The 71,350-nt window shown below is 46.2% G+C and overlaps 4 protein-coding genes across 4 annotated transcripts; 3 read left to right on the plus strand and 1 right to left on the minus strand.

The window, feature by feature from the left end:
* The first annotated feature begins 7,607 nt into the window (after window positions 1-7,607).
* Window positions 7,608-51,505, plus strand: LOC131260557 (calcium-activated chloride channel regulator 1-like). The gene is made up of 3 exons (XM_058262316.1): window positions 7,608-7,796; window positions 50,582-51,020; window positions 51,159-51,505. The coding sequence occupies exons 1-3, from the start codon at window positions 7,608-7,610 to the stop codon at window positions 51,503-51,505; spliced, it is 975 nt and encodes a 324-aa protein (XP_058118299.1).
* A 7,655-nt stretch (window positions 51,506-59,160) lies between these two features.
* On the plus strand, window positions 59,161-60,712 carry LOC131272113 (glutamyl-tRNA(Gln) amidotransferase subunit A, mitochondrial). Its single transcript, XM_058273743.1, has 2 exons — window positions 59,161-59,444; window positions 59,512-60,712. Exons 1-2 carry the CDS (start codon window positions 59,167-59,169, stop codon window positions 60,710-60,712), a joined length of 1,479 nt encoding a protein of 492 aa, XP_058129726.1. The 5' UTR covers window positions 59,161-59,166.
* Window positions 60,713-60,761: 49 nt separating this feature from the next.
* LOC131272114 (guided entry of tail-anchored proteins factor 1-like) lies at window positions 60,762-61,372 on the minus strand. Its single transcript, XM_058273744.1, has 2 exons — window positions 61,269-61,372; window positions 60,762-61,187 (listed from the first exon to the last, which is right to left on the minus strand). Exons 1-2 carry the CDS (start codon window positions 61,335-61,337, stop codon window positions 60,762-60,764), a joined length of 495 nt encoding a protein of 164 aa, XP_058129727.1. The 5' UTR covers window positions 61,338-61,372.
* A 2,197-nt stretch (window positions 61,373-63,569) lies between these two features.
* LOC131261018 (dihydrolipoyllysine-residue succinyltransferase component of 2-oxoglutarate dehydrogenase complex, mitochondrial) lies at window positions 63,570-67,523 on the plus strand. Its single transcript, XM_058262896.1, has 6 exons — window positions 63,570-63,700; window positions 64,013-64,128; window positions 64,451-65,140; window positions 66,253-66,397; window positions 66,460-66,765; window positions 66,828-67,523. Exons 1-6 carry the CDS (start codon window positions 63,605-63,607, stop codon window positions 66,960-66,962), a joined length of 1,488 nt encoding a protein of 495 aa, XP_058118879.1. The 5' UTR covers window positions 63,570-63,604; the 3' UTR covers window positions 66,963-67,523.
* The last annotated feature ends 3,827 nt before the right edge of the window (window positions 67,524-71,350 follow it).

Raw genomic sequence — 71,350 nt, forward strand, 5'->3', positions numbered from 1 at the left:
CGCTTCCGTCTTCTGCCTCGGGAAAACTTTACAGCAAAGGGAGGAAAACTATCGCTCGCTGAATTCCGGTAATGGCGAAGAACCCCTAGGAACGGCATTGAAGGGTTTGTGATCGTTCATTTTCTTCGCGTTTACCATACCATTCGTGGGTTTTTCTCACAAACCGGATCCTGAGGAGGAAACAAGCCCCCTAGCAATGTCACACATGGTGCGGGGATGGATAAATGGAGATGTGTAGATGATGAACGAAAATCCTTCAGGATTTGAGAAAACGATACACTTTCCCGATCCGGTCCGAGGTGAGCGATGAAAAATGAATAATACCTTTTTTCCAACCGAGGGGAAACTCGTAATATGCGCCGATTTTCCAGTCTTGCATAGACAGTAGAGGGACGCAGAGTAATAAGAAGGGAAAAACGAAGGAAAACTTCCCCTCGGGGAAAACAGGTTGAATAGAAAGAAAAATGAAATGCCAACGATACGAATCAAGCCGGGGGAAATATTGGTCATTAATATTGGCCGCTTCGTAGGGAATGCCGATGTGTTCGTGCGTCAGGTGGCTTACGTTCCTCGTAGCATGTGTTGTCAGCGTTACATCAGCTTAATGCAGGATGGTTAGAACGGTTCGTGTGCTTTTAAATACTCGGAAAATTTATAACTTCACCCAGATTCAAGAATGATTGTCAAAAAATATTGGGCTGTGTTAGTTCTAAATTATCACCTCCCATGATTATTAAACTCTATATGAGAGTATTTTCTACGAAATTTAATTAAGATAAACGAAAAACTATAAAATCAACAAAACAAGTGCCAGAAACTTTGGGATAATAAGAGCAACAGCATTGAAATAATTTTCAATACAAAATTCCTCCCAACATGACGTGAAGTTGGTTCTTTATACCTATGCTGTTCATTGATAAGCTGAACGGAATTTAAAATTACATGGAAGGTGGTTTTGTTTTTAGTTCGTTTTCATTTCGTGCCACGTGATTTCCCAGGGATGCTGTAACCTTACTCAAAAAATAACATCAAACCGTAAAAAAGAAAACCTTTACCCACCATCTACCTATAACAACCACAACGAGCACAAACATATGCACACACACACAAAGGCAACGCTAAACGCTACCTACCGCGGGAATCGATACTTTATTATAATTCCGCGGGCCATCGATAAAATATGTTTTCGATTATCGTCCGTCCATCCGGCCCACCTGCAGGCCCCTCTCCCTTCCCCTGTGTTGTTACAACAAATCCCTTCCGTTTTCCCCTCGTGGTGGTTGTAAAGCGGTACAAAAAAAGAAACAAGATTCCTAAACGTTTTTGAGCAGCTCGAAAATCGTTCCCGCCGATCGCGTCACCATTAGCATCCCAGCGAGGGGAGAGTTTTCCCTTCCCGGGAAAGTCAGGGGTTTGTCGTTCCGATTGTAATTTGTTACCGTGCTGTAAGTTACAAGTGAAAAGCGCACAAGCGAGGGGCGCTACCGATGTCATCACCCCTTGCGATTCGTGGTGGTGGTTGAGCATAGTTACAGCATATAAACACAACAGTGCGATAAAGCTGCGTCGTTAGAGGTCTTTTGTTGGGAGGAGAGACACACACAAAAAAACATACGTACGAAAACTGAACAGATCGGAAAAACTTTATCGCACAGGGGTTGAACCGAAGGCGTACACATGCGATAAAGTGCGAGTCGTGGCAAATGCGCACACATAAATACACACACATCATCGCCACTGGGAACCGCATCGTCGCATAATGTCCGACACGCGAGACGCGAGCGCGTTGTGCGGTGGTGTTTACCTCCGCATTTAAATGACAGCTGGGCAAAATGGCGTTGTAAAGTGCACCGGCACCGAGGTCGGCCGCACTTGACGGGTTCCCGAAATTTATGAACACTTGCCAGGGCACCGGAGTGTCCTTCTTCCTTCTCGCCATTCGGATCATTATTGATCGAGTACTTTCCGGGGAGGTACGTTGCACCGGCTCTGCGTGTGTGTTGGTTGACTTCGAAAGTGCTGAGGACGCTCGAGCAATGGGATGATGCTGATGAGGACCCCATGAGGACCATTACCACCCGCGCGCGTGTTTCCACAAGAGCCTCCTCCCTTAGGAAGGTCGTTGAGGGTCTGGGAAATTCAATTTTAATTTTTAATGCAAACGGATTTTCGATTACGACAGACGTTGGATGCTTCCAGGTGTCCATCAGCTCTGTCTGTGTGGTCTAGCCCCACCTCAGCTCGAGTGGGTGTCTTATTGACACATGTGGTTATGTATCACCATGCGTAGGTGGCATGCTTAAAGAGCTCGATTACCTTTTCGAAATAGAAAAATTATGCAAGTCCAACTTCAAGCGATCTAGTTCCAAGGGGCTTCCAAGTTAAGCTGATGATAAGCCATTAGGCTTTTGGGATGAGTTTCACTAATCGACCAATTAACGAGCATCAAACACATCGTTTTACATTCGAAATGTCAACGAAAATTACTTCTTTTTTGGAAGTGTTTGACATACGATTTTTTCTTGGAAATGTTTCGACTAAGATGAAAGACATGGAAGTGTAAAATGGAGACTTTTACAAGCAAACGCATAGCACAAGGACTGTTTTGAAAACCAACCTCAGAACGGAACGATTTTGTTGATTCTTGTACGCAATTATCGACGAGTAAATTGTATCCCTTTCTTCTACATCCAACATCCATCACTGAGTGCTTCTAATTGGGTAAAGAGATTTATTAAAGCACATTAAGTGTATTATTCCCTCGATTCCATATACAGCATTCCTTCAGGAAACATTCTTCGTGGCCCCTTCTGATATGCTTTTTATTCATTTATTCAACCTCTTTAGGTGCCGTACCCTGTGTCGGTCAACAATATGCGCTCGTAATTGAAATGTATGCATGGCTAATGAAAGCTCAATTAGAGTTAAATATATCACGATCCGGTCAGCTCGCACCTTGGCGTCGGAACACTCGAGGCCACACTCGATGGATGCCGAGAAGCATGGTCGCCTTCTATTTCAGGGGTTTGCATTTTTAACCACTTTTTAGGATAACTTTATAAGACATTAGTTTTAATTCTTTTCCTAATAGAACCATTTCAAATAAATAAATAAAAAAAATCGTTCAAAGAATATAATTTATTTTTTGTGCTGCTTATCAAAAGCTTGCCAACCCCTGACCGAGACACTAGACTTGGGCCACTGCTGCCGGTTGGTTGGTAAAATAATATCGTAATCACTATCATCATATGGAGCAGCAGAAGCAGCATCAACACTTCCAACCTCCAGCATGCCTCGGAAAGCCGGCGTCGAGCCATAATATTCGAGCGAATGCAAGTGTTTTGTTGTCATGCTTTCGCTTTCTGCACCATGTAGGCTATGAGGGGCGATGTTCCGTTACCATGGTGCCTCAAACGCGCGCGTACAAGACGACTTAAAACGACGGACGAGAGACTAAGCGAGTGTCAAACGGGGCGAAAGAGGAACGGATGCTGAAGACCGCATTACAATTAGCAAACATCAAGTGAATGGATGCAATTGAATGTGATGTATGCTGCTCTTATGTACAACCAGAGTGCTGCAAAAACCTTCCCGGACGACGGAGATGCCGAGTGACCAGATGTGTTAAGCCCAAAGAGGGACGGGGGTGAGGTGGTGCCTTCCAAAACCCTTCCAGAAATGCATCTCGAGGTAACCTCTTCCACTTCGAGTCGGTGTTCTGGTGCAATATTCTATTTCATGTGCTGTCGGGCTCGATGTTTATGGGTGCTGCTCTCCCACAAGAAAGCCACCCTTCTCCATGGCGAAGCCGGTTTCCGCCACCGAGAAGAATCGTTTCACCCTCTCATTTTTCGTAAGCCCCCTCACACACACACACACCCTCCAGACAAAACACTAAGCGTAGGGCAACATTCTTCGCATCCGATACAGTCGCGGCCAAGCAAGTGCCACAAATTGCACGAAAGAGAGAGTCCAAGGGAAAGAGGATGGATGGATGGATGCTGACCATTCCGGCATCCGGTTGCATCTCGACCGGCTTCACCACGTGGTCCCCGGTTGAATGCCGGGCGGGTTTGTTTGGATGAATGCAAACGGATGCAACCGTACCCCGAACCGCAATGGGGTGATGAAAATGCGGTGCATGTAAGCAGCGGCGACGGTGTAGCATTTTATTTTCCAAACACACCCAACACGAGAAGAACGGAAAACCCCCTCTCTCCGCGTGGGCAAAGAAAAAATGCATTGAGCTGGCCGAAAAGTAATGCCCGAGGTTCAAATGTGTTGAACCGTTTATGAAACGCTGCCTCGGTTCCATCTTCACGTCGGCAATTGATGCAAAAATTCGCTAACCGCTTCTGCTCGGTCACGGTGGTTTGGCCGATCGTCGACTTTCCTTTCCACTCCGAAAACGCCGCATTTACCTTCCGGTAGTCGATGTTTTGAGAACGCAAACCGCATCTGCATACATATATGCGAAGGAATTGGAGCCATCCGTCCTCTGTCTGGCAGGAAGATGGTCCTGGTGCTAGCGGAGTTGTTGTTGACCGTTCTACTATTGCTTGTTTGAAAGCGTTCACTCGAGCGAAACGCACTCCAAATATCGGACGGAAACATCCTTTGGCTGTTTTGATTCCGAACGGAAACCCGAGCCCGGGTTCGCAAGTGGAGCAACGGAACAGCATTTTCAATAAATCAACATTTTCTTATGCGATTAGAGAAAATAAATCTACAAGTGGCTTCATTAAACAACGACACTTCGTTTCACGTTGTGGCAATCATGCATTAATGCTGCCATGTTTGAAATTCCCCAAGAACGTGTGTTAACAATTGGTGGTACATTAATTGGTGTCACTACAAATAGACAACACTATGGAAATTCATAACAAGCACGGGCAAGGTAATGTTAAGACGTTCATTGAAGTTTTTATTCAACGAGGAAGGTAAAGAAGTACAACATTTGTGTGTCGTCGGAATGATCGACACATTGTGTTTCAAAACAAGACAACTAAGCAAAAGGAAATCGGTGTTTAAAAGCCATTGTAATCATTTTCCGAAACGGGCTCCCCCATTTGTGTAGGTGTTAACCGTCGAGCTAAAGATTCTTAAAGAATGGTTTACGTTACACTGCATCCGCCCGGGGTTTCGGAGAGATGGAGGCCAGATTTCGTTCTCGTGCATAATGATGCTTATGCTCGCTGATGCTGATGCCCTCCTCCGCGCACTCCATTCCGGTTAATGAAGTAAACCCCGGCGTAGGATTAGGCGAAACAATCTTGGCAAGTGGCCGGGAATCTGTCTAAGAATGCCGATCATAAAAAACTCATCGAAGCCAGCCGCTTTCTTCATTTTTTTTTTCGCTTTTTACCGGTCCAGCATGAAATATTTAAGCCGCCACCCGCGTAAGGTGTGGCGTTCGGCCAACCAGCGACTTTCGCCCGCTAAAGGGAAGGACAGGAAGAGGTTGGCCGCTGTCGACTTAAGCGCGATGGCGTTTTTTATTGCAAACGCTAGCAAGCTCGAGCATTAATGCTGAACTGTTCGAAATGACACCATAAAACAGTTTCCTTATCGGCGCCTCTTGGGAGGGATGAGAGCGTCTTTATTGTTTTCTCCATGTGTTTGTGCGCATCTGGGTGCGTCTGGAGGTTTGTTTATTTTATGAACAGTTTCGTCGTTTTACACCCCGGCGCAACTAGTGCCTGATTCGGATGTACGCACTTGTTTGTATGGCTTTAAAAGCGGTGACAAATTTTCACATCGATCCGGCTTTGATTAATCACTACAGAATGGGTTCCATTGTGGACAAACAAGACAAATAGTTGTATGTTGTATATATTGAGTTTGATAAACCCGTAAATCAAGCAAGTAGGTAACAAAAGCAAGGATATATTTGAATAGGTCATATGGCTTCGTTCTACATTGAGACTGAGTTGTAGTAGTTAAAAACAATTTTTAATATTTTATTTGACAACAATCATTTACAAAAACAGAAAAAAAATGTAAAAATTTACAATTCATCGAAAATTGTCGATATTTTGAAATTTCAGTTCATTTAAAATGATCACTTCATCCGGCAGGTTCGGATGACTCATTCATTCACCCGAACGAATCCGAAGCGGGATGAATTACCGGTTCGATGACCGTCAAACCAAAAGTGCCGGTGAAGCTGCCGGCAGCCGCCGTTTTCGTACGGAAGCACGAGATGCTGAACGTCAGTTTGTTTCGAACCGTTGGAAACGTAGCACGTGCGTCGCGTTGGCCAACGAAAGGATGTTGTTTTGAGGACGCGCAAACAACGTGCTCGAAGAAACGTAAACAATCAAATGTTCCACGTGAAATGTTGTCGTGCTGTATGAAAAATTGTGCAGAGCCAATGAATGTGCTCGGAGCCAAGTAAAACAAAACTTCATAGATATTAGTATACTGAAGAGCGTGTGTGAGCGACGTGTATGTTCTAAAGCGACTCAACAACGAATATCATAGTGTTTTGAAACCCGTAACAGACGTAAGTTTGATCGTTACCCCAAGCCCACCGCAACGTAGACAAACGGCGCCGACCGAACAACCTGTATGCGGTGGAAAAAAGTAAAGTAAAACATAAATAAAGGTTCGTCGCTGGCTGGCAAGTGAACACACGAAACGAAAGTTATGACGTTGTGTGAAAATTGACCCATTTTCCGGCGGCAAACCCGGCACGCTTCCGGGCTTCAATATATGTGTACCTCAACCCTGTTTTTAGTGAACAGGTGCGATGAAACAATTACTACTTCCGCGTGTGTGTTTTGCAGCGTTTTTATTGAGCGGTTGTTGAAATTCGATAAGAAACCCCAAGAAAAACGTGAAATCACCTGCGAAGAAGATTCTTCAGTCCAGTTGTTATTCCGACCACGTAAGAATTCGTAGTTTTTTGTTTTCGTTTTGTGGCCTGACTTCCTAAAAAGGTTGAAGACGTGCAAAGACGACTAGGTCGCTCTGAGGTCGAACCAAGGCACGGTGTCGGATCGGTTTGTTTGGCCGGTGCAAGTGTACCATTGTTTCCATGACTACGGAGTTTCCTTCCCGAGGCCGCACCGAGCCGGAGCTGATCGATTTAGACGTCGTGAAAACGTAGGGTGACTGCCGTTTGAAGAAGGTTCCCTGTCCCGAGTCGAGTTATATAAGTGAGAGTCAGGTGCTTTTACCCAGTGGGGGTGTGCAAGGAGGGGATAAAAATCTTAAGCGGTTGAGAGAAAGAGAAGGAGCTTAACGATTCCTTGAAATTGCGCTAAGAATCAAATAAACCCTAGCACGTTTGTGTTCCATGAAGACGATGGGTATCCAACGCTTCCGTATCCTATCGTCTGCCACGTTCTGTGTCAGTGTATGTGTGCGGACTTCAAAGTTCAAAGTACACGCAACCAAAACCCAACAACAGCAGAGGGTGGTGTCTGGTCGCGTAACTCCTACGCCATGTGAGTTTTCCTTCTGAACGTCTGGAGTATAAGTGACATTTTCTTCGCCGAAAAACCCGAACCCCCCCGAACCCCCTAGTTGCTCCTAGCGACGGTTCGCTTGCTGGGGAAAACAAATTCCGCAACAAAATGAAAAACGAATACACAAAAACCAAAATGATGGTTAAAACATTAGCTTTTCCGCTTCCGCTGCTGCTCGTGGCGGCCATGTTGGGCCTCGGTATGCCGCTTGCCAACGGTGCATCATCGATAACGGTGGAAAAGTCGGCGTACAAAAACGTCGTCATCGAGATCAGGGATAACGTGCCGGTGGACAACTGCCAAACGATACTGCAGAATCTAGAGGTAAGTCAACAGAGACACTATGTCTTTCTTTTAGGTGGATTTAAGCACCGTAAAGTCGTTGAAAACAATAAGAAAAGCTGCTGTTTTCCAGTTTTTCTGTACTTTCAAAACGCCACCCATTCCACCGGGACACCTCACGTGGAGACCCGGCGTTTTCCGGCACTTCTGCTAGACGGACTGCACTAAAAATGTAAACAGTCATTTATCTTACAACGTAGATTTATGTCCTGGGGTCCGACTCGTCGCATATGGTGCCGCGAGCGTGATCCGGCCACCTTTCGGAGGAATGAGTGTCCCTTCCGTCCCAGTTCGTCACACATTCCACCCTAACCTTCCGTGTGGGATGGGCGCGTGACACGAGTGAATGCGTTGCTCGGTCGAACGGAAATGTGATACCAACGAACCGCGGCTAGGTGGCCATCATTGGAGTCTGGGACCGGCACGAGGCCCACTTTTGGTGTGATGCTAAGCCCAAGGCAAGGTGAAAAGCACGTGTATGGCACTGGAACACGCCCGGAGGCGCTGTACCATCGCAGCATCAGGCTTTCCGGTGCTTTGATTCCTGGTAGTGTTTGGTTTGGTTGCTTTTTTTCTGCGCCAACGGGGTCCCAATCCTTCCACCGTGGAGGACCTTCGCCATATCTGACCTTTTGTTTTACGACCCAATTTAATATTTAACGATAGTGGTAGTGCCGTTGTTCGTGTATATCGTTCCAATATCGCCAAGCCGTTCTCCATTGGACTCCTTTTATATTCTCTTTTTCCGTTTGGTTTTGCTTGTTACGACTGTTTGATTTTGAATGCCGATGTAGCAAAAGGGTTTTCAATTTTTTAGAAACGCTTTATAAATTAATCACAACCATTTTACGATCGAGCATCCGCGTTTCCTTATGGATGAGATGGCTCTTCTGTGATATGCAAACATTGGAAAATGGTTCACATATTCCAACGGTTCGATTCTCTGGTGAACAAAATGCGGATTCGATTGACTTTGCCATCCAAATGTTTTATTAATGTCACTGTCAAAACCAATTCTATACGAGATCTGCCTAACTACGAATTCAAACATAAAATTTCCCCATTATTAAAAATAAAGTGAAAAGCTAAAGTCCGAGCATTGCAAAACATCAGGAGGGAGAACAATTCTACAAAGTGCGCGTAAGTGGTGGTGATTTTCTAATTTGTTTAGATCTGTCCGAATGCATCCCGCATCAAAGTCACGGTTCGCTGCACCAACATTGGTAATTACTCAACCATGTCCGAACAAGCGCGTCCGGATGACATTCCAAAGCGCGCCAATTTTTGGGTGTGTGTTTTTCCGCCTCACTCATCGTCGACAGAGCAGCACGTGGTGCGTTGGGCATCTCTTGGTCGATTTATTTTTTAGATTTCTCTCCCTCCACCAATGGCATAGAAAAGAGTTTTAATGGAGCATCGAGCCGCATCGCATGATGGCATGATTTATCGGAACTACATCAAAATTAAACTTCAAACAACCGACGCTTCAGGCTCTGTGACGAGGCTGGTCGTAATAATAATGCCGACAACAAAAACACCCACCAGAATCCTTTCCAACCTGCCGTCCGTGCCCGGATTCCATTACATTCTAAACTTCATCCTCCAATCAACGTGCCATCCATCACCTCGCAACAGAGGAAAAAAGCTTTCCCTCCGAAAAAAGCTCACCCAATATCGTGTCACGCGGCCATTCCATCATCGTGGCGGTGTTGTAAAAAGGGCCGCTCGAAATTGAAAACCAGCGAAGGTGGTGGAGCAGTAGAAAAAGAGGAGAGGCTGAAGAAAATCCAAAAAATCTGCCACAAGCCCACCCCCGGCCTGATTGATTTCGGCTTTGAAGTATCACATGTGTAATTGATTTGTACGCCCTTTTTTCGGTCTACCTTTTCTCGTCCGTGGTCCGGGATGTGTGTGCTAGAACCGTCGAAGATAGATCACCATTGGAAGCGCTTGGATTACTCCGTGGGTGGAATTTCCATTTGCGCCTCTCTCCTCACAGTCCCTCGCTCGGTTCGAGGTGTCGTCGTGGTTCATCCGAAACATACGGCAATTTAGCATCACTGGTGATGGTGAAAAGGTGCTGGACTAGTACAGCCTTAGGTTGCCCTATTTTACCGACCGATCGTTAGAGTAAGTATAGTCAAAAGATTTCGACTAAACACTCGAACCAAAGCCGGTCGAAGAGGAAAACGGCTTCGAAGAGGAGTCGCACTAAAAACCACCGTTCTCAGGGTTTTGGCCAGATTTTTAAGTACTGCCCATGCGGGAACACACGCTGTACACGATCCGCGATTATGGACCCATATGGTCCCTCCGCCCCTTTCCCCAATGGCTCATCCGGTAGCATCATCTCATCAGTGGCGCAGCTGGCATCGCCGAGTTGGGAGCCCTGGAATCTCCGGACCCACCGAAGAGCAAATGTGCATACGTACATACGTAGCACGTATATTAAAACCGATTAGCTTACGGTACGTCCCGCCGAAGGGGGCCACGCTCAAACATCGCCTCGCAGCAGCAGAACATAATGAAAACACATTTTCGAGGTTAATGACGAGCGAGGCTCCATCAGTCCCGGCGGGTGAGCGACCAAAAGGTTCATCTTCATTTCTTCTCCATCCCTCTCTCCTTCCCCTCCCGAGCCGTGGTTTGTAATTTTACACGGTTAATCGCAAGGGAAATCGATGAACCGGCGGACCCGCTAACCACCGGGCGTATTTTTCCTTTCGGCACACGAAAGGCACACGGGAAGATTCACCCAGATCTTCGAAAAAATTGGGCAAACATAAGGGCAAGTGTAGGTTGCCTTTCGTGAGCTTCCGAACCGCGGGACGCTGTGGCTTTTGTCGTTGAAGGTGAAAAAAGTCACGGGAGCAGAAACAATTATCACCACCAGCAGCATTCGGGACATCATCGGCATCGGGTTTTATGGACTTTACTTACACTTTAAATGTTTCTTTTGGCAATTACCACCTTTGCCGGCGAGAAGGGAGGTGGTGAAAGTGTGGCACCAGCGGAGAACGGAAGCAAATGGAACGAAACGGAGCACACGGACTACAAAGGAACACGAAAATGGTGCACCAGAAAGCCCGAACTGTCCATTAGCAGGAGTGGCTTGGAGTTTTGTGGCTTGGCCTAGGTTTCCGAGCCGCTTCCTAGTATGTGTGCGAGTGTGCCACAATAAATCACCGACTCTCGGCTTCCGGTTTTGCCTCCGCCAGTGCACATCCGTCTCCAAAGCGTTGGTTGGCGCTGACTAGGCCACTTTTGTCCTTTCTTGCGATGCTGGCGTGTGGAATCTTCGAAAACCGTTACCCAAACCAACCGGACTCTTCCAAATTAAAGGAACCTCACTAAGTGCAACCGAGAAATCTGGATCGGTTACGCGACGCAGACATACATTGTATAGCCGGGACGATGCCGGTCCTGAGGCGTGTGCTCGGTTTCGGTGATAATTGGTTGTGCAATGTCGTCTTAAATTCAGCTTTTTCATCTGAACCTTTTTTCTTGGGCGTTCTACTTCGTACCGGCAGGCATCTAAGCGATCGGTGAGAACTTCAAGGCAAAGAGTTTGTTTTTTTTATGCTCCCTAATGTTCTAGAGCTGTAATTTATGAGTAAGCTTCAGGATACGCCAGCCAGCAAGGGTTTCTTGGTAAGTTGTTGTAGTTCTTACCGTTCAAGGATGCTTTTCCTAGTGAGCGCTTTTTCAGCTTGTTTTCCTTTTGCCCGCAGTTCACACTCGGAATCGTAAGGTGCACACTTGCCTGAAATGATGGGTTTTATGTACGGACCTCCTTTTTTCCTCCGTTTTTAGAGCATTCTAGGCCAGCAGTGGTTTTGGAACGCTGTCAAGAAAATTAATCGACATTCGTGTGATGTTTGGGCAGTTCTTTCCGTCCCATTTCCAAAGGTTTCGCGGGGTTGAACTTATGCACGGAAACGTCCACACAAAGCCACACATACACACACACCAAATAGTTGGCAGGCAAAAGTAAATTCAGCGTCGGAAAGCAACGGCAGGACGTGGCCATAAATCAGACTTGCAAGAATCACTTTAACGACGGCTCTAGCTTTTCACCGCGGGCCATGTTTTAACTCGTGGAGCTGTTGACTAATGGGCAATGGGGTGTAATTTAGCGTGAGAAATTATGTGCCTCCTGTCTTCCCACCCACTTCCTCCTATCCCACAAGCCTTCCGAGAAAGGCGAGCTTTTCGGGGAAGGACCGCCCAAAGCTAGCTTCAATTTGGCGTTGGAAGAAAATTCGCCAATTTTCGGTGCCAGGAAGTTTCAGCGCCAAATTCTAGGCTGAATAGCAAGAACGCCTACGGCCTTGAGGCACTGCTGGATTTGACCTAATTAGTTGGCAAAGTAAACAAATTATCATAGCAAAGTTAACCTCATCCGAAACCCATTCCCTCGTCCAAGGGATAAGAGGAGAGGATCCGAGCAAAAAGGGGTTGGCGCGTTGGCGAGCAATATCTTGAATCTCTTGGCAACTCATAAAACTGTCATAAAATGAATATCTGCCCACATATTCTATCCGATTTGGAAGAGGTTCAAGAGGCGGGGGCTACTCGTAACGCCACTAGCGAAATGCTTACGATGGTGCTGAGGGTGAAAGTACCGGATTTATTGATATTATGCTATCTTTCTTTCCTTTTTATCCGCCTTTCTTCCACACCCACCCACGTGAGCATAAACTTATCGATATCGGGAAATCGCATGGCAAATAAAATAATAATTGCGTTAAGGCTTTACGATCTCCTTTCCTCCGATCGGACGCGCTTTCTTCATCTCCGCGAGTTGTGCCGAAGTCATCGTAGGTCGTCGTCGACTATGAAAGGCAGCAATGAATCAAATTGATCGGTATACGTCGCTTCTTTTTCTGGTTTTTATTGCCATCCCCGTCGTGTCACCGAACACCGGCCGAGTGGTCCTTTCGCCGGGCATGTTATCTCGTTTGATTTTACTTTTATTCCCGTTCGGGTGGAAAAATAGCCAATCATTCCGTGGCATGATTTGACAGGAAAAACACTCCACCACCCGATGGATGGATTATGGAAAGGGGGAGGAAAGGAAGAGGATCGCCTGAAGTGAGCAAAGAAAAAATAAAAATCGCCACCCCTAAGAGACCGGGAGCCCAAACAACTGTGCCGCGCATAAACATAGATTGAATTTCATTTATCCGATTTCTTCCGCACGGTTCTTCGACAGCATCACTCCGTCGGGGCAACTTTGGTGTCCTCGGGCGTCTTTGGCAGCTCGAAAGCTTACGCGATCGGGGAAGAAAGTATGCGAAATCAATCGTCCACGGTGGAAAGGTGCAAAGGAGAGAGCAAAAAAAGCACACGGCACGCCAGCTCCGGTGATGATGATAGCCCCAATGATACCACCCTCAACGGAGGGAAGGGAGGGGTCGGATACCACCCCTAGGGAGCTGGAAGCATATTGTGATATTTGATTAATTTTTCCTTCCCTCTCAGCAGTAACAGTTGCACTCTTGCGGAAGATTGTTGTCATGTCTGGCGTTGTGGAAAGTCTCGTGTTTTTTCCACTTTTTCCAATGCTTGATTCCTATCACTTTTCCTGGTGCTATTCAAATCTGCGCTTTAGGTATCTGGTTGCGGTCTGTGGGGGTAACTGTTCGAAACAAGCTCCAATCTACCCTTTCCCGCTCACGAAATCCCACCTCAAACCCGAGTCACATGCTACCTCAAGAAATCTCATCCTAACATTGGCGAAAAAGAAGAGGCAGAAAAAAAAACACATACAAAAAAGAAAATTCAGGTAATATATCCGATCGAACAAACTCGGGAGGAAGAAGGAAGGAAAAACCTACCGTAATTTAATCAAACATGAACACACCGATGTTTTTTAGAGTGCTTTTTCAGCGCAGTTGGGGATGAAAACCGAAAAGCCCCATAGAGGTGGGCGTACATCGATTCGGCGAACTGACTTTGGATGCTGCTTGAATTTCCTCTTTTCCTATTTTCCACCTCATGCGCCCCAATTTCGACCAGCTTCCCTTTTACGAGTGGGTGTGTGTATGAATCTATTTTCTTTACCACGTGTGGGAGTAGCAGGAAAATCATCATCTCAAACGGGCGCTGCAAGGCATCAATGAAGGCACAAAACAACGTAATCTTCCCATACGGTAAGCGAGAAAGAGAGAGAGAGAGAGAGAGAGAGAGAGAGAGAGAGAGAGAAAGAGAGAGAGAGAGAGACCGAGAAAAAATCCTACAATCCACATTTGTTGCGCTTCAGCGGATGGACAAAGGTACGAAAAGCAATCCTTTCAACATCAAATACCCAAAAGGGAATATACGTATTTGCAGGTTGGTTTTTCCACCCAAACCAATAGGCCCCATTCCCGGTCCTTCGGGTTTGGTTTCGAACCCTTTAAGGGTTGAACAACATCAACAAAAGGCAAATGATAAAACCAACCGACAGAGAAGCCAAGGAATAAACCGGTACGCTTAGCTTCATTTTCAACCCGCAAGCGGTTTTTTTCTTCGCAACCGATTTTCCAATGGCACTATCAGTCACAACCGATTGATCGGGAAGGTAAAGCTCTGAACAAAACCGATGGATCCCGATATGGAAGGTAGACTAGGCAAACGCTTCCCTTCGGATAGGGTTAGCTTAAAATAGGAGAAAATCGTGAATCCGCATGACTTCTTTTTTCCCTCCCAGCCGTAGAAGTAATGCATCCACAAAGAAGATGATTTCTTCATGTGCCCATTGGGATGGAACTGCAGCGTGGCCCAATCATAGACGAATCAATCTGTCACGTGGAAAAATGGAAACGACTGCCGTTCCTCCTCGTTCGTCTTCTTCCGAAGAGTTTAATTATCTATCATCTTCAATATCGTAGATGAGGTCGGTTGGGAGAGAAAGGGGGAAACCGTGCATCCAAAGATGGCATCAAGACGAAGTCACGATGTCTGGCTTGGCTCCCGAGCTAAGTGATGTCAGCATGTGTCACGCGTTGTGGCGCAGAAGTTCCGTTACTTTCCATCCGACATCACGATCGATCGCTCTGAAGGCGGCTACTGACGATGTTTGACGGAGCGTGCGATTCGGTTCCTGCTGGATAAATATCTTTTCCGGAAAACCCGCGCCACCCTTTTCCTTAGCATTCCATTTCGGAAGTTCTACCTTCGACCGGTTTCTACCAACCTCATTGTGCCGCGTGAGATTGCATTGCAAACCATCTTCAAGTAGATTCAATTTACGTCTCTTAAAACGGCTTTTCCATTTCCCCCGAATACGTACTTTGTTCGCTTTGATTAACAACCATCTTTACCAGTTTCACGTAACGCCACATTCTAACGGTCTTCCAAATGTAATCGTGAACCCCAAATCCGCACACATGGAAATGTAAAATAAAAATAATCGACCATCCGAATAACGTGTCACCGGAAGCGTGAGCTTCTTCGTGCGGCGATGATCAGATTGCGCGCGCGATACCGTCCTTTTTCCGAGATCGTTATCGTTCGCCACGGGAAATTGTAGTTGACGTCTTCTGGAGCATAAACTCCCCACATGATACGCCCGCCCGGTACGATAAATAGCACGTTTGGTAAAACAATAAGTCACATACCTGAATTATTGCGTTTACATGCTCCAATTACTGTCGCTTCGTCGTCGTCGGTTGAGAAGGTGTACGCTTCGTTCGTCTGTGTTTGCCTCCGGAAAGACGTGCTTCGAAGACAATCCCTTCTGCGCCGAGAAGGTTTACCCACGCCCAGTGCAGCTACAGTTGCATCTTGCATTTTGTTGAGCAAAGCGTAGCAAAGTGCTCACTTTACACCACCACAACCAACCGAACATGGGCAACGTTCGTGCCTCCCTTCACCCTGGGCCTCTCTGGGAAACTCGAAACTCGACGGTAAACGAACCCATAAATTCAGCTCTTTTTTCGATGCTGCCTTGAGAATGGTTTCGATTGTTTTTCGTTGGCTACATTTTGTTTTATAGTATTTCGTTTATTTTTCTCAAAAATACCACACCAATGATCCGGGCGGGATGATTAACGACTGAGCTGGGACGTCCCGTCAGCCTCGATCGGAGAACAATTGGGCCGGCGAGAATCGAAAGTGGAAGTGGAGAACCTTCCCAATACGAGGCACGCTTCTCTGTTCGAGGGAGGCTGTTATTGGTATTTGATGGATTCATAAACACCCGTAACGTCCATGGAACGATGGGAGGACATGGCTCGTGGGGTGGGAGGCCAGAAATAACATACAAATTTCATACGTTTTGTTCAAGCTAGGGAAGACCTCGTCTCAACGCTGTCCATCCGTGAGTGGATGATAATTCATGATTATATATGGTCCATAATTGAGAAAATGTTACCGAGCAAAAGGCGACCAACTCCAGCGAGTTGAGGAAAAATGTTATTTCAGCTAAACTTCCGGGCAGAAGTGATTATACGTCGCTGTTGGGATGTTCGCCAAGTACGATATTTTATCAATTTCATTACTGAACAACCCCGAACCTGCTTCTAACCATCTGCCAATCTGCATTTTAAAGCGCTTCCCCGAGAGGAGGAATTTACTAATAATAGAGGCTTTCCAGCCTCCGGTTTCTTCATCTTCAAGCAGTACGATTGTGTGCGTGTTTCGTTTTCATTGCGTGCGGTACGTTGGAAAAATGGACCAATTTAGAGGCTAATTTTCCGGCATCGGCAAAGCTTACCCAACGAGGTTTGGGCCCGAATGGGCTACACGCTTGCGAAAATGGTGGAAATTTGTTTTACATTTCGGTAAGTGGAAAATTATCATCGCCAACGCACCTCGCGTGCAACGTAACCAACATCATCATCATCATCAGCATGAGCATGATGATCATTTAACCAATCGCTATTTAATTCGTATTAATTATGATTTTGAAATTGATTTTTCCTCCGATTCGGCTGCTCTTCATCGCTTGTTTTCCTTTGATGACTGGCGATGATTAACCAGGCCGGGGACGGCGTGCTGCGTTGGCTTCGGATGCACCTAAAACAGCATCATCAGCGAGAGGAAAATTAGATCACGTCCACACAACCCGGTTGATGGAATCTTGCCTCCGAACGAGACGTGTGTTCTGGTGTATGCACACCACTCGTTTCCCGGTTTGGTCATCGTTTTTTCTACCTCCCCCCTTTCAACGAGTCATAAGGAGCTCTATCTTGGATGGCTTAGACACTGGGGCACCCATCTTCGATATTACCCCTCCACCGCCCTTCTTCCCTTTTCTCGAAAAGACAATCGATTTTTGATTGAACCGACCGAAGGGAAGGTATCCGAGTCCGAGCAGCAAAATCATTCTCCCATGCCTTACATGCTGGACGTTTGTTTAGCTGGAAAGCTGATCAGCCTCGATCGGATCTTCCTTTTGGCGAGGGTGAACGGGAAAGAAGATGTTAATCGTATCGATGATACGCGCAAACGATGACGAGGCCATCAGGCTGGGGAGATTACGTGAAGAAGGCGGTAAGAAAAAAACGTTCCGAAGGTTTTTCAATTAACCAAAGGAAGTAGCACGGATTTTGGATTAGGCCACAAACCCACGGTGATCAAAAAACGGGCTAGAGTGAGTATATTTATTTTTCCTCCCTTCCTTCCTCTGTACGTTTAATATAAAGAAGGTTTTCCCAACAAAACCTTCGTAAACCGTTAGTGTAAAGCGTTAATGCAAAACCCGTAATGACAATGTAAGTCGAGTTTCATTTTATGCACTCTTCCGGCACCCAATCTCATTATGTTCGCGGACGAGAGAAGCGAAGCGCTAGAATTAAGACCGAAAAGCTTCGATGCCGGCATTAGCATATTGCTAGCTCTCCACGAATGTACTCCAGAAAGGATGACCTACCGCTCGTTAGCGGCCGTTCGAAATAATGACCCTCAGTCGAAAACTTCGAACGCGATTTTCCAAGAGAGGGTCGGTTTATCTTTCCCGCACCTCGCGATGATGTTTAAAACTTAACTGCAACTGCGCTTCGACCCGTCCAACAGAGATGACCGTTCCACTTGTGCGGCTCGGGAAAACGAGTTGGATGTAAATGTTTTACGATTCCTAAGTACGTACTCCTCCCACAAAAACCCTTTCCCTTCGGGTTGAGTTTATTTAACTGCAATGTGCTACAACTTTTAAACTCTCATCGATCTCGAACGAACGCCGTTCCGCAGCGAGTTCAGGATTTGGACAGAAATATATGTTAGTGCGGATCCTGAGTGAACTCACCACCTTTGAGACGCCAAACTCGGCGTTGGCTTGGGAAGGAGCGATGAAACGCAGCTACATCTTCTCATCAACAGCATCGCTCAGTACAATACCACCATTGTAGGGATTGAGCCCTTCTCCAGCCGTAGGTCGTTGGTTCATACCGTGGGGAAGGTGACGGAAGGGTTTTCTTGTTTCGTTTAAATGCCAACAAGTTGTACGGATGGACGAAGGGGGTGGCGAAAAGTGGCGAAAGGAAGTGGCGCGAGCGGACGCGAACATCGCGTGGCAAGTGAAGAAGACACGAAAACGCTTAAATGAAAAGGTTGCACGCACTTTTAAGATCTAACCGCTATAAAAGAGACCTCCCTGTCACCCTTAGCCCCAACGATGGTTGGGAAGATAGAGAAGGACGGTACTTTCACCAAGTTCACAAAAAACGAAACAAGACACACAGACAACATTACACCAGCGAGCAATGGGTCCTCAAATGTCAGCGGATGGCATTACGGATGTTGTTGAGTCAGGAATAAAGTGCAGCTTCCAAACTCGTCCGTAATAACTTCCTGCACGTGGTTTACTCTTTCCTCTCTTCATCCCGTGTTTTTGCTTCTCTTTGCTACTTTTTGCATGTCCAGGATTCGGGAAGTTGAGTGCTATTTATGTTTTTTGTTCTTCAATTTAGTTATTATACGTCGTGACAATATTGTTCATCATGGCGCTCTTTTTTGCCGTTCGTTTAACCCGAAACATTTTCGTTTTTGTATCTAAAGCCAAAGCACCAGCATCGGACGGTTGTGGAGTTCGGTACGCTAGCACTTCTGTTTGAAAATATGCACACAACATGATAAACAAGACAAAAATGGCACAAGACAAACAAAATGCCCTTTGAAAAACAATTGCCGCAAGCACAGTCACAAGAACAAGTCGCACAGAGTGCCGAACACCGAGCACGGATTGGGGAAAAACGAACTACGACAAACAGGAGGAAAAATGGTCATTTGTCCAGCTTATTCTGGACAGCACTCGGTCACGCGAAAGACCCGGTCGGGAACGAAAGAGTTGCGCTGTCACTTTGGAGCAGCTTCAAAGTCAGCTGATCCGACACTTCCCGGGCTTCCGGAGCTTCCTACTGCTTAGCAAAACGGTTCTGGACTCGGATTGATGGAGACTGATGGACGGCAACAATCTATTCTGCAAGTCACCGAAGTCGTTATTCTTCCCGTTCATTTGTTTGTTTCCCATACTCTCATCCGTTATCCGTTCGTTATCGTTTCGTGTATTTTTCTACTTCGTGGAAGTTTTCGTAATTCTACTTATCATGTGGCTTCTCCTAACATTAATTGATGATGAATTGATTGCGTATGAATATTTATGTGCGAAGATGACACGCCGGTGCGAACAGTAGCAGTCGGATGCGACCGGTAGCGGTTGCGTCAATGTCTTCAGCTTTATCCATAAACATGCTTCGCGCGAGATGATAAACAAATTCTGAGTGAAAAGTAGGTCAGTTAGGTTTTGGTTGTTGGGCATAATTTTCTGTTTGGAAAATATCATTTTTGTTTTTCTTTCCCATCTAACAGACCACGTAGGAAATGGTTGTATTTCGGAGAAAACCTGTCCTCGCGATATTTTAAAAATATTGTCCCTCATAATTCAACTTCCGTATATAGCATCCATAAAGGTGATTATGGGTAGACAGGAACTATCGTTCAACCCTTCAGCACATGTGTTCGAAGAGTTGCGTAGGAATTCTCTTTCGGTGAGTGGGATAAGCACCTGTCCAACTTTCATATTTGGGTCAATTTTGAGTTAATCTTCTTATCCCTTGAGCACGCAGGTTGTATGCCTTCGGGGCTCTACATAATCCCATCTATTGGAGTGAAACTCATGCATGTATTTGCACCTGTTCATCCAATTCTTCGGCTTGCATAAATCACACCGTCCAATTTCCCTCCCTGGAACCTCAGAACTTCACGATCACCTTGCCAACCTACCCTATCATAAACCATTTACACTCGGCGATGGCGCAGCGGCACGAATGGGTATTATTATTCACTCGCGGGACTCCATTGCATCAACCCGGCGTCGTCATCACCATTGGTGACGGCTGGTTATTATTATGATGATGATGGCGGTGCACCTGAATGCTGCGCAAAGTTGTATGCAAACTTTACCTTCTATACAGATTCCTCCCCGAGGACTGAGGGCTTAACACTCGCGCTCGATGTTGTTTTTTGCTGCATGCTTTCACGGAAAGCAGAATCTCACATCCAATCAGCATCACAACCACCACCAGCACCACCAGGGTTTGCGCATTTGACGTTCTAGTGTCGTTAGTGTAATTACATTTCACAGCTCGAGGTACCTACAATAGCGATCAGCATGCAGAGTGTGCAACCTCAACCGAAGCTAAAGCAAGGCCGATGCCGAGTCATATTTCAATTACCTCCACAATACAATAAAAATATCATTCTGAGTTATTCTTGCCTCATTTTCTCTCGGCATAATTATGACTATTCCGTGCCGACATGGTAGGTAAAGGGCGCTAGCGACACAGTGCAACCCTGGGCTTGGGTTTGTAATAGTAAAGCTGGGACGCCATGCTATTTACTTAGTATTACGAGTGCCGGAGTTTACCTTCAATTAGGCTCCAGTCCGATCGCTTTAATCCGAAAGCCGTCCATGTCCATTTCGACAGTCACCGATAGCGGGACCAGAGGGACGACATGATGTACTACGATTTGCGATTCGACCCGACCTTTCCTCATTCGCGACGGATGGGTTCAACATCGGTGTGAAAGAAAGCAACGCGGAAAGCAATCCAACTTGAGGCTGCTCGGTGGCCCGAAAAACCGTTGGGCACTTACCAGCGACGACGGCGGGACTCATTAAATGTAAAGCAAAATGTTTACGCTAGCGGAAGAGGGCCTGTGATGGAGCAGAGGGTGGTAGAAAAACGAGTGCGCAAATAGTTGAACAAATTCTTTAATTGTATGCTAAGGGAGAAGCCGCGTCTCGCGAGCTAGACCTTGGGCCTAAGGGATAGGGAAACTCGCGATCCATGGAGACCGAACAATGCGGTCTGCTAGCGGACGAGCGCAAATCCGAGAAAACAGACGAGAAACTCCCCCAAATAGAAGCGGGCAGGCAGGATGGGGCAGTGGGTGGGATAATTGAGTGAAAATTGAAGTCCTCCCCTGGGAGAGCGCGCTCGGTTTGAGGCAGAACTATTGGATGGCACAAACCCGGCCCGGTTGGTCGGTGTAAAGTTGTTTGGTTTGCACACACACACAGTTTTCCTCGGTGATTATGTACTCTGCCGCCGTCTGTGGCCAATGCGAACGTACTGCTGCCGACCCGGATCGTCTGCTAGAACCACAGCAATGTTCTTCCTTCAGAACTCGAGTGCGATTTGGTGCAGCTCAATTTTCCCCTTGCAGAAACGGACTGAGCGTCATTGTGCTGCGGCGAATACGCTCTTAGCGAGTTCCAGAAGTTGTTGAACCGACGCATCATTTTCGTGCTTAATGCCATTTCGGAAAAGCTTTTCCCCAGTCTTCCTCTCTCCAAACGCTTCGCTGAAACTTTGAGGGCTCGATTTACTACTGGAGAAAAGTTGGAGCCCTTTCTTTCCACCTCACAATTGTAATTCATCTCTCCAGTTCATATGGTCGCCTTCGGCATGCCCCGGCACGTCATGTTCCAGTCAGTAAGACAAACCCGAAATAGAAAAAGAACGGCCCGTTTCGGAGATTTGCTCGCCGCACAAAACCACGATCAAGCTAGCAGGCACATTCCTTATGGCCGAAAAAGGCGCCGCAGTTCGTTGCGGATCATTCCAGGTCGGGTGCTTATAAGTTTTTCGCCAAGTTTTCGCCTCACGGCTCCGAAAAGAAAAGGGTTCTCTGGGTGAGCTGGGTGGGGAAAATAAAAAAGAATGAATCTCATGCCAAACCAGAAAAGAAAAACGATCACCACGTAGCACAATTTCACATACACATCCCCATACATCCTCCCGATGCTGGTGGGAAACTATTTTCCAACTTTTCCACCAACGACCTGCAACTCCGGCGTGCTGGCTGGCTGGTTGGCTGGTTTGGGTAAAATCCTTGTAACCGCACACGTACATCCCGTAAAAGTTACCTTATCGTTCCAGGCGTTCGGCTCGTTCGTTCCGTTTACGGCAGGTTGGCCGAAAGGTTGGCCAGGGTTTTGCTGTTTGATATTTGATCCCTATGTTGGAAAAATCTTTCTCACCGATGGCACAACATTTCCGACCTGCCGGAAGGCATATGCTGGAGAACTCCAATTGGAGCCAGGTTTGCCATTATCAACGAAATGTATTAGTTCTCTGTACCTGTGACGTTACGTTAACGAAGAATAACATGTATTACCGAAGAAAATGAAAAATAAACGGTAAGAGAAAACCTCATTACACCAACCGTAATTTTTCCTGGCACGCAGGATAAATATTTAATGCAGTTTTCTTTGCCGCAGGAGATGGTCGAGTTTTCCCATAGTGCCTGGCCGTGATGATCCCGGTCGCTCGAAATACTACCAATGGAATGGAAAGTCTTTGTAACAGCATCACCAATACAGAGACGAACGCTAGCCGGATATTTCATGAATCGTAAAATAGAACCTGCCCGAAGGATTGAAAACGGTTCCTACCCACCGTTGTTTTTTTGGGATCAATCCAACGCGCCCCGCTTTTGAGGTTAAGCGTGGAGCGTATTATCTTCGACTCGGTACACCCAACTAAAACCGGCACTCCCGAACATTCCAACAGACTGAAGCCAACCGAAAGGAGGCACGGGATGCTTGTTAATCAATGGGATATCCGTTCGATTTCTCCAGTTCTTCCTACGCAAAGAGAAGTCCTAGCAAAAGCGCCCGAAACTATGCAATCTGTGCCGGAACCAACTTTGGTCGATCCGTTCGCATTCGATATTCAAATTTGATTACAAGTCAATAAAAGATAATTAAAGATTCTGACGATAGCCGGGCACTTCGGCTGCACTTTGTCGATCAGCTGATACCGTGGCATCGTCAGGCGAAATTGACACAAATTTGGTACCATTTTGTTAAGCCGGGAGGAGATCCTTAAATAACCTCCCTCCATCCCGTAGCTCCCTTCGGGCAGAAAGGACATGATCCAAGCCTGTAAAGCTTTTAAAACGAAAACTTTTCCACTTCGGACGTTCGGAAAAGGTTGTTCGAAAATGAAATGATTGGCGTCAGTCCGGGGAAATTAAACCGCAATCACCCCAAAGATGCCACTCCAGAACGGAATCTGACCGATTGGACGATGCTGTTTCCAAGCACTCCGACAGGTGCCGTTTTTCGGTCAGCGCTGCATCATGGACATCATCAGCATCCTGGCCTGACGTTCGGATTAGACCAGACCGGTCCGTGAAGTGCCACTTGGAGCGAGCAGTAAAATTTTACGGCAGCCCAAAATTCCAAATAGATTACAAGCGATGATTATCGTTTTGCCAGCACCAAGGAAGGAGACAGAACTGGAAGGAACCAAAGTCAAACCGATGCAATTTGCTGCAACACAACAGCATGCTCTACCGGGACCTTGGGTTTGCCGTCGACCAACAATGCGGTTGTAAAACGGGTCTATCCATTCGAAGTGATACTCGATGAGATGGGATAGACTGGACCTTTGGTTTGAAAGTTCCTTGAAAGATGGTCGAACAAAAAACTGGATCCACGCTACAACACATGTCACGAACGATAAGCTTTTGAAGCGGTAGAGCTTGGTTCTGCTTTTACGGCACATGTTGTACCCTTGAGGCTCTTGGATTGGAGTACATGACAACTTCCACCGGCAAACATGGCTGACATTCCTTTTATTTAGACGTTTGTGCAAAAGTTGTAAGAAGATTTTGTTGATCTCGTTCATCCACCTTTCATTATGACTTTCGTCTTCGTTGTGTCATAAAATGATGATAATTTATTTCACTGCTATATACGATTTTATAATCTGTTCCTGTTATTAAAATCACTCTGTTTTCTCTATTTGCAGGTAAGCTTCATCACAAAATCATCTTCTCAAAATGTCAACCTCGGTAGGTTCTTAACATCATTGATCATTCCGAGATTACCGCATAACCATAGACACTCATTTGACCAGATTTAAAAGTTTACACCCCAAGATTACCCTCGGCAAGTCAATGACTCGCACTCACAAGTCCGGAAACGGTTTTGACTAAAGACTGTGGGAACTAAAATCCTTCGAATTATTTCCTGCAGCCCTAAATCGTACGCAACCAACTGACACCGGCACACAGAGAGAGGCTTGGCAGTTGGCAAAAGCGAGCAATCTTTTTGGCAGGATGATGGTAATTTAATACTTCTTGAACCTCCTCGTGTCCCTTCCCTGGCACTGTGGCTTTCGGCTGTACTTCCACCGGCTTTTGCACCGGAAGATTGCTCATGACATCCATCAAGCTTCCTCTCGGACCGGCGTCGCAATGCAGCATATGGCCGAACTGTGATGCACCTTCACTGCCGTCGCTCTCTTCGTACACTCTTTTACTTCCCTCCAGATTCACGTGTTCACCCACGAAACTTCACGTCCTTCCTTTTTGGGAGATCGAAGCTTGGGATGGTACGACCCTTGCACACCCGCCGTAGTCTGTCCTTCTCCTGGGCTGCCCGGTGTTTATGAGCACTTAAAAAGCCATACGCAACGCCGCAATATAGGCACGAAAAACAACCACTCTTTGTAGACTGCAGCCTGCAGCGAGCGGCAAAAGCCACGCGGCTTGGATCCAGTGCCTCGGAGATTCTTGAAACAACAGTTCCCTCTGTTGTAGCACTGGGCGGACACCCCGATCGCATAGAGCACCGACCGAGCACCGTCGTCCCTTCTTGCGGCTTTTCCTTTTTTGTCTGCCCTCCGAGTACCATTAGCCCACTCGTCGTGGGGTTTCGGTGCCTTACGTTCAAGTGGAACCAGAAAAACAACAACAGCAACGACAACCAAACCGAAAAACATCATCTTATGTTCACTATTTGAACAGCGCACGACAGCCGAGGAGTCCTCCTTCGAGGCTCGGTGTGTGAGAGTGAGTAAAATAAATCTACCATGAAGAGGCAGTAGCATGATCAAGAGACGGACTACATTTTCTGGAGATTTTATTTTCTTCCTTTTCCTCCTCACCGGGCGGTTGTTTTTCCCTTCGATAAGTCGAGAGCATTATCATCCTTATCAAGCGCAAACATGCACTTTCACACACACACCCTCCCTTGTTTCGAGAATCACGACGAGTGAAGTGTTTGTTCATTTACATATTTTTCTGTCACCCGAGTTTGAACAATTTGGAGACTTTCCCTCGGGGGGGTCATATCCGGACGCCGGCAACAACTACGAGAGACTCGAATGTAGGCCCATCAAGGCGTAAAGTTTCCAATTGTCGAATTGCTGGGTCGTGTGCCCTTTTCCCCGCACTGATTTCTTCCACGGGAAAATGTGGGGGGAAAACTTTTCCAAAATCCGGCCGAGAACATGCCCCTTTTCCCCACATAGCTGTTGCACTGTGGGCTCGTTTTTGTTGCACTCTGCACTCTGTTGCATATTGCGGCGGAACTTCCGGGGACTTGTTCGCTTGTAGAGTTTTTGAATATTCTCCGCACGTTGCAGTGCTTGCAGAGGGGAAGAACGTCAAAGTAACTGAATTTCCCATGCATGACCAAGTGCAACGCTTGGGATCAGGGGAATGTCAGTTAGTTTTTATCTTCCTCCTTTTTTATTTGTTTCCGGCGCAAACCGGGTGCATAAAATTATCTTCCCTGTTTTTGTTATTAAACAGGGTGGGAATTGATATTTTTAATTGCTCCCGCTTCCCGCGGTGAAAATTCATCGGTTCCGAGAAGGACCGGAGCAGAGCTGTAACCGTTTTTCGACAAATGGATCAAATTATGATCAATCGTTTTTTAATTCGATCAATTCATTGCTACCCTGCGTTGTGGGAGGCTTCAATATTGACGTTATTAAACGGTATGTTGTCCTCGGCTGGTTCGAGAGCTTTCGGAAGCACGCTCCCATCGTACCATTTCTCTGACCAGGGAATCGAATATACCCTGTTTATCAGTCGTACCGCGGATCACCATCTGTTGCTGTACCGTTTTTTGCTTGTTTGTTTTTATAAATTACTCACCCATTCGGCAAGTGGATCGATTTTTTCAAACCATGCCACACTGCACAACAACGTCATGAAAAGCGTTCCACCGAGAGCTCGGAAATACCACAGGTCTGCCTTTTTTGCATACGACTAGTCGTTGTACATCTGCTCGAAAACGATACTCCAGGGAGCGACCCCTAACGAGATCCCAAAAGGGAACGCTCCCGTGTGCTTCCGACTCCAACAAACTTTATCAGCTACTGCTGCTCGGTTAAGCAAACCAATCAAAATCCCTTCCCCTCGACTGCCCAACCTCACCCCATCCTCCAATCTAATGGGTCCCAAAACGGTTCGTAACCCCTCGTTCGCGACAAACCCGTCGAACGATCCATTTGTGGAACGCAAAGAGTGTATGATTTACAGAGTTTGTTTCGTCGTTTTTTATTCCTCTTTTATTCATCCGCCCAATGTAATCGATTGAGTGCGCGGAGTTGCCATGCTTTTCCCGCACCCTCCCACATCGACATCGACGACATATTTCCGGTCGGTGCGTTTTGTATTATTCTATCGCTTCACTACTTTTTTGTCCATGCGTGTTTGTGTTTAGTTGCATTTGTCCGGTCGTTGCTAGCAGACAGCACTGTCCATGCCTGCATGTTTCCCACCCCAACAAAGGGTGAGTTTTCCACACCCAACGCAAGCAACCCCCACCGACAGAGGAACGCACCCACACACATCATGCTGGTAGCCGTCCGAAGCCGAATCGATTCCGAATGGATGTAGTTTGTCGTTTTATTAGCATCACAATAAACAAACACTCGTCACACCGTTGCTATGCTGCCTCATACTCCACCGCAAGGGTGAGGTGGACAAGGGAAACATGCAGGTTTAGACTACCGTTGGGACCACGGAATCAAGTCGAACGGATCGGAATGGTCGAGACCGAACCAGCTTCAAACAAACTTTCGACAGACCGCAGCTTTTATTGGGTGGTAAAGAAAGTGCGAACATTAGGATATAAACTTTCAATTCGTAACACATAAATCTGCCGTTTGAAGGATTGGAGTTCTGTGTTTGAGAAGGTTGGATTAAGGGACAACATTCAGAATAATTGCAGTAATAGAATAATTTATTGGTTACTATAAACGTAACATAAAAGACAGTCAAATCATAGAAAGAATTCATAATTCACCAAACCAAAATATTATAAAATGTTCACGAATTTGTAGGTGAAAAATTTAAGCTGATCGCCTTCATACAATGTGTAGATTTAACCTTCTCTCGAAAAACACACAAGTTTAGTTAGTGTATCTTTCAATCATTTTAACCTTGCGTCAAAATCAAAACAATTCAAACGATACACTTTAAAAGTTGAACATCTCACTTTTATGTACAGTTCAAAGCCAAAACAACACCCATTTGCACCCAATTACATTTCGCAGAAACCTCTCCTGTAGCCCTGACTCTCGCAAAGCTTTAAAAAACAACCCTCCCCAGAGACCTTCCACGCCGAAGTCAGCCAGAACAATTGAATGACATTTGTTTTATTGCAGAACGGTACAATCATCATAAAAATTACGGTCTGACTCACCTCACCATGAACTAGCAGCATAAAGTCGTCGTGAATGGGGCTCCGGGAGGAAGCCAGAGGGAGCATGGGCAGGTTTCCAATAGATTTGACGACGCGAAAGCACAGAGATCGAAGTCAGCTGCTCGTCGTGTCGAGGGTGCTTTTATGGGAGTTTATCAACAAACGACCCACCACCAAACCATTGCCCAATGTTGAACAGACGATGCGGGACGACAAACGATGAGGCTCCCGAATGTAACGTGACTCTCCTTCTCCTTCCCTACTCCCCATGCCCAGGGCGATGACGCCGTGACCGACCATTTATAGCCAATTTTGCACCGTTTATACCTCCATCGCCCGAAGGCTCGTTATCATCCGGGCCCGGTGTCGTGGCAAGCAAACCCGCGTATTTCCACGTGGCGAAAATTTATGTATCAAACGTATCGCTCTCACGTTCTGAGGGAGGTTTTTCTTCGCTTTGTGTTGCGTTTCGAACACGGTTCGGGCGGTTCAGGTTCCGAGCGCCCTTGTGGAGGCGTTGCTGTTTGATGGCTTGCGGTTGGATATTGTTATTATAATTTAAAGAGGTAGCCTTAAACCTCCTCCCACAAGCCATCAGCCACCACCCACTCGGGGTTGACATTGACCGCACTCGGTTCACCTGCTCGAGCGAATCGACAACAACCGAGAGGAGTTGTTTGGCGTGCACACCGAGTTGTGGCTCTTTGCGGCTCCGTTTGGGGTCAACTAGAGATGTCCGAGATTTGCTTCGTTGGTAAACCTATCAAGCATGCCTGAAACTCATCTCTGATGGCCTTGCCCTCCTCAACATCGGAAACCGCAGTCTAATCTTCCACGTCGGTGGCCGCACGTCGTCGGACCTATTTCAACAATTAGCCAATCAATCAGTGCACCACGACGACCTATTTATCCCGTGCCGACATGCACAACCTCGGTTCCTATATGGAAAGTGGTGCGAATGAGTGATGTGTTTGCCAAGGGAACGAGCGAGAACGAGAACGAAGTGTTTGTGCCTCGTTGCATTCTGTGATGCGAATACCGATACGATGCCTTTGTGTGTTCATGCCATCAAATGCACGGCACTCCCACCAGGTGCTTTTCCGACCAGACCGCCAGAGCGATTCCTATCTATTTCCACCCGGTTTGAAACAGCGAACGGTTTCATCTAGATGGCACACCTGGAGTGCATTCGATGTGACCGAGGGTGTGCCGTACGCCGTAGCAAGAAGCGGCATTTCCGCACCGAATCCCGAATGCAGCTGCTGTGACGTGATGCAACTGCACACCGGCCGGAACAAGTGCTCGCCATTCTAGTTGCGTTCTACTTCTTGACGCGCTCCAGATACGCACCCTGCTGAGAGAAATTTCGTCGTATAATGAAGTGGTTTTCTTTCAACGGGAGACTAATGGGAAAATGGAAAACTAAATTGCAACTACAAAGAAACGTAACAAAAAAAAATAAGCCATACATTCCAGTTTGTGTTTTGGTGAAATTAAATTTCGTGCAAGAGAGAACATCCCGAATATTTCATTATGCAACTTCATCACTTCAAAGCCCTTTTTATTATGAGAACAAGTGTTATGCTTGTTCAAACTCCCTAATGCTTGAACCAACTGGGAAAGGTTAGAACACCTTCATAATGGTTCATAGAGCAAACGTCGATCGTGAGTGAAGCTTTAGATTTTCAATGGGTTTTCTTCTCCACTCAAAAAATGATGACGAGAGATGAAGATTTGGGGAAAACCGGAAAACTACATAATTCATATTCCATAATCTGCTGCTAATGTTACGACCATCAAGTCTAAATAGTTTCCTGTTCGCTCGAGCGATGATCGAGAAGCTGCAGGAGATGCTTAACTCGCCTCCTTTTTCCTCCTCACATCACCGAAAAGAAAACTGTTTGGGGCTACGTGGATGATGACGAGTTCAACGAGTTTTCATATTCCACCACGCACTATCCACGTTCTTTCGTTGCTGCAAAATTGCTCCAATTTGAACATCCGCATAAATGCACATCAGAAAATCTCTCCCCAAACCGCCCCGTATGGAACTCATCTGGCTCGGCGTGCTGGGGAAATACAAGAAAATAGATGTGCGATTACATCACTTTCGTTCGAAACACATACATCATCGCAACACCTGATTTTCTCCGGCAGCCCTTTCCGGCACCAATCCAATCAATCGATCCGCGTGGATCCAAACGCTTGGTTGCTTTACCCTCTTGCCGGAAAAAAAAACCTCCGGGAGGAGAGAAAAAAAATGATTGCATGGCTGGATGGATAGATTCATACGGAACAGAACGACGGTGGACCCCGGAACGAACGCACTCGTGGCCCGCGATGAGGCGAGTAAGAAGCGTAGAAACTAATTTATATTTTCGATTTATTTTAACGTCCGAACGAAATTGGGCTCCAGCCAACCTTCCTGGCTCGTTGCTTTGGCTCCACCACCTTGTTTGCCAGACGATATCGTAGATCTTTTCCGGAGAGTTAGTCTCCGGAGCGCCGAATAGAGGCCCACACGTAATGGCGATAATTTAACACGCGCTTTACGCAACCAGCATCGAGAGGCTCTCCAGGGAGGCAACCAAGGGGGAAAGAGGCAACGCAGATCATCCATCGTAGAACATATGTTGTCGATAATTGCCACAACCAGCCCCCTCACCCATCGTCGTCGTCGTCGTGATGAATCTAGCTGAAAAATGAACCGACCGTGATCCGGACTCCGTGGTGAGGATTTCCATGGCCACCAAAAGCTGGGCTCTTTCGTTCTAAGGTGCACAAGTTGGACCACTCGTACTCGTTTCGGGTCTGGCAAAAAGAATAGAAAACGTTCAAGCAAAACACTGACCGGGCAAACGAACTCGGGTCGAGCGTGCAAAATCACGAATCATAAATCCCTCGAAACTCTTCTTAGCCCTTGGAATGGGCGGTGTAAGAAGGGGTGGAAAGCGAGTCCATTTCCTTTTCATGGCATGCATGAAACAATACCATCCACAGTGTTTCGCTTCCGCCAACTTTTCTCTCTTCTGGACACTGGCGGTGGAAAGGTCGAGTCCCTCGAAGAATATCGTTTAACGCACTGACCATCGTGGTGCGTCCCTTTTCGCTTTTCCAAGCAGAATGGATGAGCTCGAACCTGAATACTCAACCATGCCATCCGGAAGAGCCCAATGGGCCCGAAATATGAAAAAAATAAATAATCGAATGCCGAAAATCTATGCTTCTGACAGGCGAAAGTTACAGACTACCGGTTAAAGGCATCCAAGCAGGCGTTTCCCAGGAAGAAGAGGACCTTTAAGAGGTTGCCAGCATGGAGGTTGTTGTTCACCGTTGTTGGTTGTGGAAGCCACTTGCGACTCGTAAGACTCTGCTGCGTTCGACAAGCGAAAGAGTTATAACATTAACAGACTAATACACTGGGCTGGCCCTTTCCCAGGGACATGGTTTTCCTGCCGAAGAAATGGAAAATGGTTGTAGATATGAATATTTATGCTACTCGAGTTCCCTGCCACTGGCGTCTGGTTGTGTGCGGTACGTGGCCGGGAAGGTAGAGCCGGGAATCCATAGAAAAGCAAAAGCAGTTTTCCTTTCGGAAACACTATCTTCTCGCCTGGACACCTCCTTGCCGGGAACCGTCCTGGCTTCGACAGTCACCCCGTCAGTCAGCTGTGCCGCCTTTCGTTGCGAAACTACTTACTGCTGGTTGGTTTATTTCCTTTTTTTAATACACAAAAACTAACTTCTCAGTCGGGTTCGAAGGAGTTCTTCCGTCCTGCACCTTCCGGCTTCGGGGTTCCCGATCGGCTACTGTAATCGAAACATTCATATTGATTTTTTCAGGCTTCTTTACGGGCAAGAAATGACGATCCCAGTGAAGACGAACCAGTTCTCCTCAAGCAGGCGCCCCAAGAATGGATGAAGGAAAACCAATAAACAATGTGAGCGCAAACATGAAAGAAGGCAGGAAAAAAGAACACTTTTCCGATGGACGGCTTGCTGGCGCAGGTGTAATAAATTACGCTTACGTGTGTGACTAAACACACAAGCGAACACAAACAAGCACACGACAAGGCCAAGGGAAAAGCACTTCTTCATCGAAAATTTGTTTGGTCCCCGGAATTTATATATTCGCTCCGGTTTGATATTTTCCTCAAGCCCTTGAGCCCAAGGCTCTTTTTTCTCTCGAGACCGCGTCAGTCTCGTTTTCACTGCGAAACGTGACGTTGGGTGTCAATTTTTCCAAGCAGGACGTCTCGTCCTCGGAAGATCATAAATTTGCCAACCGGGCTGAGATTGGATTCACTCCTGGGAAATTTTTTGGGGGCCGCCAAGCAGCAAGCGTGCACGCGCGCGGAAACTTTTCCGCTGACTCGCATCCCTTCCATTTCGAATACTTCTTTTCCACTTCAAAGTCAAACATCCAGCGACAACACACATACACACACACACACACCTTGAACAAGTAAGCGATGACGAATTCTTGGTCTTCTCCAAAAACCAGGGAAAGCATAAATGAAGTTGCCCTTTTCGATTTTGCCCCATTGTTAAGAGAGAGAGAGAGAGAGAGAGTGAAAGAGAAACACCACACAGGGACACAATCTTGGCGCTCGGTCGGGCTGGTTTGGAAAAGTTCGGTTTAAATGCAATGAAATTAACATCAGCCTCGCCAGAGTGTGTCCTTTTTGGCTCCACCGAGTCTCTCTTGTCCTAACGCGTTCAGAAATTAATAAGCACGACGCAAAATTATTAAGAGCCGGGCTCTGACGAGAAGAATGTCGGCCTTTCTCCTACGCAACTGGCAGAGGGTTGTCTTGGTTTCGAGCGAGAAAATTCCCACCAACATTATGCTGGACTGTGGGCTTATTTTTTAACTAATAGCGTGGAATGTTATCTAGAATTGGGTGTTGAACATTTAAAATGCCCGACAATATCTTGGGTCCTCCTTTTTATCAATGGACCTCCTTTCCAATTTTGTGTAACAGCTCTTGGCGTTGCCAAATGATGCTTTCAATTTTCCCATTTTACCCCCGAAAAGAATAGTCCATTTAATCTGCACGAAAGAAAACGGAGCTAATCCTCTCCCGGGATGAAGGTTTTCTTGCAAACCGTGCAAAACGGCTCAAACTGCATACCTAATCCATCAATCATACAGCCTTTTATAGGTCGAAGGTATCCGCTGTCCGTGACCTCGGCAACCGAAAAAGGGATTTTCTCCTTCCTGAAACTCAGGAGGAAGAAAAAACCGAATCTCAAACCGGTTCATTCATCTGGATCGGCATCGGGTATGTTGTTGCCTGTTATAAATTTCCCAGGGCCCAAACTCGAACACATGATGCAACGTCGGAAAAATCCTTTCTTATCGCCGGTGGCATTTTTAGAAAGATAGACGCCGTTGTAAAAGGTTGTCCGAGAACTACTTTTTTCTATTCGTTCTTTACGATAATCTTCCCGATGGGTGATGCTTTTTCGGTTGACGATTATCGTCGTCGTGATTGCATTAACGGAAGACCATCACACGGGTCCGGGGAAAGAAAACCGGGGCGAGAAAACAATAATGGGCTTCCTTGACGGTTAGATGGATGGATATCGAAAGCTTATCGGGCGAACAAGGGCGCAAGACGATACCTACGGAAGAAGAAAGGAAGCCGAAAAAGGTAATGTTCTTCGGCGGGAGAAGAAAAGCAACAAACTATCCCCAACCTCCTCGAGGCGAAGGAAGTTCTTTATGAGCGTGAGCCGTGCCTTAATTTAACCTGACCAGGTTTACCTTTCAGGTTTCTTCACCCCCCGGAACACGGCAGCGAACTAAGGCGCGAGGCACTCGCAACATAAATATTAGATTAGCCGCGTGTAAATATGAGAAATTAAATTGAATTTCCTGTGTGAGGCGAACCCGCGGTCAGCTTAACTCCGAGCCCAGCCGGGGCCTTTCCCAAAGGCGTCATGTGCCAACCGCGCGTGCCTTGGCAACAGCTTTCCCCTGGAAAAGTTCGATGCAAGATTAGCCGAAAGGAACCGACGCTGGGTAAATAGCCAGCTTAGCCTACTTGCTTTTAAAAGACGCTTTAGTAAAAGACGAAGCCCTTCAATGGCCGAAAAAAGACCCGAAGAGGAAACAAACCCACCCAAGGGGGGATGCAAAAACACACACACCCTGGAGGCATTACACTACAACGCTACGCCTTTCGCTGTACTGCGGACAACCCATTTAACCTTTTTCGGGCGCAGCTTTGCCGTTTGGTGGATTGCGAACCCGGCGAAGCGTTCGAGCGGAAAGGCGCAAAATACGCAAACAGCCCCCCGCTTCACCCACATCCCGGAACGTCCGCCAGAGGGGTCAACACGCTCTGGTGTAACATTTTAATTACGGAGCGCTTTTTCGGCGAGACTCGAGCAAACGATGACCCAGCTGCCGCTCCTTTGGGTGCGGGGATGTGTTGACATAAATCAGCCGACGGGCACGGAGTGTCCAGGGACTATCTGTCACTACAAGATGGCTACAAATAGCTCCGTTGGCCGTTTTCTTTGCGTACTTCGGTTTCGTGACGCACGTGTGTCTTGGTTCGCCTTCCTTTGGTAAAGATGAGCTTTATCTAGGTTAGGGTGTCGGTTGGAAGGACTTTAACCCGCTTCAAGTGTGCTGAAATTGCAGGTTAAATTTTTGACATTTATTTCTCGTGGAAAGTTTTCCTTCAAAACCATTTCCTCTTCGTTTAAAACGTCCAACCCGACAGCAGCCACGAACGAGTCGTGCAGAGCCTGTCCAATTGTTTCCATCGCTGCGCTCGCATTTTCCCACGCGATCGAAAAAGGGGCTCCAGCTTGGAGGCTGCTTCCGCAGTGGCGCATAATTCACAGGATCTTATTAGCTGGCATCGGTTGTCTTGCCCCCGGGCCGGAAGGGACGTTTAGCGTTCGGGATACATTTTTTGTGCCTCGCTCTTTATTAAAAACGATAATTCATTACACGTCCTGCGCTTGTAATATGAGATTTTTCTTCCCCGAAGCGGTGTGCAACGCTTTCTTCCGTTTACACGCGAGGAGTTGAAAGTCTGGCCTCGGGAAGAAGAACCTGCTCGGTGGCTATGCTACCTGAGGCTGGCTGCATAGTCTTCGCGACGGGATGGGATGGAGAAATGATTCCCCGGGGGTAACTCCGTCCGACTCCAACGAATATACCTCCAGCTCATGAAGAATGGAACGGAAAATGGATCAAACCTTACCGAAGGGAAAGCTTCCTCGCGTTGGCTCTCAGGTCGCTGGAACCTGATCGTTTTGTTTGCTCCGTGCGCCATCCGCTCGATTCGGGATCGTTGCGAGCTGCCTCTGCGCGGGGTTTGATCGAGTTTTTTCATTTCGTTTTTCCCTGTTTCGTTCTTTAAGAAACGCGATCTTTTCCTTACATTCCTTCTTTTTTTTGTTGTCCGGCTTCACCCGGGACGTCATATGGTTCCCGCACACTTGCCAGCCCGGCAAGAGGTCCCGGGTAAGGTGTCGAGTTTATGAATATGAGAACAGGAAAGTCATTGGGCTGGAATTAGACTCTTCCATTTCGCTCGGTCCCTTTTCGGTTCCGCGGTTCGTTCCAGCGCCCTTAACGTCCATCGGCATCGACAGTTGGTCATCTTCGGGCCATGCAGGTTTGATATGTCTCCCCGTGGGCTAGAATTTCTTGAGGTTAAACTGTTTAACCATCGCTCAGCCAGCATGCTCCAGCGACAGCTTTCGGGCGAAGAAATCAAGTCAAAGTCTGCTCTCTCGTGTGCAATCTTGAAATTTGAGATAGCTGGCACTTTTTTCTTGTGCCTCTTTTTTCCTCTGGTGCGTACCAACAAGGTTGAAATTTGAAACAAAAACGACAAACCTGTCGGAAAATGGTCTTTCACAGAATCTCGAGCCAGCCGATTTCCATCTCGAGAGCTGCCAACGTATCTGCCAACTGTTACCACAAGCAATCATAGCACTTGGTCCCGATGGCGTAATCGAGCCACGCGATCTTCCCCTCTCTCCTCCTCCTCTGTTCGCTTAGCACACGAGCCAAACATGAGTTTTTTACGAATACGCTTGTGAGCTTGAGTCAGTTCCTCTATGTGTCTCTAATTAGAATGCATGTCCCAGCGGTGAGAAGATGAGAATGTTTACTTTTATGATTAGACTTTACTTTTTATGATCTCGCGTCGGGACGGGGAGTCACTTTCGAGTTTTCAAAAAAAAAACAGAAAAATGAAAAGAAACGGAACATAAAATAAATCCAGATCCGACAACAGAAAAAGAATGCTTTAACCAACTCCAGCAGAATCCCCCTGAAGACCGTAAGCTCGATGTCCAATGTGCTAATGGGTGAATAAAAAACCTCACTTAACGATCCCGGTGCTATGTGAACTCAAACACAAACACACGTACAAGTTCACATATCCCGAACGCGTTCATAATAAAAACATATTCACGGGTCCTAGGTTCTCCCAACGGGCGATAACCACCCCGAGTGTGGTGACAGCGAACAGCAAAGACAACATGGCCATAAAACATCATAAAGCTGGTGTTTCAAAAAAAAATAGCCGAGGTTAACGAACAGGAATACCAAACATTTTCCTACAATTACACAACGGATGTGTTTGAGCAAATCTTTCTCGAAAGAGATTCTGGCACCCCGAGGGGTATTCTTCTTTACTTCGTGTCTCTAATCGTCGTCCTTCGAACAGGTAAAGGGCAAAGTATGCGTTTTCCCCGAAAAGCTGCGGTGTTAAAAAAGTTCATGGAAACATTTTAATTGAATTAATTAACGTTCAAATGCTTCATTTAAGCCTTTGGCAGTTACAGATTAAGGTACTCCAAACCACTTTTTTCCCGAAGACGCTGTTTTTCGATGGTTTCCGAGAAACCAAGTTGTTGATTTTTATTCTATTCAGAGCGTACTGGAAACGGTTCATTTAATCGAATGGCAATTGTTTTCCCAGCTGGAACAGTGTGGCATTTCGTACCTCCAGAAACTATTGCAAACACGAACACTCCTTTCGAGACGATGCACTCAAATGGGAAAGTTTTCCACACTGTCACCTTTAAATGACAGCCGACGAGTGGAGCGGACTAGGAATAGAGCTTGTCCGCTTTCCCAACGGGTTCAAATGGACCCGCAATCATTGTGCCCCGTCCCCTCTCCCTCCCCGAGAGGACTACCTATCAATTCCCTCCGTAGCTCCGGGGGGAACCTTGCCGACACTTGCCGATTGCACTCATCGCAAGTCGGATATGGCACGATGGTGGAATTTTAAAACACCTCACGCTGCCAACACTCCCTCCCTACCGGGCCATATGCTCGGGACCCCTCCCGCAGCACTCAGAATGGCCACTTCTAATGCACAACTTGCACAACGGATCGTTTCAGTCATGCTCCGCTTACTTTGGCCTCGGGGTACCGTCCGTAGGAAAATGGTCGAAAACTGGCGCTCTCCGACGTGACCAGACTTGACTAACGCAACCGGGGCTCATCGGAAACGTCCCGGGGACGCCTTGGATGTGAGTTCTACCATCGACCGGAGCAACTTTATTGCAGTTTTCGGGAGTGTTCTAAATAGCAACAAATGTTGCACGTAAGTTCGGAGCTAGAACAGAAAACAATTTGCCGGGAACTCCATCCCAAAACCGATCGAACTCTAGGAAAACTTTCTCCCTCGAGTGTCTTAAACAGCCGGTGTCTTAATCGGCCTGTTAACGTTGACACTATCGGTTTCCATTTTAGGGAAAAACATACTCAGAACGGAGTTTAAGATCAAAAGTAAAAACCGCTTCATCGCGAGAGCACTTCCGCACGCCAATTTCACCGACAATCGGGAAAGATCAAAAAGATAAATGATCGCGTGAAAATAAGATGAGCACACACCCAGGCCGGATCACCGGATCGTGGCCTTTGAAGTGATCAATTTGCACACTCCATTAGCAGACGAAATTGAGAAGAGCCGCGAAAGGTACACACCAACACCGGCGACCTTTGATTTTGAGTTCGCTCCAACATTTTGAAAGCTTAAAAAATGGACCAATTTTCTCTTAAAGCACACACTCACATGCATATATAAACATACTCTCCGCGTTGGAATGTTGCGGAAAAATGGATCCTCCAATGGAATTCTATTCTTTGCGCCGCCAGAAAAGCAAACGAGCTGTCAATAATAGTCGAAGGCCGGGAAGGCGCTAGAAAATGAATAAAACCGTCACGCCAGGTTCGGTGTCAACCCTTTTTTCCCCGATTGGATTATAATGCCATCATCATCATCATTATCCTCATCATCATCGTCACCATCGTCGCCGCAGACGGTGGAGGGAAATATTTGCTCACATTGATTCGATTGCACCGACGAGCATAAATCACCGATTGATTGAGGGTTACGCTATTTGTCTTGGAGTCTGCCTTGGAGTTTCGCGGGCCAGGGCGAATCGTTCGTTCGTTCGTTTGTTGGTTTTTCCTTTATTTCTCATTTTTACTCACAGCTGTCACCGATCGATGGCAGATTTATCGAGCAGTAGTTGCGAATGGCACAAGAATTGCTGGCATTTATTTTAGTGGATCAATTTCGATAAAAGCCATCAGGCGTCCACCTCCACCTCGAAGCCACAGAGTGTCAATCACACAATCGGGGGAAGGGTTGAGGGAGGTATGGAAGCATTGGGTCGATGGGTTGTGGGAAAACAATAAATTGGAAACTCAGCCTGCACCAGCATTCCCAGTACCGGACCCAGAGGATATGCATTTTCACGGTGCACGGGGAAAACGAAACGGTGGAAAGTGACACTCGGCACCTAACAACTAGTTTGCGGTACATTACAGTATCGATAATGACACAAACGCGCGGCTGGGAAAACCAATCCGGTTTTTTCCCTAGTGGCGGACAGAACCCACTAGGGAAAAAACCGGTGCTCGTGAAAGTTGATGACATTTTTGCCGTTGCTTTTTCGTTTCCTCCACTAAGCCCTTCTTTGGTGACTGTTTTTGCGCTGCATCGTCCGTTCTCTGGCTGCATTGCGATACCGAACCCCCACCCCGTTGTTGCCCACCGGTTTCTCGTTGGTTCCACTTTTCTCCGCTCACTGCAAACTGACTGCAGCGCCAGACTGCAACAACTGCAAAATGCGACGCTGCACTTGCGGATCCTCCCCGCGGATCGGATGGACTTCGTTCGCAGCAAACGACGCGCTCCGTGTGGCGAATGGGAAATTATGATGCAAATTTTCTCCACTCTCTTTCACCGTATTTTTCCCCCGTCTTTCCTCGAAAAGCAAATCCGGGGAAACGGCGTGTTTGTTTCTTGCTTTCGGATTTTGCATTTTACATTATCACGGACCCAGGACAGCTTCCCATCGGTAAGCTCTAATGCTTCCGAGCCGAACCATGGTAATGATTTCGGTTGTGTGTTGTTCCTTCGGAAATTGATTTTCCCGCACGGTCGCCTCCGAGCGGAAGCACTTGAACGAGCAGAAACTCTTCGACTCGATCGTAGATTACTCTCCCAAGCCGAAGATTGGCCGTTTCAACCGCCATCGTGTCACCGGAGGGAAATAGAAACCAACGCGGGATGATTATCGGGTCCCAGCGTTGCATTGGCCTAGGATTACTGCTTCACTTGCAAGCACCTTGAAAGTGGCGTAGGAAGGACACGGTTGGTAACCTTCAACCGGCGAGATGCACTATTGCAACCCAGCAGTGCATGGTCGCCCGGAGCCAAATCGTGTGATTCGGAATCGTGGGGGGAGTAAAGGAAAATAAAACCTCACCGTTTCTACGAGGAGATGCACCGGTATCGGATAAATCGGGTGTGCAGTACGAGGTAGTGAACCTGCGGGCCTGTTTTTAAACGGTAACGGTTCCATCGCGTTCCTTCTAGAATGGGTCTGACTTGCAACTGACCTTTTGCAAACGCTCGCCAAATCGGTGTGAAGTGAAGAAGGAGGGGGGAAAACGGTAAACCAATCAGTCGAGGAGGTCGTTCCCGTACGGACGAAGAAAACCCTGGCCCGGCAAACTGTGCCACATCGGCTCGGGTTGAGTGGCCTCAACCGTTGGTGACGTTCCACTCCGAGAGGTCGTGAAGAGTTAGAAAGGCTTTAGCTCGCGAAGAAGCTCCACCGGTTCCCGTAAGTCGTGTGTCCGCGGCAGAAGGAGACAGAACCACGCATCACATGAGCAAACGACCAACGACGACGACGACGACGACAGTGCCAAATCACGGTGGGATATCTTTTAAAATTCAGAAAGCATGTTTAACCCGGGGCCAAATCGAGATTGCAATTTTCCCTCGCTCTCCGTCCTCCTACTCCGTCCCCTGACACATACTCACTTGTTTCAATACTGCAGGCTTATTTCAATATCATCAACCTTTTCGCTCCTCGAGCCGGTACCTTTCCTCCACTCCCTGAGAACACATCTCTCACCGAGAAAAGGTTAAGAGAGCGCACATCGTCAAGCCGAGCCGAGAAATGTACAGCCTACCTTACGTCGGCCGTATGGAAAACGGGGCCGGTGGAAAAGCTGCACCAAAAGAAAACTGTTTGTTTATCCTTGGGGAAGTTCTTCCCGTCTCCCCGTTCAATTTTGTTTCAAGTTGGCCATGCTGTGTGCGTGTGTGTTTGTGAGTTGGATGCCTTTTGCTTTTCCTCCTTAGGACGGAAAGTTTTCCATTCCGCAAGGTTGGTCGGAAAAATGGCTAGGTCCCGCAAGACCGCAGCACAAAATATGGCCCGACGTAAGGCCGGTTGTGGTTTTGGGGTATTTGTATTTACTTTTTGTTTTGTTTTTTATAAGTCCAATTCCACCCGGAGTGTCCTTTTTTCCGCTCGTCACCCGCAGGTTACGAAGGTTCTGACTTTTTCTAGATTGAGTTCGTTTATTCACATGTGTGTTGTGGGTTGGCTCGTGAGCGGTGAGCTGTATTAATAGAATTTAACCGACGGTTTTTTTCTGTCTTTTCTTCTTTTTCCAACGCAGGTGAGTCTACCGATGATGGAGGCAAAGCAACAGGTTTGACAGGAATCGGGAAAACAGCGTGTCGATTGTGATAAGAACCGAGTACATTCGTTTTAATGGAGAGGGAGGTTCCGAGGACCTCGAAGGGTATTTATGCCATGGGCTCAATTTATTGACAGCAAGATGACGCCAACTGCTCGCCCGCAATTGAACCGATCGAAACGATCCCTTTTCGTATGTGTGTGCGACACGAGAAAACATTAGTCCACCCGAAATGGCCACATGGAGTTTATTATCTTGGCTCGCCCGAAGACCCCCACTCGACTCGATCTGTACATATTTTTGGCCAAATGTCCACTTTCCGACAGCAATAACATAAAAGCTAACATACGACCTAATTTAACGAGTTTCGGGTGCCGTTGTGGCTTCGTTATTTGTGTATGAATTTCGGAGTTCGAAAGAGAAGAAAAAAGAACATTAAGAAGAAACATGCTAAAACCTAACCAAACAAAACATTATCCCCAGGAACGGAACGCTCTCGCAAAAGTTCGCACTAATGTCCCTGCAGAAAGATTATAACTCATAATCCACAGCGGAAAAAGCTGCGAGCGCCTGGCACTCCTTTGACCAGCTTCTGCCGTTTTCGGGCTGGATGCTGGACCTCCTCCTCCCGTTGCAGAATGGTGCTTCGCTTATGGCCAAAGGCCAAAATAAATAAAACTCTTCCAGTCGCGCAGTATGAACGCATCACAAATGGCGACATTATTCGCCATATTCCACCAACTCTTCGATGAGACTCGGAAGGTTATCCGAGGGTTCCTGGTGGTGGTGGATCGCGCCATTCATTCGGAGAACTTTATTGCCAATATAAAGGCAATTTTTTCCATTGCAAAGACCGTTGCAGTTAGAAAGTTTGCTGATGGAGGATTGGGACGTGCAGAAGACATTCGGATGCTTGCGGTTTACTGCGCGTTCAAAACCGGCGGGCAACTTTGACTCCCCATCACTAGCGATCCTTAAGAGATTCCTTTTTCCAACTTCTGTTCATCGTTTCGCCACTACATACTTCCTTAAGCTGATCACGCAGAAGACGTCCATCCAAACGCCGTACTCGTCGTTGCACTCCTCCTAATTGCAAATGACAACGTCAACGCGCTTCTCGGCCATGATCCAGGGACGCACAATCCTCAAAGGAAGAACCTCGCGGAAGGTAACTTCTTGTCGCTTCCTGAGGCGCGGGTTCGCGAGTTTCGACATCCCGAAAGTTTGCCTTTGCTTCCCGCAAGGGAAGACAATAAGAAGACGTTGGAGCGCGGGTTGATGGGGATAGCTAAAAGACACGTCTACACCGTGGACCTCGCCTCGGTCGGTCGTGATGCTGCTGAGATGTTCTTTCCAGATTCCTCCCGCGACGAGGAAGACCTCTTCGGGCGCAATAAACAACTGAAATAATAATAATTGTCGTGATTTGAAGTCACGTTCTGCAGTACATTAGCATGTTTCGTTTCATCGCCCTTCCATCCCCATTCCGTACCTTCCGGTTGCTTCTCTTTCTTGGTCCGGCGCGGAATTCTCGGTCAACACTCTTCTGCTTTAAAGCTTCTCCGGTCTTCCAAACGGTGCGGACATCGTCTTTCACGAGACCTTTCACCACCATCATGCGATACTCATCCCGTGACACCCCAAAAGGCCCCGGGAAAGAGGGGGGTGTTAGTAGGGCACTTTTAATTAAATTTAAAAGAAAACTAAACGAATCGACCCCGGCACTTAAACGCACATGTACAACAGACAGTGCTCCTTTGGAGGGGAAGAAGAAATAGCAACGGGCTGGAAGAAGCGAAAAGAAGCTGCAAACGCGCACGACGAGTGTCGACGGGGTGCGTGGTTTGAGGCGTCGGACATCGGGCTAGTAACGCGCCACGACGCCGAACTCGCCCTAATCTATGCGTTTTTGGATTTATTTCCTTTCTCGCATCCTCGACCACGTTCGTTGAAACTATTCGAAACGCCTATCAAATGGTCCACGTCTTCCCGGGAGACGCTAATGGACGTGTCCGCAATGCGCGGCCCAGGGAGCGACCCGAAATGATAGGGGCGAAGCCGAGAACTTTAAAGCTAAACCACGGGGAAGCGAAGGGAGAAAATAAAAACCCCCTAAAAAGATATATTGTGCGTGATCTGCTCCGTTCCCGCGGGCGGTGTGGCCTTTACCTGCGATAACCCAGCGCCAACTCCAAGCCCAAAAGCCCACGATGAGGGTTGGGCCGGCGTGAACTGTATTAACGACCGCGGCTCGGGATGCTCCCCCGGGTTGGGAGTCGGGAACTGAAATGTGTAGTGCCTTGGATTCCTCGATACCCGCAGGAAAGCACGACCTGTTCTCTGAGATTACCCGCAATATTGCGCTTTAATGGTTTTGGTAATCTAACTTTAAATGCTGACTACGTACGTACTAAGGTGCTAGGCGAGGCATGGCTGAAGGCGGAACCGAGGAAAGATTGAATTCCATTCCGACTATGTCTGACCCTCCAAAAGTCGGCGTTGGACTCTTCTCTATTCTTGACGGGCCACGTCATCACTTCACATCTCGGACTTCTTTTTCTGGCAAATTTCTTCTCTAAAAAAACACGTGCCTTCCTCACGGAAAACAACACCGGAACCGAATAATGTATCAATCCGTCCAATCGCAAAAACCACCTCACGGAATCACGAAACATCTTGTCACCTTGTCCGGGCGGACCGAAGCGATAAAACTGTCAATTACTCGCGTGGCGCTTTTATATGACCGGCCTCGAAAAAGGTAACGACCATCGCCCGAAGACTTTTGTCTTTCCGATCGAAGATCCCGGCTATTCCGGGTGGGGTCGCGGTGGTGTTTCATCCGATTTTTATGATCCCCGCCCGAGGAAGCTGTACCAACCCCGAGGAAGAACATCACACGTCGATTTATCCATCCATCCACAAAGAGGATAGATCTTTCGGCAAATGTCGGCGACGAATCGGATTTTAACGACCGTTCGGTCAAATTAGAGGGTATTCGATTTTCCGGACTAAGACAATCCATCTTCACCTCTTCTCCCACCTTGGGAAACGACAACGTGACGCCGCCATTGTGGACACGCAAAGACAACATAAATTAATGTTCATTAGCGGCCGCCACGTGCGTTTGCTTTCGGTTTCGCTGGTTTCAGTTCCAGAGAAAAAGTTCACGTTGATTGCGTTGTAAAATTAAGCCATAAGCCTTAAGCGATCTTGGAACGTGCACCTGCCTTCGTTGGCGTTCCGAACCAGGCCGTGCCGGAGGAGGGTACTTGGAAAGGGGTCGTGCTTTTACGCCATTTTCTAGCCAACTTTTGGAGGGAAAACACGATTTATAAGACACGAGACTGCATGATAAGATGAGCTTGAGTCGGCGTAAGGAACATCTTCGAGATTCTATCGAAATGTGCATGTTTTTCTAACAATTCCCTCCTTCATCGTTGCTTCCTTCACCAAACGAACAAACGAAAGCTACAAAAGATGAGTTCTCGCAAGATAAGACACGCGACCTCGCCGAAAACACCACCACGAGTGAACGGAGCGTCGAGGACTTTTCGTCAAGGAAAGTTTGTTCAGTTCCGCGAAATTCTGGTTGGACTGGGAACATGTATATGGGTGTGTTTGCACGAGCAAAAGGTGGCGCCCGGTGCCGTATAATTTACTGTGTGAAGTTTTTAACGAGTTTTTAAGAGCCACTCATTTTCGTGCGCAACCATCGTCGCGTTTCTCAAGCGATTTGAGTGGAGGAGATTTCAGGGAATCGAGCTGCTTTCTTGAGGTGATGGTGGTTTGTCTTTATTTATTTTTTTGGCAGAGGGGAAGAAGTTAGTGCAAACTTTTCTATTCGACCTATCTCCAACATGGAGGCCTAACTCATGCTTCCGTGCATAGTGTGCATAAATAGCTAATCTTGGCAAAACTTCCCAACCGCAAGAGACCGAAACAGTTCTCCCATTTTGCGACAAGCGGATTCTATTCCAAAAACTTTCGCGGTTAGGTTTTTCGGGTGCGGAATATTGCGGAAAACATCACCCAGTTCATTGGAGGTTCACAAAACAACGCGAGGAATTCATGACAAATCGTTGAAACCGTATTCGACGGATGAATCAGACCCTTAACCGGATGAATCCTTTTCCTTTGTTTTTTGTCGACGAACGGTTCGATTCCTGATCGATCAAAACATCCTTCACAAATTCCTCCTAATTAGTATCGTTTCGCATCAACCACAAGTAGTTCCGAGGAAATCCTTCCCGCCCTACAGTGAAACAAAAAGAACCGTTTGGTTACAATTTGGTTTCCAATTAGCGGCTGATTGGTGACCAATCGATGACCACCGAAAAGCTACCGAATTTGCCCTTAAGTTCGACCGAAATCAGGCTCTAGGGAGACGTTTGGGGCGATGCAAAAACATTTATATCACCTCGTGCCGACGTGCTCTGTTGCTAATCGAATGGGATTTCCCGAAACACAATCGAAAGAAAGGATGCATGAGCCCAAAAACAATCGTCATGCCAATAACACAACACATTGCTCAACCAGGCCAATCATTATTTTGTATCATCGGCCCGGAATGCACTAAAACCGGGAACGTTTTTCGGGATCAACCCTCCCGACATTCCTCTCCCTCAACTCGAGCATCAAGCGAGTGCAAGATTGCACTAATTGACTGGAGTTTCGCTTTCGCACATGCTTCCAGTTGTCGGTGGCGCGCGAATGCAATGCGTTGTGAATGCATTCTCGGAAACGGTCCAGAAGGAAAACCCATCGAGCCGATGCCGCCAACGATGGATCGTTCGTGGTTCGCTTCGTACTGGCGATGGCTGGAGGGTAAACCATGCCAAATCAAAAACACATCCCAATGCCACACAATTATTCCACAGTACAGGATAAGGATTCCCATCGGGAACGGACGAGATTTGTTCTATCGTGCCAATTAGATCATGCTAATTTCAAACCAACTGGAAAGATGCAACATAAAGTGATACTTTTTGCCCTTTCGCTCGCGGCCATTCTGGGAAAATCAAAACCTTATCCTAATGCCACAGACACGCAGTGAAATTCTCAAAACGATTCGTCGGATGGCAACCAAAGGCAAACTCCAGATACGATTATCTTTCTCAACAGAATTTTTTGAAATAAAATCTTCGTCACGATAAACTCGAAGCATATTGAGCTGCAATTCATGTAATTAGAAAAAGTTGGCTATTCGGAACTGATCATTTTTCATGAAAAAAAGTTGCAAAGATGCAGACCCGAATTGAATTACTTTGCCATCGGAGTGTTGTGTCACCAGCCCCGAGGGAAAAGATAAATATTTGTAAACAGCCGGTCAAAGACTTTTTTCCTACGCAACCCAAAACCGAAAAGGCCATAAACTTTTGTCGGTTTCTCCCTTTTCTCACCAAACGATGTTTAACTAAAAAAAATAAAAATCAATTTCCTGACGAAAGTTCATGCGATGCGTGTCCTTTCTACCTGCTGCCACCTGAGGCAATACTTTTCTTGGCCAGAACGGAGGGGACAGGACCTTTTATTCCACATCCAAACGTCCGTAAAATCCGATCGATTGATCAACGAAAAGCATAAAACACGATCGTCGAAATATTGTGCGTAAATGGAAACGGTTTGCGATCCGAACCCCGTCGGAGCAATCAATCGAGGGAAGAAACAGGCACAACTTTTCACTTTCGTTGTGTTTGATATAAATCTTTCCGTTTGTTGTTGTTGTTGCTCGCTTAGCTAATAGAAAGAAGGAAGAATCACCAAGCCTGAAAGGTATTTCAAACTCACCATTCACCGAATGGTTTGACGAAAGCCGAAGACGAAACCCGATAATACCCGTGTAGCATTACCATTTAACCAGAAATGTCACCGTGTAAAGGCAAGAAGGTGGTCGTTCCGTGAACGCTGGCTCGGAATCGAATCCGCGCAGCCAACAGTCGAAGCGTGAGAAAATTGTTTCCTCCACGGCGTACGATGGGCATCTTCCACCTCCTCAACAGCGCCGGGCAACCAACATCCATTTGGCATACATTCTATTCCACTTCGAACGCTCGAGACAGGAGGCCGCACGAAGTAAACGGTTGGTGGAGCCCTCTTGTTGAGGAAAAAACGACTCGTAGTAAACGGCAAACCGCATGGAAGGTATTTTCCTACCCACGAAGCTATTTGCAGCATTGGTTTCTCATTCAATACCAAACGAGGGAACGGAGAGATCCATACTCGCGATCGCGCTTGGTGATCACTTTTTCCTACCTTTTATTTCATATTTTATTTAACGCCAGGAGAACCTGCGCGAGCTGCTGGTCTGCTTGGAATTATTTTTAAAAACCTCCCCACCCACCCACTCGGCCTTCCCTACCGTTTCGGTGTAAAGTTGTTGATGGGCTGCCTCATCTCTTGCCTTTCCCTAGGGTTATTATTTCTTCGCTCCCATCGATGACCATCTGGCGGCCGCGTTCGGAATTCCGCGATCGCGCACTACCATAATCAGAAGGCTGCTCTCTGCTGCCATCTTTGCCTAATCATTCATTGATCGAATCTTGGTTCGTTCACTTCAGCCTCAGCATCTGTGCATCGGTGCTTCGGGCCAATGGCGCTGTGATGGAGCGAGTATGGATTTTGTAATCAAACCTGTACAGCGCCATTTACAAGACGAACGACCGATGTGGTTGATTGATTCCTTTTTCTACTCTCAATTTGCATCGGGTCGTCTCGTCGTCCGTCCGTTTGTTGGCATTTATTTGAACGGTGGCTCCATGCCTTCCACAACGAACGTGCATTTAAGCGAAGGTACAACTTCAAGAAAGGTAGAAAGGGAGAGAGAGACCACAAAATCCATTTGAATACGATTTTTGATTTGATTTTCCAACGCAAGGCCCAAACCTTCATCATCATCGTCGCACTTGTCCTCGAACCGTAAGGCACAAGGGAAAACGCAAAGACAAAGCATACAAGGGAGAAAACAAAAAACATCATAAACCACATAAACGCAGCATCACCGCAACGCGCCGGTTCTCTTCACCTGTCCTCGCCATCCCTAAAACCCCGCGGAGGGTTCGAATTCGGTTTGTTCCTACCGTTTGTTTATTTCACGCTGGCTGCTGCCTTTGGTTTTTTATTAATTATTGTTTTTGTTTTCCTCACCGTTTTGTGCGTATGTGTGTGTTTGCCCTCGGCCACTCGAAAGTTCAAGTAACCGCGGCGGGTTGTTCTGGCACGGTTTCACGTGTGATTTAGAATTTGGAGGTTCCTTAATGTTTTGTTTTCAAGTAGTCAAACAGAGCGGTCCGAAAAACAAAACCACGCTTGCGCACACACAAGACTTCAACAGGTGGTCAAGAGACGAACCTGCGTTTTGAATTTATTTTATTTTATTTATTTATTTCCCTCTCTCGCTCGCTTTGTTCAATCCATCTTTTGTAGTTACCTTCGCCGACTCAGAGGAATGGGAAGAGGGAAATTAGAAAGCATAAGTCGGTCCCTTGATGCTTGAGATACACTCGACAATGCGACTGGCAAAGTGGCGATCGGTCGGTGTTGACGTTGTCGTCTCTCGGTTGCTTTCCCATTATGCGCAACGCGCATAATAAGGCAGATTCACTCGTCCTCTGCACTCTTCTTCCTTACACACCCTCCCGCCCTGCTCACATCCCGATGGTGAATGTCAAAGGATTGCCTTTTTCGTTGCTACCGTCGTCTCCTTTGCGCGCAGTTTAGCCTATTCCAAATCGGGTCAAACACAATAAATTTTGCTCTCCCCCCTTCGGGCGATGCACGTTTTTGCGCAACCGAAGGAGGGCTCGATCGAGGAACTTTAAAGCCCTTACCACCACACAGACACACTTATAGCTAAGCTCAGCTAAGACGCGCGCTGGGAAACTGTCTCGTTTGCCCGCCCGACGAAGCAGTTGAATTTATCTTCTCCCCCTCGCCTTGACAGCGACATCGTGAGTGCGGGCTTTGCAGGCGAAACAAGTTTTGCGCTTCTTCGACGACGGCCTTCCTGTCTTCTCCCCATCCCGAGGATTGGGGCAGAAGCAAAGTCAGCCCCAGCATCGAATGATGAATGCCCTTTTCAATTTAACAGCATCAGCAACTCCGGGCTAGATGGATGATGATCGGCTCGGTGGGTGCATGCGACTTCTCGCGAGGAGTTTCGCTGCTCTGGGAACGACGATCGCGGGACTTAGGAAAGGTCGCACGCCAATCACGTTACCCGACCAGCTAACAGCTGCAGTCGATTTGACTTTATTTGCCGAATTATAAAACCAACCGCCAACTGACAATTGTGATTGGGATCCTTCCTTTTTTCTGGCTTGGTGCCACGAAGCAGCTGCATCCGACCGAAGGCAGATGATTGCTCTATAATCACGACCGGCGTGGAACGATTGGCACACGGCAAAGCCATTGGCGTACGGAGAGAGAAACAAAAGTAAATTTAATGCATATTAAAATTCAACCCGTGCATTTGTACGACCAGGTGGAAGTAAGCCCCGAAGTTCCCGATCTGGAGCCGGCTCGGAAGAAGCTGGTCTGGATCGTTCCCTGCAGTCGAATGTTGCATCTTGTTGCTCCGGAGGCTGAAGATCGCGCACATGCTTTCGAAGCGAAAGTGCGAAGAACCGAACCAAAACACAAACCAGATGAATCCAAAGATCCAAAACATACAGCATAAAAGAATCTAGAGGACGCATCGAAACAAAGTATCCAATAATGCCGTGACACACGCGAAACGCAAGGTGGAAAAGAAAGAGCCCGAAAAACGGGGCCACCTGTCGGTCGGTAAATGGTGCGCGGATCCCGAATCTTCCGCCGCCGGGCGAGCATGAATAATTAAGATCGAAGAAACGATAGGCCGAGGCACACAAACAGAGTCTTACGCAAGCGAGCCTGAGTTTGAAAACCGATTTGACCCCACGCACATTAACGAAGAAGGTGGACGAAGATTGACAACCAGAAGAAAACGGTCGAGATGCATGCAGAAAAGCCTCAAGAAACAACACGAAAAAATGTGCGACCTCACTTTCCATTCCGGTCGCACCGGCGTCGGCGTGCGGATCGATCGGTTGTCATCCGTTTGGGTTCGAATATGCGCGCGCGTCCGCTAATGGATAGCCATTAGAGAAACATTTGCGCATATGTGATCGGTGGGAGTCAGGCGGGGTGTGGAAATCGATCTTTCCAAACCGATCGATCACTGGATTTTTCAATGGTTTTATTCCCTCCTCGTATGCCCAAAGACAGACGGGCCAAAAAAATGGTGATGATGATGATGATGATATTCGTCGACCGAAAAGAAATGGAAAAGAGTCTGATGAGTCGCTCTTCTTCTTCGCCTCTTCATGTTGGCTCCGGTTTGCAGAAGGTCATTATGAAATTTTCGCACAATTACGATTGCCCAACGTGTTTCGATCGAGGCAGAAGAAAAAACAACCCAGCGACCCACGGTTCCAAATGTCGGTCACCGGTCGGGTGCGAAGGCACCGACTTCATTTGGATGGCGCTTTAGAATTGGAAGGGATTTCTTGCCATCTCACCTTGAGAAGACGCTCTCACTTTCTGTCCAGCAACGTTGAACGATCGTCTTGGCGCGCAGGTCCGCCATTCAATTATTGCGACGAGGCGTTTGGGGCTGAGATGATGTTGGTTTATTTTTTCCCTCTTTCTCATCGGTAATCCTCCCTTGCGGGGGTTGTGTAAAGCTGTTTAACCTTTCCATCGACCGATCGACCAATGATGTTGAAATGTTCATCCCGGCCATATAATCTCGCTGCCTCAAGCCTAACGAGCCTAACGATGCCCTTTTCTCTTCTGCCTTTTCTCTTCCAGATCATGCTAACGTCGGCTTCGCAGTACCTGTTCAATGCACTCGATAGCCGCGTGTACTTCGGCGAGGTGTCGGTGATACTGCCGAACCACTGGCCGCAGTCCTGCATCCCGTACAATCAGACGCGAACGTCGGCGAGCGGCGAAACGGCCGACGTAACGATCCGGCCGCAAACGAAGGCGGAACCATCGATCTGGACGCAGCAGTACGCCGGCTGCGGGGAGGCGGGCGAGCAGATCTACATCGACCCGGACATTCTGGGGCGGGAAACGATCTGGCGGGAGTTTATCCGCGAGTGGGCCAAGTACCGCTACGGAATGTTCGATGAGATCGGGTACGATCGCGATCCGGTGTATCCGCGGTGTTACATCAACGACGAGCACAAGGTGAAGCTGACCGGCTGTTCCGACGCACCGGTGAACGATGAGGGACTCTGCGGAAGTCCTCAGGTCAGCGATCGGTGAAACACGGCATACTCTTCAAAGGATGCTCCGAGTTACAGTAAGTCTCTCCAAACCCCATTACGAGAAAACTTCCCTTGGAAATGTTTCTAACAAATCTTCTTCTTTTCCTCTTTAGCCACATCGTCCAGTGTACAGCCGGGACGTTGCTGTGGTAGTTCCGTGCCCATCGTGCAAAAGCAATCGCTGGACTCGTTCGAACGCATCCTTCCCCCGATGACGGTGTTCGTCAGCCAAGCGGATCTCGTCAATGCGGCCAAGGTTCCCGTCGGTCGCATCAGCGATCTCAGTGCGGACGTCGAAGGCATGAAGGTACGGCTCAGCTGGACCTTACCTGACATGGGCGGCAAGAACGTGGCCCGGTACGAGGTGAAGTACGCCACCACGATCAAGGACATCGTGGACAACTTCGATACGGCGGCCGTCCTGTGGCATCACGACACTCCGTTTACTTTCTCGATCTGAGAAGGAAGTGAGTTTACGATGAACATCACCCACGAGCCACATCTGTTCGGTCAGATCCTCTACTTCGCGGTACGCCCCTACGCTACCCTCACGAAGGACGCCCGTTCCGCAAAGGAACCGGGTCCGTCAAGCACCGAATTTACGGAGAGTTACGATTATTATTACAGTGGTTCAGAAAGAAACATATTTTTATAAATACAAAATGAATACAAAACCTGAGTTTGACGACCTTCTCTGCCATTTGATGCCTAATCGACCTCCCCTCATGCCCTGTCAATAACGTTACGTTTCATTTCTCCTGTTTGAGACCTTACTCGAAGCGTTTTGGAACAGAACATTAAAACACTCGATCCAGATCCAGCGAGTCGTGTTTCTCCAGGCTTGAGTAATGGTGGGAGGAGGAGTTTTACAGTGAGGCTAATATGCCGAACCCCGAAATTAACGGTTCGATTTTCAGCAGCAGCGATGTTTTATGGCCGTTTGTCCAGCGCAAGTCCTGGCTGTCGATTAATGCGCGCTCCCCAAAAAAGCGTGTTAAAACATGGGTTGTTTTACGATGAAACTGAAAGCGCATACACACACTCATTGTGTCGTTGTATTGTGTTTCCTATGTGGGTTTCTTCACTTGTCCCTACCGTAAATAGCGATCATCCGTACATGAAGTCGTACAAATCCTGCTAAGCTCCAATTATTCTGGCGCTCATACTAATGGGAAAAGCGTTAGTTCCTGGATTTGACTGTCGGAACAAAAAACAAAACAGCCAGTAGCATTACACAGTAAAGGCATTTGTGCAGGAACAGTGAACAAAACAGCAATTACAAACACCACACGACAGGACAATCCGTTACGTACTGGTATGTTTGTTTTAGGTCAAAACCAAGATGAATGAAAAAGCAAACCAGACGACCGAGCGTGCCAAAACTGGTCAAAAAACTACATTTAATTTCTATATCACCCTGTCACTGTGCTTCATGCTTTTTTTAGTGTCACTCTTCCTGGCCCTTCCACTCTTGCCTGTGCAGCTTGCCCTCGCTGCTTTCAAGCTGATTTACGAATTCATAAGCTTTAATTACCTGCGACAATTGGCGGTGGGGAAAAGGGCACGGCCATATGATAGTGGCAGGAAGCTCGCCCTACTTTAGCCACCATCCGCAGAAAGTTTGGGCGCCGTATTTAACTTTCCAGCGAATGTGATGGCTTTTCCCGATAGCGATGGCTATCTTCTCGGAAAGGGACGGGCTACGCCGGAAAACAAAACACCAATGAAAAAGCAAGGACAACATCATAGAGAACAGATGGGTAAGTGTGTGCGTGTGTGTTTGAGCATGTAAATCACAGCCAAAAGCTCCACAACGCCCGACATGTGGGTGGAAAATCAGGTGGGATAAATGAAGGTGTTAAAGCTGGTGGGTTGGAGTTGGGGTCTTTTCTCAGAGTGGTAGGTGACCCAAACCTCGTTGAGATAGGAGCGTATGTTCGCCCAAAAACTCGCGCTTCCGGACGGTGCATCGTTCTCAACCACAAACCTCGACGCGCCATGTTGAAGCACCTTCGAACCCACCGGACGCAGCGTGGCAACTCAATAAACGCAAAAATGAATATTTTCCGGACTGTTGAGCCGAAGCAGAAAGGCCCCCGCACAGCTTCCGGAAGCTTTCACAAACGCGCCATGTGTGTCGATGTGTAGGTGCGTGTGGCCTTCACGCCTGAACACCCGGCATGGTGTGAAACGGAGACTCGAGAAAAGAGTGAGAGAGCAGCATCCGGTGCGACAGTGCGGTCTCTACTGTAGAGGTTCTCAATATTTCTAGTTTGAGTAAATTAGAGTACAAGAGAAATATATTTTGATAGACTATGGTAATATGAATGAATACGGAATTATAAAATCGAAATTTGGATCATTCTTCTGTTGCTGATACTTTGGCATTGTGGTTGAGAACCTCTGGTCTTCCACCCTTTCACCATACCGTTCTGAGCCCGGTGGTGACATATGACATGTGCGACATGTCGTGCATCTACCATCGTCCCCTCAACATGTGTGGTTTCTCCACCTTTTCTCGTCCGACCTAAACAGACGTGGTCCACCGTAGTATCCCTGGGATCTGCTTATCCTGGCGCTCCAATGGACTTTCTCTATCCTCTCTGCGGGCTTTTCCATCACCATCACCCCCAATCCCGTTGAAGCTGGTTTAAATATTCATGACTTTACCTACTTTACCGTCATTCATCATTATATCCTTCCCCAAACTAGCTTCCGACTGAGGAGAAGTCGGCGAGTGCTAGTTGGTGGTGGAAACTTATCCCCCGTCACTTCCCAGATATACTAAAAATCGGTGCAAAAATTCAACCTTCTCCCCAAACCTCATGAGAACCTCAAGCCATCTCCACGTGAACCACGACCAAAGGGGATCCATTCAATGTCATCCTGTCGTGAAGTTCGCTCTGGTGCTCTGTTTCCTTCGACCAGTGGAACTAACCGACCTGTCAGGCTGTTGGCGTAAACTATACACGCTGTGATCGGTGCCACTCGACATCAAGCAGATCACACACACGTGTGGGCCGACACAATGGAGGAAGGATATTGATTTACTCAGCATTAGCTCTAGTGGCGTGCGCTTTAGGTCCGAGAAGATCCATCGGCGAAAAGTGTGATCCAACTTGACAGAGTGGAGTTGTTTTGATTCATTTTTCCATTTTTCCTTTTTTATAATAAACACTTTTTAACCTTTCACCCGAGCAATTTCGTTATGGGGCCACTTGTCGTGTTGGCCAACCTTTCTCGGAACCAAGAACATGGAGGAAGAGCTCAACTTTACTGTACCAGACAACTCTCTTACTGTGAACAAGCAGAGGCAGGATGTTTTCTCCTGGTTTGCACATGTGACGAACCGTACCGCAATTGGAAAATGGGAGTTTTGAATTATTGAAACCGACGCAGTCTAGGACCTGCATGTCAAGGCGGCCTGGCAAGCCAATGCTGGTGAATGTGTGTTAGTCCGTGTCAGGTCAAAGCTTTTGATGCCTCAAGGATTGAATGCCAAGTGCTTCGTCCGTCGGATCCCTGTGCTGTGACGTTGCAAAAGAATAGTACAAGCTTCCATTCACCGGTTGTCGGTGTGTTTGCTGAGTCCTTTGGTTCGCTTAATGAGTAAAGCCTGTCGTTTCAGAGACCAACCCCTTCGCCGCCTCGTTTGAACTCGTTCGAACGATGAAGGTTGGTATCTAACCCGTAACCCGTGGTAGACACATACCAACGATGCTTATAATCGACAAGTCACTGAGCATTCACTGAGATCACGTGCACCGTGGCGTATGATTTGACCGCAATTTTAACCAACATCCAAAGGTACGGCCGGTGCACTGCAACCGCACGATTGGCCAACATGTCGTCGGCAAAGGTAATAAACCCACCACACCGGACCGGTCAATTGAAGTGTGGGAGAAGTGATTTCAACCGCATGGAAAATAAAGCTTGCCTTTGATCGATTTAAACACATTGGGATGAATCGAACGAGGAAATGTAGCAAGCATACACTAGTTAAAAACAATTGTGGTTAATTGGAAGCTAATAAATGTCAATAAATTAATGTTTCATGATTCCGAGAAACATCCAAAACGAGCTAAAATGAACAGAACAATGTAGTTATATAGTTTTTCTTTCAAGAAAGAAAGCGTTGTTAACATGTTATGAATCATTCAATAAATTCGATAAAGGAAGAATCCTAAAACAAACAAACAAATTAAAAATTAACTAAGAACAATGATAAGCTTCCTGAAAAAAAAAATATGATGTCAAATTTGAGATGTTCACCAATTGGTACCCTTGATTTGTCTTTTTATATAATTGCTAGGTATTCCACAAAACGCAAAATCCTTTGTTTAATATCACAACATATTCTTGCCCAATTCCAACAACACATATCATAAACGAATAGTTGTTTAATTATTTTAGTTTAAACAACTAAATGATTGCCGTTTACTTTACTCGTTGTGCCATTGAACAAAATTGTCACGGTGTGGCCTGACACTTAAGCTCGGATGCTGTCCGTTTATTTTCCTTCTCGTTTCGGCCATCCGGAACGTTTTCCTTATCTTGATGGACACATCGCCATCGCTCCCGGTGTATAGAGACATACGCCGTCATTGCGATCCCCAGTCGTATGTTAACCCACCTCGAGTCCCTCTTGCGCCTCAGCTCGTCGGTTGCTCGAAATGTCACCTTAGTCACGCTCGAAGCTCCTGGACATCCTGTCCTATGAATGCTGGACGACCTCTCTCTTTCTCTTGTATGTGCACATGGTTCGCACTTCGCATTTCCGTATGCATTGCAGCCCTTGAATCATGACACCTCGACAGAAAACCTGCCATGCTTGTGCAAAGGACTTGTCGCATTATATGATCCTTTTGCGACACAAATCACCAAAAGCTCCTCTCCGCAGAACCGGCCAGTTTCCTGGTGGAGTCAGGGTGCGCCTGTTTCGTTGCTAGAACAACGCTGTCGCTGTCATGTGTCGGTATTATTGAGTTATTATCCTCAAACAGCCCATTTCCCGCCGACCCCGCACTTCCGAACGGTGGCCCACTGACTCATAAAAGTCGCATCCTTCCGGAGGACATCGGGTGTCCTCGGAGACGGATAGGAACATTTTCAGCCCGGCCAAGAGCATAGCTGCGAATAGCTTCCTCTCATCAAGAACACCGTATCGTTCCGTATCGTGCCGTTGGGTGAGGAATTTTCTTCCAAGCGACAGCAAAACTTGGCACCAATTTTAAAAGGCTTGTCCTTCTTCTTTGCCAAACACACATACATAACGTACACATCACAGAAAAGGACATTGAGTTGGTTAAATCCGACCAGAGAAACCTCACCCCGCTTCCCACGTCCCAGAGTCCCACGTCCTTGGTTCGACCCGGGACCGGCGCCCCGGGACCAGTGTGTAGAACCTATGAATAAAATTAGCATAAAATTTGATGGATGTTTCTTGTTCTTGCATTCTCGAACCGAGACGCCAATCTTGGGACTTAAAATCAAAGCCCATCTTCCATTCACAACAGGACACCGGAGGGTCTTACAAAATGGAAAAGAACACCGGGCTTTTAAGCGTTCGACAATTTTACCTCTAAAAGCTAGAAGTTCATGACAATGCTGCCATTTGTCAGACTTGAGACTCCCAGTTGCAATCTGAAACAGGAGTGGATGCACAGCGATGCTCAGCGTTTTTAGGAGTAATGCAACTTTATTGTTTTACAACTGTGTTACTCTGACGGCAGGGGTCTGCCGAATGGAAAACAGAAAAAGGTCTCAATGTTCATCAATGCCAGAACGGATGCACGTTTTATGTTTTTGGGTCTCTTTCCGGTCAACCGCGCTCTCAAAGTCTAGGCGCCGATCTTCTGATAAGCGAACAGTTGGATTTTTATCTGTCACGTGGGTTAGGGCAGGTTTTTGCTACTGCCACTCATTGAGCCTGATCGTATCCTTGTTTTTGGTGAGTCAGTCCTGTCACGCCATTCCGGTTTGCACCCGAAAGATGAAATGGTCATCGCTTTTCGGTCAGGTCGGTGCTTTTTTGTGGAAATGTATATCAGTTAGTTTGTTTTCCATTTGGCTTCTACCAACAATGTATAAAATCTTCAACCCAGAACAGTGTTCCAGAAGGTGAACTTGCTCGGAAACCGATTGTCCGCCTGGGTTTAGTAGTTTCCCTTCAGGATTACTTGTCTGGCAGCATGCATTAGAATAGGACATCGGAATAGAAAAACCGGGAATAACAACAAGCAAAAGAAAGGAAAATAATATTACGCAACGAGTAGAGAAGGTGTTTTGCAGACATTATTTTCTTCTTAATTTCAACACGGTACCATAAGAAGCTTTTACGAAATTAAATATTCTCTTACAATACAGTATAGACCAACTTTGCTGAATCGAAAGAGGTCTGATTATACAATAAACAAATTTACCACGGCACGGTCCAATAGCAAAGTTTTAAATAAGACCGTGTTCCAACAAAGTTAGTAGAGCGGAAAGCTCTGTATTTATTTTTCCAGGTGCTATTGCGAGATTGAAGGTGTTTGTTTTAGAATATTAATCTGTTCGCCGCAAGCAACGGCTGCCACGACGGGTCATCCTTGCTTTTTCGTAACCAAAAACGGGGTGTCAACTGGTAAAGGACCAAAAGACGTATGCAACAACGGCTGAAGGATAAGTTCACCGGATAAAGGCAAAGTTTCCGGAAACACCTATCTCGGTCAGGCCTGGGTAAGTTCGTGAACATAAATAATTAATAAAGATGTGTCAAATGGAGAGAAATTTAAAATTTTATTGTTTTTCAGCTAGTAGCGTCCCTTTCGGCTTGTCCGCCCACCGCCGGTTTGCTGGTTTGCTTACATTTTGTGTATTTTCTTCCAGTCCCATTCTTAGTCATTACGTTTTGTTCGTCCAGAAAAAGGTCGTTTGATGTTTTTTTCTATCGTTACAACGTTACTATGAAAAGAAGGTCCAAGGTGTGTCAAGAGAAAGCAAGGCGAGAAACAACGAGAATAAGGCTCCTGGGCGTGTGAGGCACACAAAGGTGTGAAGTGTCTATGAACATGATGGTTGGTTACTTCCTGGGTACTTGTAGATAAAAGATTTCGGATGAAATTGGTATGCGATGAATATTCAAATACCACCAGTGCTGCAACGGGGAAGGAAATTGAAATCCAGATGCAATGGAGCAGGGGGAAAGGCGCCCGAACAGGATGTGCCCAAAACGCGATGATGAATTTAAATACCGAAAGATAATGATGAACTGATGTTGCAGCTACTGCTATTGTTGAACCGACACCAGGAGCTCGATGGATACCGAAGATGCAATGAAAGGTCATCAAGTTGAAGTCTTCTTGAAAGACTTTATGTGTTTCACGCATTAATGCATGCTCATCGAAATGTGATGTATGGCGTAGATTATCATCGTTGACAGGAATTAATTCAAATTATTTCTGTTTCACGGGCAATCTGAAAAATAGGATATGTATGCCATTGCAACAAGATTGTATAATGCAAATTTAAATAATAACTTAACAGCAGTTTCTTCGTACAGGCGAGCGATTTGGGTCCGTTTGATTCAAAAAGTTGTCAGACAGCTTTTTATTACTACACAAGAATGTCAATTTTTACACTAAAAAATCATTTAACCGTACATTCAAAACATACATCATCGCGATGTTGCTCGTAGCGCTAGCAGCGCCCTCTATATCTTTATCTGACTCAGATTCGGAATCCTTTCTGAGATCCGGATCTACAAATCCGAATCCCGATTTTGTCAACACTAGTTAAAACATTTGATGATTACAAAAGTAAACAAACTAGTGATGAGAAAACTGAATCTTTCGATTCAAATCCATTCTGAGATCCGGATCTTCGAATCCGAGTCCCAATCCATCATTTCATGCGTGCCTACCAAATTTACCAATTTTTCATACTATTTGTTACTTTAACAATTGTACAATCATTGGTTGAATTGATCCAAAGGCTAAATCGAGCTTGTGAATGGTCCCCAGGACCATCTGGTTCGCTATTGCTATCCGCTCCCAGGGGGAGCTGTTTCATTTCAGTTCCGAGGAAACTACCCACCACTATGCGCACTTTGTAAACAAACCTTTTGTAAGATCGACAAAAATGAATCGATTGCCTCTAAGAATCCGCAAATTATCGGAGTGTTTTCGAGATAAATCTTTGGATCCTGTTACCGTGACTGAGCATTCGCTAGCATTGATCGATCAGCTAAAGCATCTCAATGCATTCGTTCGAATTTCCCGTACGCAGGCACTTCTTCAGGCCGAAAGTGCTAAAGACCGGTACCACAACAATACGCCGAGGGGAGTGTTGGATGGAGTAACAATTGCCGTAAAGGATAATTTCTGTACCAAAGGCATCCACACTACATGTGCTTCTCGGTAGAAATGAATTATGTGTACGTATCAGTGCATGCCCTTATTACCCTTGTTTATTGGTCCTTTCTAGAATGCTGGAGAGCTTCGTTCCAACTTACAATGCAACCGTGGTGGAGAGACTGCAACAATTGGGAGCTGTGGTTCTTGGTAAAACAAATCTTGACCAATTCGGCATGGGCTCAGGATGCATTGATTCCATTTTCGGACCAACACGCAACAGTTGGAGCGAGGAGCTGGAAAATGATCTGTTCCGCATAGCGGGCGGAAGTTCCGGTGGGTCCGCCGTCGCCGTTGCCGCGGGATTATGTTACGCAGCCCTTGGTTCGGATACCGGGGGTTCAACAAGAAATCCTGCGTCTTACTGTGGGGTTGTTGGTTTGAAACCGACGTACGGATTGCTGTCCCGACATGGCCTGATCCCTCTAGTTAATTCAATGGATGTGCCAGGCATAATGACTCGAACCGTTGATGACTGTCGGTCCGTCTTGAACGCCATAGCCGGCCCGGACGATCGAGACTCAACGACGGTGAAAACGCAATTTAAAACAATACCTTCACCAGATGGGGACATTTCGCTTAAGGGGCTTCGCGTAGGTATCCCGGTGGAGTACCACTGCGATGGACTGGACAAGGAGGTGCTAGAAACGTGGACCATAGTAGCTGACCTGCTTGAATCCTCGGGTGCGACAGTAACAGCCGTATCACTCCCCAACACTGCTTCATCAATTTTCGTCTACTCAATCCTCAATCAATGCGAAGTAAGCAGTAACATGTCACGCTATGATGGGATAGAATATGGTCATCGATCACAAGAGGATGCCAGTACGGAACAGCTGTACGCCAAAACAAGAGCGGAGGGCTTCAACAGTGTCGTGAAGAATCGAATTCTTTCCGGTAACTATTTCCTTCTCCGGCAAAACTACGACAAGTATTTCCAAAAGGCGCTTAAAGTTCGACGACTCATAGCGGATGACTTTGTTCAAGCGTTCAAAAGTGTCGATGTCCTTCTCACGCCAACCACACTTACCGATGCCCCGTTGTACAAGGATTTTATTCAAAGCAACAACCGTGACCAGTGTGCAGTACAGGATTTTTGCACTCAATCCGCCAACATGGCCGGCATACCGGCGCTTTCGGTTCCCGTTCGATTGTCTTCGCGAAGACTACCGATTAGCCTCCAGCTGATGGGCAATCATTTCTCCGAAAATGTCCTCCTGTCCGTGGCTGCTTGGATCGAAAAGGAAGTGGACTTCATGTCCTTCTACGAGTAAGCAAACAAGTAGAGCTTTAATAAATTAGGTGCAGCAAACTGATGTGCGTTTATTTTACGTATCCGGCGATGGTGCGGGCAACAAAGTTATTTACAACGATCCAAAACACGACCGATATCGAGTTGGGCACTTTCGCGGGGAAGTTGATGAGACCGCCGAATGGTTCAAAGTTGAAGTTGCTTCCAAACACGATGATTGTTGAGTAACGGTAGGAGAAAGAAATGTACATCATACAGAGTGCAAGCACCGCCATACCGCCGTAATGGATAGCATATTCGTACACCACCCGCTTCACGTTATCGCGTCCTTTGGCTTCGTTTAGTTTCGTTTCGTACGCAACGACCGTCCGTTCACATTTTACGTACTTGATGTACTCATCGCGCATCGAAATCTTCGCTAAATCTGCCCGCAATTGGGAAATTTCTTTCTTCAACGATTTCACCTCCGAACTATCGCCGCAAACAAATGGCAACACCTAATGAGGAGAAGGAAACATTTATTTCAACATTCTTTTCTACAAACAAACTGATGTGGGTTCAAAAGCATCATAGCTTACGGTTTTGGTTATTTTTGAGGTAAATGCCATTAATAAACATAGGATTGAAATCACAAAAATTAGATACATCTTTCACAAGTTTTCCAAAACAATTGTTTGAGGACATGAAACTGGGTTGAAATTAAGGTTGACATAAGTAACTCGTTGGAAGCACGGGAGTATAAACGCAATATGACTGACGGGTAAACTGATTTACAAAAAAATGATGTAAAAATGTATTTGCACAGTGCTATTTATCTTCAAAAAACCCTTTCATTTACTAACAAATTGGGTAAGTTATTAGTAAATTGATTACTTCAGTTATCGAACTCTTCTTCTTCTTCTTCTTTTATGCGAGTCGGGGTATATCCTCCTACGTTAAGTCGAACGTTAGTTCCCTTACTCGTACTCAGAGGCATACCGACTCTGACACGAGCTCCTATGTAGGGGCTCGTGCTGTAGGACCGACTGTGACAGCCATATGTCCACCAGCCATCGACGAGAGGGGTGGTTCCTCTCGTTTGTCAGTTCACAGGCCTCGTGGTGTCGAGTGTCAGCTTGACAGCTCGGCCACCGTGAGCTGTGTGACAGCTGGGTTTATCTGACGTAGGGCTAGGTTTGTTTTGGATTTGGTAAATGGAAATCCCCCACCGGACTATCCCCTAGTCCCGTGGGTGATTCTCTTGCTTTGGTTTGGGTGTTTGGTTTGTTGTTGGTTTTGGTTTTGGTGTTAAATGGTTACTTTGGTTGTATAGTTAGTTGTCCCCGTATGGTATTAGTTTCTTTTTTTTTTTTTTTTTTTTCCCACCCCCCTCATATCCCACGCCCCTCCCTCGTCCGCGCTGGTCTCCCTTGGGGATTGAGGCGAGGGGCATGGTTGTTATTAGTACTGGAGGGTTGCTACTATGTTGTTAGGGGGCTGTATTTTTTTTTTTTTTTTAGAATTCGATTTTGTTGTCTCTGGCAAATTTGATTATGGTTTTTATGTATTTCCCATCCTTGTCTTTCCATCTTTTTTTGAAGTTGGTCAGGGAAATGTTCTCTGCTCTCTGGTATTTTTTGCATCTGAAGATTTTGTGGGATGCTGTCTCTGGTACTTTGCATTTCTCGCATTCCCCCTCCTCGGTTATTTTCATGATGCTGAGCCAGTAATTGGCCAGGTCATGTCCTGCCAGGATTCGGTTTGCGGATCTGATTTCGGTTGCGGTGAGTGGTATGTTCTGGTGCCAAGGTGTTGCTTCGAAATCGGGCTGGTAAGCCTCGAATTTTCTCCCCTTTTTCTTGCACGCGTCCTTGTACCAGATTTTTGTTTCTTGTATCATCTGTTGTTTGGCAGTGTGGATGATGTCCTCCAGTCTGAGGTTATTGGTGATTTGTTTGGTTCCTCTGGATCCTTTTTTCGCTAGTTCATCCGCCTTTTCATTGCCCGGTATCCCCAGATGTCCAGGGATCCATCTTATTTCGGCGTTTATATTTTGGCATTTTTTTAGTATATTGTGGATGGTTTGGTCTAGGTGAGTTTCTGTTTGGCCTTTGTCTATGATTCTGCAGGCTGCTTGGCTGTCTGTGTATAGTATTGGGTTTCGTATTTGGTTCTGTTCGGCTATTTCTAGGGCTTTTTCAATTGCGCTTAGCTCTATTGACGTGATGGGTGTGTGGTTTGTGAGTCTATAGCTGCTCGCAATATATCTGTTGGGTTGGCGGGCATTTGTTATGTATATGCCAATACCACTCCCCTCTTGCGACAGACTGCCATCTGTGTAGATTAGTGGGTTCGTTCGTTTGGTTTGATTTATTTCCTGTGTGAAGATCGTTTTCATTAGGCGTTGTTCGTTGGGGTTTTTTTTGTTAAGCTGTTCCTCTAGGCTGTGTCGTATTTTGGTCTGCTTGTTTAGGTCGTTCAGGACGGTATTGTTCATTTTGTTGAACAGCTCCAGGTTTGCTTCGTATGTTTTTTGCATGAATGTTTTTGATCTTGGTTTTCGGTTCTCGGTTCGGAGCGTTTCTAGTTGTGTTCTGTTTGTTGGGGAGTACATTATGGATTTTGCTATCTCTTTTGTGGTTATGTATTTCTTCCTGATGTGGTATGGTACCTCTGCGTTGATGGCATAGAGGGTGTTAATTGGTGTTGTCCTTGTGCATCCTGAGATTTTCCTCAGTGATTGTGAGGCTATTGTGTTCATGGATTTGAGGGGGGTTATCGAACTCAAAATAGACCTATGTCTTAATTATCTTGGTCATAAGGTAAATATTTTGCATCGCAAATGACAACTGCTGTCAGCTTAAGACAGCTGTCAATCAGTCTGCTTCAATTTTGCATCCGCGATCACGTTTGCTAATCGCAGCACGAATCGACGATGGCAGGAATTCTTTCGATATCTTCGCGAAATCTTCCCCGCGCGGCCCTTCGCATTAGCCTGCGCTCGCTAGAAGGACAATCACCGTCGCCGCAGGTAAGAGGTTATCAAATCAAAATCAAAACGGCGTGGAAACCGTGCCCCTTGCTTGTTTCACCAGCATCTCTGATTTTGCACACCGGGAAAAAGGCAGATTATGTAATCTTGCAAAAGAATGGATTGGAAAATGGGCCATTGTGTGAATTAAAACGTTGCTCGTTGAGTTGAAGAACACTCCTCCAACAATGGTTAGCATGCGGCTAGAATTTCAAGGTTGCACGGTTGATTTTTCCATTTGAGAAATGTAGCGTTCACTGCGCGTTGACGACTGTTTTCTAATCGATGTCACTGCTCTCCGCATCCCCGCAGGTTGCCGGAACCGGTACCAGATCGATCCACCAGCAGAGCCGCAAATCGTTGGCAAGCATCGCTAGGACAGTGGTTGCCGAGGGTGGCCGACGCGAGGGCAACGTAACCGTTCGAAAGTGAGTAGAAAGTGTTTTGGTTTTATATATAGAACTTCCTCCGTTTGATCGCCCGCTTACCATGCATTGCGTCTTTGTAATCGATTGATAACAATGTTAATCGTTGCTTTCGTGGGTGTCGTGGGGGGTGTGGTCGCATGGTTCGCTGCATTCGCTTACGTTCGCGTGGATGCAAGCGGTTTGTTTACATTAAATCACCGATCGTTCGGGGAATGGTGCACGCACCGGATCTGGTGGGATTTGTTTACCAAGCCGGTTTGGAGGAAGATTTTAGCGATAAGGCACTAATCAGTTTTCTTGTTCTCTTTTGATTGATTGATAGCTCTATCAAGGCGCAGCAATGGGGATTGACCGAGCGTACCATTTTCACGTCCGCTCGCCTGCTGTCCTCGGAGATCGTTAAGGTTCCGCCATTCGCCGACTCCGTGTCCGAGGGTGATGTGAAGTTCGAGAAGAAGGTGGGCGATGCCGTTGCCGCCGACGAGGTGGTGATGGAGATCGAAACCGACAAGACGACGGTCGGTGTCCCGTCGCCGGCTCATGGTATTATCGAAGAAATCTTCGTCGCAGACGGTGACACGGTCAAGGCTGGACAGCAGCTGTTCAGGCTGAAAGTCACCGGTGAAGCTCCGAAGGCTGCCGCTAAACCGGCCGAGGCACCTGCCCCAGCGGCCGCCGCGCCTCCACCGCCACCGCCACCACCACCGGTAGCGGCGGCTGCTGCCCCGCCAGCACCCCCACCACCAGCGGCTGCCGGTGCTCCTCCACCACCGCCACCGCCGAAACCGGCTGCACCGATTAGCAAAATGCCGGTCGCTGCCATCCGCCATGCGCAGGCCATCGAGGCTGCCACCGTGAAGGTTCCGCCGGCCGATTACAGCAAGGAAATCACCGGCACTCGCACGGAGCAGCGCGTCAAAATGACCCGCATGCGGCTGAAGATCGCTTCCCGCCTGAAGGAGGCCCAGAACACGAACGCCATGTTGACGACGTTCAACGAAATCGACATGAGGTGAGTAAAACCGTGCTTGTGCTAGTGAACGATCGTTATCACCTCAACCGTCTAGCCAACGGTCGCCTTGTCTTATCACCGCTGGGAACAGAACAACCTTCACGTGTACAATCTTGACAGCGCTAATCCATCTGCATACTTCAAACACTTGTTGCGCGGTCGTTTAATCAATGGCCAAGCCTCCAACTGGAGATTTGCTCAATAAGATTCCAAACCATATTTTGTTGAATTCCAAGACAAAGCCCGTCGACACGCAATATGCATCACATGAGTAAGCGTCATGGTGACGTGTTAAGATGATGACGATGCCTCACGAAATCCCACCGGCGGCGCATGACGTAATCCGTTAGATCTGTGGTGAGAGGTACGCATGCGCTTTTTTTTTTGGATTGAAGGTTGAAGCTTTAACAGGTTTGTTTCGGCTCAGCGAACTTCAGCTATCTATGGCCAGGCGTTTGTTGTGCGTGATTTAGTTCTGCGGAAAAATTATAAATAACACAAAACGCTGTCCCACTGACGGGCGATATCCGTAATGGATATTGGAAACATTGTTAAGCGCGAAATTAGTTGTGGACCCGTTTGCAAAAATGACGTAAATGGCAAGATAAATACCAATAGGGGTTTTCATGCTCATCTTTTTATTTTATAAACCGCTCTTCTGTATGCATTTAAAGTAGTATAAAAAGGTTTTTAAATCTTAAAATAAATATGCTACGTTGACATATTGTTATTTAAATTCAACATGACCTTAACATCTTACAAATACAATGCCCTTTTTTGCATCAAATCATAAAGAAATGCAGGCAAGCATCACTGAAAAAATTGTGCATAAAAGTAATTGATTGTGTTGATATTCTTTGGACTTTATTCATGTTTGAACGAACACTTCATCGATTCAACCAACCTACACGACTTACAACATTGTGCAACTGGATGTTAATTGAAATTATTTGTTTTATTTGATCAATCTTCTGATCAATCTTTGATTGAACAGATTAGCAACCCTTAGTTTTTAAGACTTATTCTTCAAACTAAACTGATAATGATGTCTTTCGGATGCTGTTTGTATTCAATCGCTAATTTGTCATGGATTTTTGTTACTTTTCTCTAAGCTTCATCATGGACTTCCGCAAGCAACATTTGGAGGCGTTCCAGAAGAAGTACGGCATGAAGCTGGGCTTCATGTCTGCCTTCTGCAAAGCTGCCGCGTACGCCCTGCAAGATCAACCCGTTGTAAACGCTGTCATTGGAGAAAATGTAAGTGCCATCAGCCGCGTTCTTGTCTTATCAAGTAATGACACGTGTCTTTTCATTTGTAGGAAATTATCTATCGTGATTACGTAGACATCTCGGTTGCGGTGGCTTCGCCGAAGGGCTTGGTGGTGCCCGTACTAAGAAACGTTGAGGGAATGAACTTTGCCGACATTGAGCTGTCCATTGCCGCGCTGGCGGACAAGGCGAAGAAGGGAACGCTGGCCGTGGAGGATATGGATGGTGGTACTTTCACCATCTCGAACGGAGGTGTGTTTGGATCGCTGCTGGGAACGCCAATCATCAATCCTCCCCAGAGTGCCATCCTGGGTATGCATGGTATCTTCGAGCGACCGATCGCTGTTAAGGGACAGGTGAGTAGACGTGCAGGTTCCTTTAAACACTGTGTATAATAACGCTAAACGGACCTTTCCAGGTGGTTATCCGACCCATGATGTATGTAGCCCTCACCTACGATCATCGGCTTATTGATGGCCGCGAGGCTGTCACCTTCCTGCGCAAGGTGAAGGCGGCCGTCGAGGATCCGCGCATTATTCTGGCCGGCCTGTAAGCGAAACACGACCGACACACGACGTAACATCAATCGCCTGCGTTCATGATGAAAGGATCTCCTGAATCAGCCACCCAGCTGTATCGTGCCGCGTAAAACTAACCACATCATAGCCGTAAATTAATAGAAACGATACGTTTATAAAATGAAGCAGACAGCACACTAACGCTTTCCCGTTGCACTAAATTATCTAAACCATTTGTGGTATTCGCAGAACCCATTGCCTGGGCACATGTTTTTCGATGAATCTTTATACCTACCGTTGCCACCACTTAAGGCCTCCTAGAGGAAGTACTTTTTAGAGCTAATAGATTCGGACGGTATCGAGTATTGAGGGCGTCACCGACAGTCGGTTTAGGTCACAATAGGATATATGACTCATCATTCTATTGGTTTGATCCGATCGGAACCATCGAACACCGAACGGTGCGTCTCAATGCGAACGACAATGGGGGTAAATTGAGTGTTTTCCTTTCCACAAAAAAAAACCTGTGCCCCATGCGGTCTGGATGTGTTATTTTTCTCCGGGGATTCGTGTTACGTATGGGCGAACCTGCAATACAGGTGCGTTTGTGTTCCGTAAGGTGAATAAGGTGCTCTAATAGTTCAATCAAAAAGGAAGAAAAAGAAAGAGTTAACGAACGGATTCCGGACGGACACCGACTGGAAGCACTGTGTTTGGTGATCATGAACAGCGTGCTTAAGAACATCATACTAAGATAACTTTTCGACGAAACCCGTGGAACGCGACGCAGTGTAGGTAGAGACGTATTTATTTGAGAAAAACAAAACAAAATAAAATACAATACATTAAAATATTCAAATGATCTTTTTCTATTGTAGCTATTTTTTAGTGATTTTAATATTATTTTTTCAATATTTCGGATAACCATCAAGACACAACTTAAAGTAAAGTTGTTAAGAAACAGCGAAACATGTTAAAAGGAAGGTGATGTCTATTTAATCCTAAGTATTAATTGTTAATACTACGCCATTCTGCTGATACTTTGTAGGACTCATTCTATCAGTAGTTTGGTTCATACTTTGACTCCCTTCATATATCTGTTCTTTCTAATTTTCAGAAAATTAATTGAATTGAAAAAATATTTCATCATATTTTAAAACAAATAATAAATCAATGCAACATTTTCTACATTCTAGGACAGAACTTAGCCTATTTTCTCAATTAGTGAAAAAAATATCGCACATGGATTTGAAGTAGTATGTTTATTAAAAAGAAAAGTCGGCTTCTTACTTCCCAAGATTGATGTCCTTGCCACAGACATGTCTGATAGTTTCAGTCTAGATGGGCATTCCTTATTTATCCATGAATTATGCTCCGCGCAATAGTGAGGACAACAAAAAGCAAACCCCGATAAAACTGCACATTAATGTCGGAAGTTTTGTCATAAACTATGAGATATGAGCGAATGATGATGTTTTATTTGAAATTACCCGTCCGGACTCTTCGTTTGACGCTGGTCTAGCTCAACGGCGAGCGGAAATAAGAAATAAGGGCTAAAAAGAAGCAACGGAAGTTTTGTGCCAAGCACCAGGAGGATGCTAAATAAGTCGATGGCGGTTCCATTGTCATCCAAAGTACTGACTGGGAGGAAGCAAGACGAGGTTCGTCCAGCAAAGTCGTAAACTTTGAAATATGTACTTTGTCCGAGGAGAGTATCGCAGATGATTCAACCTTATCGGATTGCATGCTGTAAGTGAGGGCAAGGAAATACGAAAAAAAACTGCGTGCTTTATTTATCTAAAAACATTTTTTTCTTTTATTATCAGTTCTGAAATATTTCAATTTGGGGAATGTTTCTTCATTTTATATTACGTTCAATTATGGGCCTGATGTGTACATATATGTTAAATTTAGGATTTCATTTCAGTTTTGTTTGTTTTTTACTGACCGCCTCAACTTTAGGAAGCTAGGAAGCTTTGTTTCCCTTTTTCAATAAATGTTTTTCTTTTCAGTTAAGTTTTCCTTTATAATCTTTTTTTTCATATTGCAATGTGTATTAACATTAATTTTGCTGTTCTTCGTTCATGTTGGTTTGGTTTTGACTGATTCTTTAATATTTCTTCTTTGATATATTTCTGTTAAAACTCTTCTGCATTGGTATTTTTTCGAATCCGGTATTATGTTTCGTTTTTTCTTTTCTTCCGTTCGAATGTGGCCTCTATTTATATGAAATTTTAAACCGGTCTTTCAGACCGTTTCCTTGTTAGATTCATTCTAGCCTGCGACAATTAAGATAATCTCATGCGATCGTATTTGAATTGGACTGGTTTTCGGTGAACTTTTCTGACTGGTTCTATAGGTTCCATTTTCCAAGAAAACGTGCGCTACCGGAGGGAAGAAACTCCAATCATTCCGGGCGGTGGTCACGGGTGCTTTGTTTGATAATGAATTTCTCCACGGCTAATGGAGCTGACCAAAGCGAAGGACAATGCGAAGGATATACACTAGACCCGAGCGATCCTGCACGGAAAGTGTGTCACGGATTTGGCACAGAGATGAGCACTAAGGCTAGTTATGAGTCTTGAAATCCTTTTTGGGGTTTCGTACGCTTGTGCGTGCGTTGCCTATCGTCATTAGAATCTGTTCAACTGTTGAAACGTTCCCGAAAGGGGTTTCGGTGAAAAGCCGTCTGGCGTCCAGTCGCATGCTGCCAAACGAAACAGGCCCGTCCCATTTTTTTCCTTCCCCTGCTCACTTGTTCCCCCTTCGGTAATTGTCGGCGAAACGTGATGCTGGTAGTAGATTTTGTGACAAGAGTCAATTGTAAACGGTCGCAAGGGAGGATGCTGCAGCGTGTTTAATGTTAGGGGTTGCGCGTTGAACCAACGTCTGGGGTGATTCAAGCAGCTGGCAATTTTAGTTCACAAAGAAAACTAAGACATTATGGAAATGGTGGCCCGCGGTGGTCAGAGACGGTCGACGAATTTTTACACGAAAGTTGAAATTTTTTTCACCTGAAAAACGGGCTTCACAGTTAACGCAGACCGAAACGTTCCAGGGAGGGGTTTAACGTTGTTTAACTTTAGAAATAATTTGTGTAGTGGTTGTGCGCGGAACCTTAACCTACTGCGAGGAATCGAGTATTTTTTCAAAGTTGTTTTTTTTACGTTTTGTTTTTTTTTGACATTTACATTTTGATGCTACTCTTTTTAGATTGGGTTGAATGCTACCACATATTACATCTTTGTTTCAAAGTTCAAGGTTCAACATTAAAAGCCTTTCCTCTACTATCATTGTTCGTTCTTCTTGTTTCGTAGATATGTCTTATAAGTATTTCAATTTATCAAGTGACACATTTGCGTTTGTTTTCAAAGCTTATGATTATGAAATTGTGGTTATCCAAATGATAGTAACATGTTATCAATTTTATGTTTTAGCTTAAGCTCGTTTTTGGAAGTTCCAAGTTTTCCTTCTTTGGGTAATTGTTTGTTGTTTGCAAATCAATTGTAGCTACTGCGAATATAGTGCTATTTTACACACGCGTTCCTTAGTATACAAAATGCACTGTATTAGCTGAACTTTCAGTTGTTATTTTTAAACAGTTATTTATATGGCAAACAGGATTTTTTGTTAGCTTGTGTTTAACTGAAGAGCTGTACCATTTAATTACGAGTGACATAAACCATTTTGTTTAATATGTTGTGCTAAGTCTAATCCCTGATGTTTATGGTTGTAAGTCCTGCTACGCATCATAAGGCACATAATTGATCTTAGTAAACAATTTTATACGCTATCTGAACGATGAAACTCTCATCTGCTTTGATATGTTCAAATGTTCGTTCTAATATATTTTCATGAAGATAACCGCTTTCTATTTCTTTTCCGTAGCTTGTTATGTTATGTGTTAAAGTATTTTTTTTTCTATTTTTCGTTTCACTTTTGAGTTTTCTTATTTTTCATAATAGGTCTGTACTAATTCGTTTCGTTTGCTTCGTTTTGCGAGAATGTACGGGACTTAACGGCACTTTTAAAAACTGCAGTCCAATGAATTCGATGTAATTTTGTAATCGTCTTGTGCAGAATGTAGATAAGTTATACTAACAGTTAGAAATGGTCGATCAAAAATAGGTTTCTTCTCCGGCTCGCAGGTTTTCTTCATGTCTATTATACTATAAGTTTTTCTTGTTGTTTCTTGTGTAATCCTTTCGCAAGACAATCATCGCTCATTTAAATCATACGTATCGAAGTTTAAGAATATTCATTGAAAACGTTCAGTTAACTTAAGCTCACCCCTGTTCTATACCTATTCTTATCTCTTAATATAAATTAAAAGTTTAACTCACAAGCAAAGGTTTTTAAACTAAAAACTCGTTTAATAAAAAAAAGATAGTTTCTGTTAAGTTAAGGAAGATACATTGAAAAG

Source organism: Anopheles coustani, chromosome 3, assembly GCF_943734705.1.
Source record: "Anopheles coustani chromosome 3, idAnoCousDA_361_x.2, whole genome shotgun sequence".
Lineage (NCBI taxonomy): Eukaryota > Metazoa > Arthropoda > Insecta > Diptera > Culicidae > Anopheles > Anopheles coustani.

Coding starts and splice junctions, on each gene's coding strand:
- LOC131272113 (XM_058273743.1), top strand. CDS start 59,167: ATGAATCGATTGCCTCTAAGAATCCGCAAATTATCGGAGTGTTTTCGA. Junction 59,445..59,511: donor CACACTACATGTGCTTCTCG/GTAGAAATGAAT, acceptor GGTCCTTTCTAG/AATGCTGGAGAGCTTCGTTC.
- LOC131272114 (XM_058273744.1), bottom strand. CDS start 61,337: ATGTATCTAATTTTTGTGATTTCAATCCTATGTTTATTAATGGCATTT. Junction 61,188..61,268: donor CCTCAAAAATAACCAAAACC/GTAAGCTATGAT, acceptor TCTCCTCATTAG/GTGTTGCCATTTGTTTGCGG.
- LOC131260557 (XM_058262316.1), top strand. CDS start 7,608: ATGATGGTTAAAACATTAGCTTTTCCGCTTCCGCTGCTGCTCGTGGCG. Junction 7,797..50,581: donor CGATACTGCAGAATCTAGAG/GTAAGTCAACAG, acceptor TTTCTCTTCCAG/ATCATGCTAACGTCGGCTTC. Junction 51,021..51,158: donor CGATGAGGGACTCTGCGGAA/GTCCTCAGGTCA, acceptor TTTCCTCTTTAG/CCACATCGTCCAGTGTACAG.
- LOC131261018 (XM_058262896.1), top strand. CDS start 63,605: ATGGCAGGAATTCTTTCGATATCTTCGCGAAATCTTCCCCGCGCGGCC. Junction 63,701..64,012: donor GACAATCACCGTCGCCGCAG/GTAAGAGGTTAT, acceptor GCATCCCCGCAG/GTTGCCGGAACCGGTACCAG. Junction 66,766..66,827: donor CGATCGCTGTTAAGGGACAG/GTGAGTAGACGT, acceptor GGACCTTTCCAG/GTGGTTATCCGACCCATGAT.